This window comes from Apiospora phragmitis, assembly GCF_038363925.1.
Source record: "Apiospora phragmitis strain CBS 135458 chromosome Unknown utg000010l:1.0-9815664.0:1.0-9183399.0, whole genome shotgun sequence".
Taxonomy (NCBI): Eukaryota; Fungi; Ascomycota; class Sordariomycetes; order Amphisphaeriales; family Apiosporaceae; genus Apiospora; species Apiospora phragmitis.
The window spans coordinates 284018-351309 of NW_027117409.1; the positions used below are offsets into that span (position 1 = coordinate 284018).

The 67292-nt window shown below is 42.1% G+C and overlaps 8 protein-coding genes across 8 annotated transcripts; 4 read left to right on the forward strand and 4 right to left on the reverse strand.

Annotated features, from left to right (window-relative positions):
• Positions 1-502: 502 nt before the first annotated feature.
• On the reverse strand, positions 503-1876 carry PG994_009913 (sterigmatocystin 8-O-methyltransferase; the record flags this gene model as incomplete). Its single annotated transcript, XM_066861322.1, has 5 exons — positions 503-668; positions 732-910; positions 948-1171; positions 1232-1319; positions 1580-1876. The coding sequence occupies 5 exons, from the start codon at positions 1874-1876 to the stop codon at positions 503-505; spliced, it is 954 nt and encodes a 317-aa protein (XP_066710432.1).
• A 7313-nt stretch (positions 1877-9189) lies between these two features.
• PG994_009914 (uncharacterized protein) lies at positions 9190-16200 on the forward strand (the record flags this gene model as incomplete). The annotated part of the gene is made up of 6 exons (XM_066861323.1): positions 9190-9363; positions 9448-9713; positions 9776-12744; positions 12867-14156; positions 14237-14614; positions 14666-16200. The coding sequence occupies 6 exons, from the start codon at positions 9190-9192 to the stop codon at positions 16198-16200; spliced, it is 6612 nt and encodes a 2203-aa protein (XP_066710433.1).
• A 374-nt stretch (positions 16201-16574) lies between these two features.
• PG994_009915 (uncharacterized protein) lies at positions 16575-17572 on the reverse strand (the record flags this gene model as incomplete). The annotated part of the gene is made up of 2 exons (XM_066861324.1): positions 16575-17363; positions 17498-17572. 2 exons carry the CDS (start codon positions 17570-17572, stop codon positions 16575-16577), a joined length of 864 nt encoding a protein of 287 aa, XP_066710434.1.
• Positions 17573-18625: 1053 nt separating this feature from the next.
• Positions 18626-20079, forward strand: PG994_009916 (uncharacterized protein; the record flags this gene model as incomplete). The annotated part of the gene is made up of 2 exons (XM_066861325.1): positions 18626-18952; positions 19045-20079. 2 exons carry the CDS (start codon positions 18626-18628, stop codon positions 20077-20079), a joined length of 1362 nt encoding a protein of 453 aa, XP_066710435.1.
• A 2460-nt stretch (positions 20080-22539) lies between these two features.
• On the forward strand, positions 22540-23004 carry PG994_009917 (uncharacterized protein; the record flags this gene model as incomplete). The annotated part of the gene is made up of 1 exon (XM_066861326.1): positions 22540-23004. One exon carries the CDS (start codon positions 22540-22542, stop codon positions 23002-23004), a length of 465 nt encoding a protein of 154 aa, XP_066710436.1.
• A 601-nt stretch (positions 23005-23605) lies between these two features.
• On the forward strand, positions 23606-25760 carry PG994_009918 (uncharacterized protein; the record flags this gene model as incomplete). The annotated part of the gene is made up of 2 exons (XM_066861327.1): positions 23606-23901; positions 24014-25760. The coding sequence occupies 2 exons, from the start codon at positions 23606-23608 to the stop codon at positions 25758-25760; spliced, it is 2043 nt and encodes a 680-aa protein (XP_066710437.1).
• Positions 25761-27628: 1868 nt separating this feature from the next.
• On the reverse strand, positions 27629-30489 carry PG994_009919 (serine/threonine protein kinase; the record flags this gene model as incomplete). The annotated part of the gene is made up of 6 exons (XM_066861328.1): positions 27629-27806; positions 27854-28188; positions 28239-29185; positions 29239-29276; positions 29488-29801; positions 29887-30489. The coding sequence occupies 6 exons, from the start codon at positions 30487-30489 to the stop codon at positions 27629-27631; spliced, it is 2415 nt and encodes an 804-aa protein (XP_066710438.1).
• Positions 30490-31523: 1034 nt separating this feature from the next.
• On the reverse strand, positions 31524-32710 carry PG994_009920 (serine threonine kinase; the record flags this gene model as incomplete). Its single annotated transcript, XM_066861329.1, has 3 exons — positions 31524-31742; positions 31800-32429; positions 32516-32710. 3 exons carry the CDS (start codon positions 32708-32710, stop codon positions 31524-31526), a joined length of 1044 nt encoding a protein of 347 aa, XP_066710439.1.
• Between the last annotated feature and the right edge of the window lie 34582 nt (positions 32711-67292).

Below are 67292 nucleotides of genomic sequence, written 5' to 3' on the forward strand. Positions count from 1 at the left end.
CCGTTTTTGGACCCCCCCCCCCCCCCCCAACCCCCTTTTTATGTAAGCGGCTTTTGTAATACCAGTGTTGTCCACCCCCAAATGTTAACGGCAAATATGTACCTCCACTGGCGTATTGACCGGCACCTTCTCTATATCCGGAACTCGGATGACCGGCCATCGGTCGTCACGATACGGCTTTTAAAATGAGAACACATGGTGGGCCGGCAACATGCGTTATCAAAGCCGAGCCTGATCCAACAGAAACGGGACTCTATACCGGTATTCAACATATAGAACCGGATACTACAAGCAGTACGTTCATTCAGTCTCCCCTCCAGCGAACATCGGTCGTGACTGCATAGGAAAGCCCACATGTCGAAACGCTCCATCTGGTTGATTACTATGAATATTCAAACAAGCACGAAGTACCTAGACAGTGCTGATTGCAAGAGTGGAAGGTTCTGCAGGCGGACAACCTTCTTTTCAAGTGGCACTTGCAGTACGGACACCCAGGCACCTTTCAATTCGCTCTCCAGCGAATATCGATCATGGATAACGCTGATCCTCTGGGCGAAGTGATTTCATGAAGTACGAATCTTGGATCCGCCTCTTTCAACAGTGCTCTCCAACCATCGGCTGTTCGTTCAATGGCGTTGAACGTGGCAGCCATGTTGATGTCAATCGCCCTTGTCCAAAAAGTCAGTCAAAAAGGTCGTCATGAAATCGCATTCAGATGGAAAGTTACGTACCGTGCGTCCTGTTCCTTCCAGAGCGGCACTTCTCCCGGTTTCGGCATGCAGAAATCTTGGATCAAGATTCGGCAACCGTCCTTCAGGGCCGGCACCAGGGCTTCGAGTATGAGCTTGCAGTACTTGTCGGACCAATTGTGCAGGATCCAACGCAGGTAGTAGACATCCGCCTTGACGGTCTTGAGGCTTGAACAGGTCGCGCGCCATGAAACGCACCCGGGCCTTCAGATCGGCTGGGAGGTTGGCGCCGGCATTGGCAACGACCTGTTCCATGTCTTGCACCACGAACGTCAAATCGGGAAATTGCTTGGCCAGGGCAATGGATACGTGGCCCACGGCGCCGCCGAGGTCGACTACTCGGGCCGCGCCCAAGGAGGCCCAGTCGTAGTGGTCCAGCACGTAAGTCAAATCGTAGTTCTCGGACGAGCTCAAAGCGTTCACTAAGATACTTCAAGTCAGCAGGCTCTTTAATGGAGTCCCTCGAGTGGGAGGGTGCTCACTAGTTCCTGAGAATCGCGCGGCCCGTTCTTGGCTTGCCGCAATGAAGTCGTATATCGAGCCTGTTGTGTTGTGCGTAAGAGCGAAACCCTATAGGAAAAAGGGGCTCATGTTAGACTGGAGTTGCGACTGAGGACTCTACTTCATCTTTTCCTTTTCAAGAACCTGGAAGAAGAGCCTTTCGACAGACTCCCTGGGGAAACAAAGTGAACGTGAGTTGCTCATACCATGTGGTTGGGTTCTTGTGAATCTCCCCACTTTCAAGGGCGTCCACCACCTGTCGAAAGTTAGCAGAGAATCACCACCACACAGATAGATAAGATGCTCCAAGGACATTAAAACTCAAGTACCTTCACGTTCGCCGGCCACATATCCTCCGTACCGCTTGCCAGCCAATGGGCCGTATCCTGGTTCGTGAGGGCCTTGGATGCTTGGGTGTGCGCCACGAACCCTTCCTGCGGTTCGCGGAAAACGTGCATGGTAATGGCTTGCCGGAGTAGGCGCTGGACCATCCGTTCCGGCACACCGATCTGCTTCGCGAGGCCCGCGAACGAGATCTGACCCCCGTCTGTTGGGACCTTGGAGGCGATCTTGAAGCGCGTGATGGCATGCAGACAGACCATGTTGTTGCTCGCATTCTCGGCCATCTTGATAGCGGAGAACCAATTTGGAAAGTATTGGAAAGTAGACACAATGTATCGTGGAAGGATCAGAACTGTCCAGCTGTGATATCTTTAATATGGACGGATGTGGGTGGGTTTCCCTTCCACTCCACGGGCGTCCCGCATGTTGGGGCAAGTGTGAACCAGGCTGCACCAACTGCAGGTGCTCTGAACGCCGTTACATGATCATTGGATAATTATCCCATCCCTTACTTATCTAGGGTTATTTGCTCCATATATCCAGATACCACTCGCTTAACACGATTCTCACCATTGGATACGACAGTTGCTCAACTACCCAACTGGATGGGACAGCCCCATTGTAGTGGCGCCACTCGGTGATGTGCCTACGCACACCTATGCACAGTACCATAGGAATGAATTGCTTACTTGTGTCGTTGGGGGTTGTCTTCATTAGGTTAATACGTTCTATGCACTCAAGAAAGCGAACCCCATACCGCCCGTTATCTACTCATAATACCGAATTTGAGAAAGGTCACCATCTTGAATATGGTAAAAATAATACATGGTATTTTCAAAAAGAATAGTGCCACGCATTCTGATCAACGTAACGGTCCGTCTTGGGGTTTTCTAAAAAGAAATGTTGCCCACTACTGGAATCGAACCAGTGATCTCATCATGTCCTAAGGTAGAAACCAAAATACTAGTGATGCGCTTTACCACTAAGCCAAGCGGGCCTTGTCATATCAGGAGTAGTGGTGGTGTACAACTGGTGGTAATTCAAACCTATATTTTATCATATTTCATAATAATCATTTTAATTAGCATCTGAAGGCTCAGGTAGGTGGGACGGAATAGTTTTGAACAATGCCATAACCATATAATGAAATTTTATTTGATGGTTCAATTGAGGGCAGGTACGGTATATGCTACACGCGATCACGACCGAATCAGGGCGCATAGTGAGTGGCTTGGTAGGCTATTAAGCATCCATCTTCCCCATGTGAGATCAATTTGAACCAGATATCTGAATGGAACCATTTATTCAACATGCATCCCATCCCTTGAGAGGTTCCTAAACAGCCAGCGACATACATACATCTATCTATACGGCCCTGAAGTTTGGCGATCTAGGGGTCGCGACGAACGGATGGGCCGATGTTACTTACTAGCTTCTTCTATGACGAAGAAGATGCCGAGGCGATGGTTTGAGTTTGTGTCAGAGCAGTATCACCATCGCGAACCGCTACGAACTAACAGGAAAGCCACATACCCAGCAAAGCGAGCGCGATGGGCGGCTTTGGCCGCGCTTGGCAATGGAATGGTGCATCGCGTCCGGTCTGTGCCCGCTGTCTCCCTCGCGTATCCTCAAGAACTTGGTCAGAAAGACGATAGCAGTATGTCGAGGTCAACGACAGAACATTCCAGCTTCCGCTCCCAGGCGAATTGCTGATGGTGCTTATCTGCTGCTGCCTGGCTGCGCTGTGTACAGCATCTGGGGCCCCGAAGGTCGTACATTCCCGAGCGTTGCCGTGCTGGGCACGTCGTCCTATGGGCTCGCGCACAGGAACTGGGGAGAAAGAGTACGACGATGTCTCCGACGTTTCCTTATAGCTACTGCATTCCCTATCATGTGCGTTGCGGTAGGGGCAGAGCGACGATATGGGTGGCGGTGGGACTTGTATGCCCCGATCGGCAAGTATATGCGCGACACAGGGACGCGATCAGTCCCAGGGTCGTCGTCCAGAAGCGGCTTGCAGAGATACGTGCTTGCTCGCTCACCCGGGTGACTGCTTCGCGCTCTCGCTGGTCTCGTCCTGAGATTACTACTGGCTCCCACCGAAGGGGCCGGATGCCACCATTCACAGCGGTCTTATAATCATGTTTGATCCCCAGGATATCACTTCGGCGCCGACCACGCAATGGACTCTGACCCGTAGTCGCGTAGGATGGGGAGCGCCGAGTTATTGGAATGCGGCGCTGCTGAGGTGCAGACAGACTGTAGCAGTTTGACGCGACAGAACCGTCGTTGGTCAGTTCCACCAGAAGAAGGCACGATAAGCTATTATCGTCTTTTTTTCGATGAGGTAGCAGCCTCGGATCGCTGGAACATACCGCAGTCCCATCATGCCCGGCAGGTAAGCTGGGCTGGGAGAGTCAATGCAGAGCCGTATTGATGGTGGCCAGGCTATCCGGAAGAAGAAGAAGAAGACAGCATAAGGACGATCGGTCATATACACAGGGATGGAGGAAAGGAGCGATGGCCTCGCAAGCTGGTTGCAAGCCATCATCCCGCGAGCCGGCTCGCAGCGGGTAAACACGAATGAGGCGTGCCATGATTGATTCAGCGTGCATGACAGATAGGGCAAGGTAGACAGACTTCTATCCACCAGCATGTCGACGTATCAGACGGGTCAATATATCCAACAGTGGCCATCTGCATGGGGAGCTATCATAGCTGTGTAGGCTATGCAGACTCCTTTCGCCGAGGTGGTCGCAAGCCAAGGTCACGATGCGAGTGCGAGTGTTCTCAGCGCACCAACGACCCTTAGCAGCATGCATTAAGCACTTACCTGCGACTATCGTATATCTGTCTGCTCAGAAATGGGCAGAAATCTGTATTAGCGCACGTCCTTACGGTCGAATTCGCATTCGTTGCAGGTGGCTCTGCCATGTTCAACAGAGTGGGGGATCATCTGTTCGGCATAGAAGCCGACAAACAGCGAATGGAAGCCTGCGCGGCCCGAATGACTAGAAAGTAGAAAAGGCGCAAGCGCGGCCCGGCAGATCTAGATTGAGATTCTAGAAGAAGTCTGAAGGGATCAATTGATTGATCGATCGAAACAAGGGAACAAGGGGACCATCGCCATTGAAATGGGTGTGGTTTCCCCCAGCCCTACATGAAACTCTGACTTCAGAATCGTACGATTTTGTTCCCGAAAGGGCTTGGTGGGGAGGGGGGAGATCTCCTCCTGGTCCTTAGCCGCCGCCAGCATCTTGGTCAGGTCAGCAAGCGGCAAGATCGCATACTGGACTGCGAGACAGAAACCACGTGGGAAAACGGGAAGCTCAGATTATATTGCTGCGATCCTGGGATATTGTATGGTATATTCTTGGTGTTTTGTCCCTGATGTGCTGCTGCTGATTGGCATGCCCGTTTAGTGGATATTGAAGCATAGAACACGTTCGGGTAGAATGTCCATACAATTGACCACTGGACAACCCACCAGGAGGGTGAGGGTCGCTTGCGTTCATTGCAGTGAAGACAACAGAAGCATTTAGAACTGAAGCTTCGTTCCCTGAATCGCGATCCATGCCAGGAGGCAAGGGAAAAAGATTGAAAAGATCCATCTTCATTTCCAAAGTTGTTGTCAAGCCAGGCTTGCCAGGCTACTGGGGTGGGGTGGGATGTACTGTACCTGCCTAACTGTTCCTGCAGCAGACACGCCGCCAAACTATCCGAGACCGAATATTATTAGACTCTTTTCTTTCCCGGCCGGCTGCTCGGGGGACCGTAGGCCGTCCTTAGATTTGCAGCTACGCAGGCACTAGGAGTAAAAGTTTCCCATTGGGATGGATCCGCTGCCGCTGGCGTCCTTTCTTGTGGCGTGGCTACTGGCCTGACAGGACTGCGCACTAAATTGACGATTTTCATGTTCCAACCTGATCATCCAGGTAAAGCAACAGTTCAGGGTTGATTGAACACACGTTGACGATAGCGGCTTGCCGTCTGCAGTGGCACCGACGTAATGGTGTGATGGGCGACTGGGGACACATTGTAAGTACTCATTTGCAGTGACCCGCGTCGGCCGAGTAAGCCCGCACCTCTCATGTCAGCATGGGCGGGGTGGGTGTCTCTCGGCGCATAGAACACCCATCAGCGAATACGTGATTCCTGGGCTTCTTGATGGTTGCGAAATGCGCCCCGGACGTTCCCCAGTACCTACAATCAGATAAAACTGATGTCTGGGCCTGTTTCAAAGCTCAACGCAATACAATGGAGCGGCCAAAATGGTAAACAGTACTATTGAGATGCTTCATCTAATGTGTTAGTAGCTATGCTATGGTCGGTGCGGACAAGATCCGATGAAAACCAAGGCTCCCAAATTAACCTTGAATGCGGACAAGATGTTGGGGATCTGCGGGTGGAGCTCTCAAAACACGACACAATTTTTTTCTTCGCTGGTTTTGTTCGGGCAACAAGACGCAATTAATCCTCTATCGACAAGAGAGTTGAAGAGAGACGAAATGACCGAACCTGGTCTTCAGACCCTGGTCAATCTTGGTCAGCGGCGGGCGCCGAGTGGCTTTCTATAGAATCAACGTCGAAGTACATGAGGGTTTTTTGATGTACCTCCAGATCACTACTCAGGCTTTCGGAGTTTGTCGGCCCAGGACCCCAGGGCCCAAGATTCCCACCCCGCCAGCTGAGCTGCAACGCGACAGTGGGGTGGGGGGAAGTGAGAGGAGAGAAACCCCCAACAGCCAACAATTGAGTTTAGCTATCCTCAGTTCCAATGCAAGCACTTCGCAGCATGCGAGGCATGCCGAGTGCGAAAGAGAGTGCAGAATCCCGTAGAGAATTTTCGACGACAATATCAGCGAGATATTCGCATTCTTATCGACCTGGAGATCCAACGACGTAAGATGGTGGTGCGATACTCTCTCGTCAGCCCGCGAGAGCATCAATGTGCGACATCCAGCGCACATTGCTGCCCGTCTCTGTCAGTTTATCGGTTTGTTGTCTTGGCAGCTCCTTCTTCACCATCCCACACCACACGTACCCCCGACTGCCCGAGAGCTCCGGGTCTCACTCTGACGGTCTTACCTCACTCCTCTTGCCATTCGTGGCTAGACTAAATATATCCTCGGCGCAACAACCGGTCCCTACTTTTTCTTTCTTTACTCGGGTCCTGTCTGTTTAACTCTGCCCTAACTATAAATAAAATGGAAGCTTGGCTGTCCCTAAGCCTTGGTAAGCAAATGCACTGTAGAGACAAGGGTAGATGCATTCTATCTGGCAGCTGCGTGTGTCGACATGGCATGTGCATTGCAATCAAGAACTTGCTATGACAGAAACTCCGAAGGGGGATTTCATAAGTGGCTCGCGCGCATGGAGGAAAAGGGAGCGCTGAGGTAAAAAACTCCGGACATCTATGGAGGGGCCCCGGCGCCGACTGTGCTTTGACGTTTCGGGGTCCGGCACCCAGCACGTCTTCCATTGGGGTGGAGACCCCTGTGCTCTCTCTACGATCTTTGGGTCTGTCGGGATTGAGCATGCACGCTCGAAGGGGTCCCATCATATGCATGTACACTGTCTCAGCGGAATCTACTGTAAGCAACCTAGAGTTTTTGAAGGGGGGGTGTGGGTTGTGCCCCCAACGCCCCGGGCCTCGTCTTCATTGGCTGCGCGCTGTGCCCAAAGCCCAATCATTGGCACGGCGAACCTTTGCGGGATGGGTGAGAGCTTGCTGGCTTCCCCCCGGCTGCATAAGGCGTTGTTGAAGACCAGGGTCAAGCTCCCTGGAAAGAATAGCATGGAAATAATTCGACATCAATTGTAGAAGACACACAGTACGTCCAACGGCCAAGCTTACAACATACAGTACGCCCCGATGCTGATGCTAGATATGTAATAGACAGCGAGGGAAGGGAAGAGGCTCGGGCCATTAGTTACGTAGATGCGCGTCGATGTAGTGGGTGAGATAGGTTGAAGCATCTTACCCAACTGCGTCAGCCAGCCCGCACCAGCACCGTGTGTCAATGTGGATATGCTCCGATCTGAATGTACCGTGCCGTACCTCCTCCTCCAGACAACGTCCCATCCCAGGTCCCTCCCTACCGGCGCCATGTATTCCTGCCAGATTATTGTTGAGGTCTCTGCTTGTTCGTCCCAAAAAGTCTCCATCCTACCTGATTAGTCCAGTTGAGGCCCTCCGTGAATCCGGTGCTAGTGTGGGCGATCCAGGCTATAATTTAAGCATCGGTGTCGTCGTTGGGACCAAGATTTCTTTTTTATCCTGAGCCCGCCTGCTATCCCGGATCATTCGAGATTTCATTCCCTCTCCTCTCTTTTTCTTCTCCCACTCATTCTCAACTGAGATCCTCTCCTGCTTACCTGATTTGCATCGTGAGAAAAAGGGTTCCTCTCCTTCTTTTTCTCACTTCGCGATCCTACCTGTCATACCCGACCCGACATCATCGAGATACCCTCCCGGTAGTTTGCGCACTTGCTTGCCAGCCAGCTATCCCGTAGCCCAGACCCGATCTCACATTGAATTACTTTGTTGTGTAAGTTGGCCTACCATCCCGGATCCCAGACCCGGTTTCCCAATCAACCCCCGAGCGAGCCCGATGCTGTGCTATCAAATCCATCCATCAATCAACTCAACCTTGACTTGACTCGTGGGTACCGAGTTCCCACTTCCGGCCCATTGGAGACACCTTCTAGCGCTCTTCTCTGCTCTTTCCCAGATGACAACCCCCCCCCCCCTGCACTCCCTGCTAGCTCCAAAATGGATGGACCCCTCCATGGCCTCAACAGAAATGCGGGAGGAAGTTCAGGCCAATTGTGCAGCGTCAATTAGCTCAAAAGAGATGGCGGTCTCTCGAAAACCATCTGGCTAGCTTCATGAAGGGGGGTTCATTATTGAATCGTCAAGTCCCATATTACCCAAAGCGGCCTGCCCATCGAGCAGGAAAGCTGAGAGGAACAGAAAGAAAAGAGCTCTCGCGCCAATCTCACCCTTCATTACCAGCAGAGCAATTGATTTCCACGAGCAATTGACATTTGTTGTCATTTGAAAAAGAAACTGTACTAATAATCTCTTGATTCTACGTTTTACAGAACATTCATCTCGCGAGATCCATCCAGTGTCCACGGGTTTGCTGCTAGTTTTCGAAAGCGAAAGCGCTACCAAGTCCGCCCAAGCCAAAAAAAAAAAGTACGTCAGCTGTCATAGCTCCTTCCCCTGCCCCAACGAAGCGGCGCCCCGACTTCGATGTGGAAAACGTGGGCAGGCTTCAAGACCCGAACGGCGACTTCCTTCGACCCTTATCTATTTTTCTGCTGCAAACCAAACTAACATCCACGATTTTCCTGTTAGGTCGAGCAAGCAAGTCCTTGTCCAACTTGCTATTTTCCACAGCTCGACTCGTTCCCCTTACGGCGAACTTCTTCCACCGCATAATACCCGAATCTCACCATTGCTCGATCCTTGGGCCTCTCGGGAGCTCGACTCGGGCAATCATTATATTTTGATGAGCCCTTGAGCCTACTCTTACGACTAATTGCTTCTCCATCCTCCTAACAACCTCCTCCCTCTCCCACACACACAATGGCTACCGCCAACGGAAACCGGACCGTGCCTGTCAGCAACGGCAAGGCGTCGTATGCCGAGAAGCACCGGATCGCCGACCACTTCATTGGCGGCAACAAACTGGAGAATGCACCTTCCTCCGTGGTGAAGGACTTCGTGGCTGCCCACGATGGACACACTGTCATCACAAACGTGAGTACCTCGCAACCCCGCTGCACGAGAGAGGTGGGGGTTTTTCTGGCAGTGCGTCAGTGCTAATTGCGGGTTTGCCTACAGGTACTGATCGCCAACAACGGTATCGCCGCCGTCAAGGAGATTCGTTCGGTGCGAAAATGGGCCTACGAGACGTTCGGCGACGAGAAGGCCATTCAGTTCACCGTCATGGCCACCCCCGAAGATTTGGCGGCCAACGCCGATTACATTAGAATGGCCGACCACTACGTCGAAGTGCCCGGTGGTACAAATAACAACAATTACGCCAATGTCGAACTGATCGTCGACATTGCTGAGCGTATGAACGTCCATGCCGTCTGGGCTGGATGGTAAGTGGTGACCGTCTCTCTCTTTTTTTCAGTTCGGCCCGGTTGGCTAATAATCTTCGCAGGGGGCACGCTTCCGAAAACCCCAAGCTTCCCGAGTCTCTGGCAGCTTCACCAAAGAAGATTGTCTTCATTGGACCCCCCGGCTCCGCCATGCGCTCCCTCGGTGACAAGATCTCCTCCACAATTGTTGCACAACACGCCAAAGTGCCGTGTATCCCCTGGTCTGGCACTGGCGTTGATGCGGTAGAGAAAGACGAACACGACATTGTGACGGTTGCTGAAGAGGTCTACCTCAAGGGCTGCGTGAACTCGTGGCAAGAGGGTCTGGAGAAGGCCAAGGATATTGGCTTCCCCGTCATGATCAAGGCCTCCGAAGGTGGTGGTGGCAAGGGTATCCGAAAAGCCATGTCCGAGGACGGCTTTGAGGCCCTATACAAGGCTGCTGCGAGCGAAATCCCCGGTTCCCCCATCTTCATCATGAAGCTGGCTGGCGACGCGAGACATTTGGAGGTTCAATTGTTGGCTGATCAGTACGGCAACAACATCTCCCTGTTTGGCAGAGATTGTTCCGTGCAACGTCGTCACCAGAAGATTATCGAAGAGGCGCCCGTCACAATTGCTCAATCACCAACCTTCCGGGCTATGGAGGACGCTGCTGTCCGCCTGGGTCGTCTTGTCGGTTACGTCTCGGCCGGTACTGTCGAGTACCTGTACTCGCATGCTGATGACAAGTTCTACTTCCTCGAGTTGAACCCGCGTCTGCAAGTCGAGCATCCCACTACAGAAATGGTCAGTGGTGTGAACTTGCCTGTGGCGCAACTGCAGGTGGCCATGGGTATTCCTCTGCACAGAATCCGTGATATCCGACTGCTGTACGGCGTCGACCCCAAGTCCACGACCGAGATCGACTTCGAATTCAAGTCTACTGAGAGCGAGAAGGTCCAGCGCCGGCCGCTTCCCAAGGGCCACTGTACAGCCTGCCGTATCACCTCCGAGGATCCCGGTGAGGGTTTCAAGCCTTCCAACGGTGTACTCAAGGACCTCAACTTCCGTTCCAGTGCCAACGTCTGGGGTTACTTCTCTGTCAGTACAGCCTCGAGTATTCACAGCTTCTCCGACAGTCAGTTTGGTCACATTTTCGCGTACGGTGAGAACCGTGCCGCGTCTCGAAAGCACATGGTCGTTGCCCTGAAGGAACTCAGCATTCGTGGTGACTTCAGGACCACTGTCGAGTATCTCATCAAGCTGCTCGAGACAGAGGCGTTTGAGGACAACACAATCACCACCGGCTGGTTGGACGAGCTCATCACCACCAAGCTCACAGCCGAGCGACCCGACCCCATGCTGGCCGTAGTGTGCGGTGCCGCTACCAAGTCGCACATCGCCAGCGAGGACTGCATTGCCGAGTACCTGTCTGGTCTCCTTCGAGGTCAGGTACCTTCCAAGGAAATCCTGAAGACGGTCTTCAGCATTGACTTCATCTACGAGAGCCAGCGTTACAAGTTCACCGCCACTCGCGCTAGTGTTGATAGCTACCACCTTTTCATCAATGGCTCTCGTTGCTCCGTTGGTGTTCGTGCCCTCAGTGATGGTGGTCTGCTCATCCTCATTAACGGACGTAGCCACAGTGTCTACTGGAAGGAGGAAGTTGGCGCCACCCGTCTGTCCGTCGACAGCAAGACTTGCCTGCTTGAGCAGGAGAACGACCCCACGCAGCTTCGCACCCCCAGTCCTGGTAAGCTGGTCAAGTACACCGTCGAGAACGGCGAGCACGTCAAGGCCGGCCAGACCTTCGCTGAAGTCGAGGTCATGAAGATGTTCATGCCTCTGGTCGCGCAAGAGGACGGTATTGTGCAACTCATCAAGCAGCCCGGTGTCACTATCGAGGCTGGTGATATCCTCGGTATATTGGCTCTGGATGACCCGTCCCGCGTCAAGCAGGCTACGCCATTCTTGGGTCGTCTCCCCGATCTCGGTGTCCCTCAGGTTATTGGTAACAAGCCTGCTCAACGTTTCGGCATGCTGTACCACACGTTGAAGAACATTCTCAGTGGCTTTGACAACTCCACTATTCTCAAGCAGACTCTTGATGAGACCATCGCAGTTCTGCGCAACCCTGAGCTCCCTTACAGCGAATGGACCTCGCAGCACTCGGCTCTCCACTCCAGAATGCCCCAGAGACTGGACACCCTGCTCACTCAGGTCATTGAGAAAGCCAAGTCTCGAAATGCCGAGTTCCCGGCCAGGGCACTCCAGAAGACCATGACCAAGTTCTTGGATGACAACCTGTCTGCTGGCGATGCCGACCTCCTGCGCGCGACCCTGTCGCCTCTGAGCGACATCTTGCAGCTGTACTCGGATGGTCACAAGGCCCGCGAGCTCCAGGCCATCTCGGAACTTTTGACCACGTACTATGATGTTGAGAAGCTCTTCTCCGGTCACCGATCTCAGGACGAGGATGTCATCCTTAAGCTTCGTGATGACAACAAGGAAGATCACATGAAGGTTGTATCCACTGTTCTCTCCCACAGCCGTGTCGGTTCCAAGAACAACCTGATCGTTGCCATCCTGGACAAGTACCGACCCAACCAGCCTAATGTGGGCAACATCAACAAGTATCTCCGCCCTGCCCTCCGCAAGCTTACCGAGTTGGAGGCCCGTCAAACGGCTAAGGTCTCTTTGAAGGCTCGTGAGATCCTCATCCAGTGCTCTCTTCCCTCTTTGGAAGAGCGAACTGCCCAGATGGAGCACATTCTGCGCTCATCGGTTGTGGAGACTAAGTACGGCGAGTCTGGAGGCTACAGGGAACCCAGTCTGGATGTCATCAAGGAGGTCATTGACTCCAAGTACACCGTCTTTGACGTGCTGGCTCTTTTCTTCGGACACGAGGACCCTTACGTTTCCATCGCTGCTCTCGAGGTCTATGTGCGCCGAGCCTACCGTGCGTACAACCTGAAGTCGGTTCAATACCACGATGACGAGGCCGATGTGCCGCAATTCATTTCGTGGGACTTTGCGCTGAAGAAGGTTGGTCAGTCCGAGTTCGGCATCCCTGCCAACTCCTCATTCCCTTCGGCACCTGGCACGCCCACTGGCGGCGAGTTCAACCTCGGCCGCATCAACTCCATCAGTGACATGTCGTATCTCTCCAAGCACACCGAGCAAGAGCCATCGCGCAAGGGTGTCATCTCCCCTGTCGCTACCTCGATGATGCCGAGGAGCTGCTGCAGAAGGCCCTCGAGGTTCTTCCTAGGAAGAAGAAGGTCGCGAGCCTCATCCCTGACTTGAGTGGCAAGCGCAAGCCCCTTCGTGCCGACACAAGCGACGAGCTGTCCAATGTTGTCAATGTCTTGGTGTACGACTCGGAGTCGCAAAGCGACCAGGACGTTGTTGCTAAGATTTCCGAGACTATTGAGGCGTACAAGGAGGAGTTCCTTGCCCGCCGCGTTCGTCGCATTTCTTTCGCGTGCGGCCGTAAGGATGGCAACTACCCTGCCTACTACACTTTCCGCGGCCCTGCATACGAAGAGGACGAGAGTATCCGTCACGTCGAGCCCGCGCTCGCTTTCCAGTTGGAGCTCGGTCGTCTGAACAAGTTCAGAATCTCGCCGGTGTTCACGGAGAACAAGAACATCCACGTGTACGAGGCTGTTGGCAAGGGTGTTGAGACCGACAAGCGCTACTTCACGCGCGCGGTCATCCGACCTGGTCGTCTTCGAGATGAGATCCCTACTGCGGAGTACCTCATCTCCGAGGCCGACCGCGTCATCAACGACATCTTCGATGCATTGGAGATCATTGGCAACAACAACTCGGATCTGAACCACATGTTCCTCAACTTCACTCCTGTCTTCCAGCTGCTGCCCGAGGAGGTCGAGCACTCTCTTCAGGGCTTCTTGGACCGCTTCGGTCCTCGCGCCTGGCGCCTCCGTGTCGCACAAGTCGAGATTCGCATCATTTGCACCGACCCGCAAAACGGCACTCCCTACCCCATGCGTGTGATCATCACCAACACTTCTGGCTACGTCGTTCAGGTCGAGATCTACGCTGAGCGCAAGTCGGAGAGAGGTGAGATGGTGTTCCACTCTATCGGAGGCACGACCAAGATTGGTTCCATGCACCTGCTGTCTGTCACCACTCCTTACCCCACCAAGAACGCCCTCCAGCCCAAGCGCTACAAGGCTCACTTGATGGGTACCCAGTATGTCTACGATTTCCCGGAGCTCTTCCGCCAGGCTATCCAGAACAGCTGGGCCAAGGCTGTCAAACACCAGCCGTCGCTTGCTGCGAAGCAGCCTCCAGTGGGCGAGTGCATTGACTACCACGAGTTGGTCCTTGACGATGCTAACAAGCTGGCCGAGGTCTCTCGCGAGCCCGGTACCAACTCTTGCGGCATGGTTGGATGGATGATCAAGGCGCGCACTCCCGAATACCCCAAGGGACGTAAGTTCATTATCGTTGCCAACGACATCACGTACAAGATCGGATCGTTTGGTCCCAAGGAAGACTACTACTTCCACAAGTGCACAGAGATGGCTCGTGCTCTTGGTATTCCCGCATCTATCTCTCGGCCAACTCTGGTGCTCGTCTCGGTCTTGCCGAAGAACTCATGCCTCACTTCAAGGTCGCCTGGAACGACGCAGAGAAGCAAGAGTCGGGCTTCAAGTACCTTTACCTGGACGATGAGGCCAAGAAGCGCTTCGAGGACGGCACCAGTCGCGACGTTATCACCGAGGAGGTCGTCGAGGATGGAGAGACGCGCCACAAGATCACGGCCATCATTGGTGCTGAAGACGGCCTTGGTGTGGAGTGTCTGAGAGGATCCGGTCTCATTGCTGGTGCCACCAGCCGAGCCTACAACGACATCTTCACGGTCACCCTGATCACATGCCGCTCTATTGGTAAGTCCTACCTCTCTAACACCTATCGTACTATTAGCTAACAAAGCGCAGGTATTGGTGCTTATCTCGTCCGTCTCGGACAACGTGCCGTACAAATCGAGGGTCAGCCCATCATTCTTACTGGTGCCCAGGCTCTGAACAACCTCTTGGGTCGCGAGGTCTACACTTCCAACTTGCAGCTTGGTGGTACCCAGATCATGTACCGAAACGGTGTTTCGCACCTGACTGCGAACGACGACTTCGCCGGTGTCTCCAAGATTGTCGAGTGGCTGTCCTTCGTCCCTGCTATGCGCAACATGCCGGTGCCCATCTCTCCCAGCGTCGACTCTTGGGACCGTGACAACATCTACACGCCCCCAGGCAAGGCCCCGTACGATGTCCGCTGGCTCATTGGCGGCAAGCAGGACGACGAAGGCTTCCAGCCCGGTCTGTTCGACAAGGACTCGTTCGTCGAGACCCTGGGCGGCTGGGCCCGTACAGTCGTTGTCGGACGCGCTCGTCTTGGTGGCATTCCCATGGGTGTCATTGCTGTCGAGACTCGAACTGTTGAGAACGTCACCCCTGCTGACCCCGCCAACCCCGACTCGGTCGAACAAGTCTCCAACGAGGCTGGTGGTGTCTGGTACCCCAACTCGGCGTTCAAGACTGCTCAGGCCATCAACGACTTCAACTACGGTGAACAGCTTCCTCTCATGATCCTCGCCAACTGGAGAGGTTTCTCTGGTGGCCAGCGAGACATGTACAACGAGGTCCTCAAGTACGGTTCTTACATCGTCGACGCCCTCGTCAAGTACGAGCAGCCCATCTTCGTCTACATTCCTCCCTTCGGAGAGCTTCGTGGAGGATCTTGGGTCGTCGTCGACCCTACCATTAACCCCGTGGCCATGGAGATGTACGCCGACGTCGATTCTCGCGCTGGTGTACTGGAACCCGAGGGTATCATCGGTATCAAGTACCGAAAGGAGAAGCAGCTCGAGGCCATGGCTCGCATGGACCCCACCTATGCCGCCCTCAAGAAGCAGTCTACTGATCCCAAGCTGAACTCGGAACAGTTAGAGGAGGTCAAGGACAAGATGTCGGAGCGTGAGAAGCAATTGTTGCCCATCTACGCGCAGATCAGCATTCAGTTCGCCGACTTGCATGACCGCTCTGGCCGCATGAAGGCCAAGGGCACTATCCGCCAAGAGATTGAGTGGAAGAACGCTCGCCGCTTCTTCTACTGGCGTGTGCGCAGAAGACTTAACGAGGAGTACATCCTCAAGCGAATGAGTGACGCGTCCTCCAAGTCCAACGTCAGCGCCACTTCATCTGCTCCCAGCAAGGACCGTGTGCTGAACCAAAAGACGCTGGCTGCCTGGACTGGTCTTGCCGACTACAACACCAACGACAAGGCTGTGGCCACCTGGTTCGAGGAGAACGCCGAGACTGTCACGACCAAGGTGAAGCAGCTGAAGAGCGAGGCCGTGGCCAGCTCAGTTTCGGACATGCTCCGTAGGGACAAGGAGTCTACTCTGAAGGGATTGAAGGAGATGCTTCACATGATGCCCGTCGAGGAGCGCGAGTCTATTCTTAAGTATCTTAAATAAGAAGACAAGACGAACTGGTATGGGATTACGATGAGGATGGGATCATAAGAGGTTAGGTTTGGGATGGACGGATGGTCGGTGTGTATATATCTATTACAGGATGTTCGTGTACGATGGATTGGTGTTCCCGGTGCTTTATATAGTTTGGCGGACAATGATTCATGCAATTTCAACTGTTGACATTATCGTGTTTGTCTGTTCGTGGCCTTGGCGCGTAGTGAGTGACCTTTAAATTTAATCATTATTCTGAAGTTGTACGTCCATGAGATAGCTGCTGATTGTTCCCATCCATGATATGTAACCATGAGGACTTCAACTACCATTATTGTGCGTAGTGATTCTGGCATCCGGGGGCCAAATAAGTCACGGAAGGTTCAAGACCGAGGTATCCAAGGCCCAATCCGGCGCCAAGGCTCAAGCTGGGCCACCGCCCTGAGAAAGCACGCCGGGCACTCGTTTAAGACCCCTCCGGACCACATCCTCGCCTCAATGCAGTAGGCTATGGTGGCAGCCTGGTCGGCAGCGGCGTGGGCCGCGGCGGTCCAGAACCGGGGCCCGCGCCCGACGCGCCGCTCCCAGAAGCGGTGGCTCCGGGGGCGGTCGTGACAGCAGGCGGGGCAGTACCGCAGGTCGTCCTCCTCGACGAGCTGCTGCTGGTCGCTTTTGCTGACGAGGTAGGAGAGGGAGGAGAGGAGGAAGCTGCTGGTGGCTCGGGCCGTGGCTGTGCTCAGGACTTGTAGTTGGGTGGCTCTTGTTGACAGCGGTGCGGGCGGAGGTGGGGATGAAGAGGATGGGGAAGGGAAGCCGGCGAGGATGTGGTGCAGACGGACCAGGGCCGGGCAGGGCGGCTCGCCGGGGCGAAGGCCGAGGCGGTCCTGGTGGCGGTGGAGGGAGGGGACGGTGAGAGGTAGGCATTGGCTGCTCTTCAGGTTACCGGCGGCGAAATGCAGGAGGGGCTTGCAGGTGAGGGCTAGGGCGAGGTGGCTCAGGCGGTCGAGGCCGTGGCTGAGGCCGAGGCCGAAAGAGTCTTCTTGGAAGAGGTAGAGTAGGAGGTCGGTGGGGAGTTTGGTTAGGAGATAGGATGGGAATGGGGATGGTGAGGATGAGGAGGACGCGGATGAGGTCTGGGATATTTCTGGGGTTGGTGGTTGGTTTGCGAGGATCTGGTGGTATGGGTTGAGTAATTAGTGGACCGTATAGATGGTTTGATAGCAACAGGAGATACTAGTATAGGCAGTATAGAACAGGTTATGAACCTGGGAGTGGACGCGAAGGGATGTGTGTGTGCTCCACCTACAGATTGTGGGATCTTGAACGCATCCCAGAATTCTTTGGAATTGTTCAGGCATTTCAACGGTTTGGGCTGAGACATGGTTAATGAATAGTTGAGAGCGGGAGTTGCATTTTCCTTTTTTCGTAATCAAGACGTGAGAGAGCGGAAGAAGAGGCAACTGAGAGGTTTGGTCGCAATTGATGAAATGAGATAACCAGTGAATGTTCGAATGGTTTTGATTTGAGGTAGAGAACACAGGAGAATTGTTAGAAAGAATACAGAGAGGTTCACTTAAGAAAAATCTTTATTATTACTTCTTATATTAGGCTTTCGTAATCGCTAGGTTTGTCTAAACATTACCTCACGAACAACCGTGGGCCGGCAGAAGCTTGATGATGCAGTATCCCACAAATGGTGGCGTCTTGAAGACATTACTTCATCTAGGACTCTTTGGGCAGATAGAAGCAATAGACTAGATCTGAGATGGGTGCATGCATGGCTTATCTGCTTTTGCGCGCTGTGATGGTGGTTGCGGCAGGACTTATATTCCTGGGGAAACCCCTTAAAAGGGGCTCTTGAAGATTATACAAGCTAATTAATGTGTTTCTCACGCATCCCATATAGGTTTAAACTCAAAGTCTTCGAGTGACTTGTCCTGGACATCAATCTGATATCTTGCTTAGCGACTATAAATCTCATATTCAATTATACTGTTCCGCTTGCCCGCCTCTCTAGACGAGGCTAGAACGAGCATGGATACACTAGAGCTTGACAGCTGAACTACAGATACTCTTGGCCAAGGTAATCCGCACACTATAGGTTCTCCAAAGTCCGATTCCAACGGGATCTGAAGGCCCTGAACGCCGAAACTACCAAGGATAAATCATTGGTCAAGAACCACTCGCCGGCATATGCGGAGCCCTTACTCGTCCGACCCCTTTGGGCCCCACGGAACCCCAGGTTTCCCCGCAAAGCACTTCCCCCCTTGGCGGGTAAGTTGGGGATTAATCCTCCAATCACAGCTTGCGGAATCGCTACTATGCTGGTGTATAAGTATCTGGAGACGGGGAGTATCACCATCGGTCGACAAAGTTTCTGGATCCCGTTCTAGGCCACGAGCAACAATAGCACACATCCCGTGACACCATCACGATGTCTCTCCTGTCGGGTAAACTGCTGCGGCTTCTGGGGCTGGGCTTACTCGCTTCTGCCAGTGCGATAGAAGGCTCTCACCAGTCCGCACCCACAGCACAGACACTCAATGGGACGTACGAGGGTCTGCATCTCCCCGACTGGGACCAGGACGCCTTCCTCGGGATGCCCTTTGCCCAGCCGCCCGTGGGCCCACTGCGCTGGCGCTGGCCGCAGAGCCTCAACGCCTCGTTCGAGGGGGTGAGGGGCGCGACGGCGTACGGGCACTCCTGCATGCAGTACGGGTCCAACTTCAGCCTCTCGGAAGATTGCCTGACCATCAACGTGGTGCGCCCGAAGGGAGTTTTTTCTGAACCCTTGCCCGTCCTCGTGTGGATCTACGGCGGCGGCCTCTCCTCGGCAGCACCGCGGACCCCCAGTACAACCTCTCGGGGATCGTCAAGGTGAGCCAGGACATGGGCCGCCCCATCGTAGCCGTGAGCATGAACTACCGCCTGGGAATGTGGGGCTTCCTGCAAAGCCCCCAGATCCTGGCTGAGGGGTCCAGCAACGCGGGCCTGCTGGACCAGCGCCTGTCGCTGCGGTGGGTCCAGGAGAACATCGGCGCGTTCGGCGGCGACCCGGCCCGCGTCACGGTCTGGGGCGAGAGCGCGGGCGCGCAGAGCATCGCGTACCAGATGTTCGCGTACGGCGGGCGCGACGACGGGCTGTTCCGGTCGGCCATCCTCGAGAGCGGCGGGCCGACGGGGGCGCAGGCCGAGCCGCTGTCGTGGTATGGCGGCGCCTTCGAGAACCTGACGCGCGCCGTCGGGTGCTTCGGGAACGGGAACTCTGCTTCTGCCTCGGCTAAAGATCAGCTAGCGTGCCTCCGCTCCGTCGACCAGGCGTCCCTGTTCGCGGCGCACCCCTCCGTCGTCTGGAACCCGCTGCTCGACGGCGACTTCCTGCCGGCGTACCCGAGCCAGCTGATGAGAGAGGGGAAATTCTTGCGGGTGCCGCTCCTCACGGGCGCCAACACGGACGAGACGTTCTCGCTGCCGGGAGTGCAGGACACGGAAGAAGAGCTATTCGACGCGTTTCTGGGGTGGCGTTCCTATGCGCTCACGCCGCCCACGATCCGACGCCTCCTGGCGCTGTACCCGGACGACGACGATCCGTCGTCGTGTCAGGCACCACCGCCGCCTCGTGCCATCACGAACTGCAGCACGCCGCGGCCGGGCGTGGGTAGGCAGTGGCGGCGCGGCGCGGCGATCGGGTCAGATTTGGTCATGATCGCGCAGCGGCGGCGGATGGCCGAGCTGCTGACGGCGGCCAAACAGAAGGTGTACAGCTACCGCTTCGACCAGCGGCCCTGGGACGGGCCGGAGTGGGACGGCGTCAAGCACTTCCAGAACGTCGCGTTCTCGTTTCAGAACATCTCGGGCCGGCTGGGGCCGTCGGCGTACGACGGGTAGACGGGCACACGCGGCTGGCGCGGGCCATTGGACGGGCTTATGTGAATTTCGTGTGGGATTCGGATCCGAATGGAGGAGAAGAAGAAGAAGAAGAAGAAGAAGAAGAAGGCGGAAGGATGGGGATACCTAACGACGCGACGACTAATTCCACAACATCAATGCTGTTGCCGTACTGGCCCGCGTATGACCTGCAGAGGCCCAGGAACATCGTGCTCAATGCGACGAGGAGCTGGGTGGAGGAGGATACATGGAGGCGGGAGCAGATTGCGTTCATCAATACGCCTGAGGTGACTAAGGAGCTGTTGGGCTAGGAAAAGAGAGATTGGAAAGCTCTAGGCTACGTTATGCACGTCTATATGTAAGAATCCACGTGAAAGAGAAGAACCGCATCAATTCCTTTGCTTTCGGTCAATCCTGCAGACCATTGAAATTTGACTTGTTCTCCATCCGCAAAAAATGGCAAGTGATGAGCAGCAAGTTCATGAAACAATATATAGAATAATAAGACCACAATTTTTCATCCTTGCGTCGCCTGTCTGATAGGCACTAGTGGTTTAGTGGTAAAATCCATCGTTGCCATCGATGGGCCCCGCGTTCGATTCGCGGCTAGTGCAATAATTTTTTTTTCTCTCGCATAACCTTTTACTTCGTTCCAGTTGCAGAATGCCTTCCTATTGAAATCGCGAACATCTATACGTGTACTCGTTCAACTTGGAAAGCAGTCGCCGGTGCTAGGTTGGCAACTTCGAAGAGCGGAGAGTGCGCTCAAGCAGGACTTGTTGAACCGTTGGCCGCCGTGGTGCAGCACTCCACAACGAAGGTAATGAATGGTTCTGGTCGCAACCTATCGGGGGAGTGGTTTCTAATCCCCATCGCCCAACCAGCCAGAATCGGGTGGCCGTTTTGGTTGGACTTACTTACCTCTTGCCTCGTACTTCTCCTTGGCACAAGAATGACTTGTCTCTTGTGACGACGAGGAACTGCGGGCCATAATACATCAGAATCGGGTGCGGCTTGTGATATAATTAGAAGTATGTACGATGAAGGGAGCTGCACGAGTCAGGCGATTCCCACACATATTGCTTTGGCCGGTCGTGTGTGTGCCGGTACAGCCAACCCTTAACGTATGTAGCTCGTGACATTCGGTTGTCCGGCTCTGGTAGCTGCTGCAACTTGCAGTAGTGACTTACACAGCCGTCAAACTAGTGACGCATGCCGAGTGGCAGGGTCGCTGTCAAACTGGGCTTGATGGCAACGCTTCTCGCAGCCTCGTCTTTCAGCTTTTGGGGGCCAGCTATTGACCTGGCACTACAGGTTTAACTGCCGGAGGCGTTGCAGAACAGGGGCAATTCTAGGTTGGTCTTTCGGGAGGCCGCGGGGTGTCGCTCGGCAGAGGTGACGTTGATCTATTGCCCAGGCAGGATCCGAGTGGAATGAAGTCACGGCATAAACAATTTCAGGCTTGGTTCCTTTGCTGCCTGGCTGCCTTTGCCCCCTACTAATGAACACCCAGAATAACCAGAAGGGGCCAACCTGGCCGGCCTGGTAACAACGTTCCCTTTTCCATCGGCAATCGGATGGCTCGATGCTCAATCGGGTAGGAATCGCCAGTGTTCGTCGACGTTCCAAGGGCCATGGCAACTATTGTTGGGGATTCCGATCCAAATACTTGTTGTTGAGGTCATAATGGGCAGGAATCGACAGGGGACTGGAGCGTGCACATGTTGTTTACTCTTCCTTTACAGGGGATGCTGCTGGGCCTGTGGGCTGTCCAGAAGGCTGTCCAGGGGCGTCTCCACTGCCACTGGACACGTTTTAGTGGGCAGGCGAAATAAACAGTGGCTGGAAGTTTACTTGGGAGTTGGCGAACAAATGGCAATTGAGCATGGAGTGCCGAGCAACCGGCCAATCACCAAATGGCATTCGTTCTGGCAACTCCAACTGTGCGCCCATTAGGTAACGAAGAACCTCCAAGAAATCTCAGGGGCAAAATGACGTCGATCGTCATCGCATTACCCAGAACAGAAGCCAGCAGATGGTCGGTGCAGGGGTACTAGCCGGGGTGGCTGGTTGGCGTGATCCACGGAAACGGGGACGGCGATAGTAGTACGAGATGATCGGCCAGCCCTAGGCCCGTTCAGCCCCATTTGCCGGCTGCAAAGGTGTGCTGGAGGGTGAGTGATGTGGTTGCAACCGGGAACTGCGATGCTATCCATTCCCAGCCAGTCCATGGAATGACCGTGAATGGGATCATGGCAATGGGAATGGGGGAGAGCCACTTCTGCTTGCTTTGCCCACCGCCCCGAGTTGTATAAGTAGAACCGATCGACCGTCACATCCTTCATTTTCATCTTCACCATCACCAACCAGTTCCATCCAACTCCAATAACTTCTCACATCCACCAAAACAACCTTTTTTTAATCACCTTTTTATCACCAATAAACCTTTAATCGGTCAAGATGCAGTTCTTCGCCATCGCCGCCCTCGCCGCCTCGGCCTCCGCCGCCGCTGTCGCTCCCCGCCAGCAGCAGGCCCAGTACATCAACGGCTTCCAGGCCGCCTGCGTGGCCCACAGCACCTTCTGCAACTACAAGTTCGGCATCAGCAGCGAGCCCGGCGCGGTCGCGGCCACCACCTGCACCGCCCACGTCCAGGGCCCGGACTACCTGCCCGCCCTCGAGGACCAGAGCGGCTGCACCGTCGGCAACACGACCAACGGCGTCTACCACTGGTCGGTCGACAAGACCGCCTCGGGCGGCCTCGACTTCACCGTCTGGTACCCGCTCAACAGCCGCTCCAACATCACCTTCTGCCACGAGATCGAGGGTAAGGACCTCAAGGTCGACAACAACGGCGCCGTCCAGACCCAGCGCTACGCCGGCCCCGACTACTTCAAGATGGACGTCTGCACCCCCAGCAACTAAGGTGTTTCGCACACTTTGTGTACGGAGAGAGAAGACGAGACAGGAGACAATCGCGCAACGGGAGTGTATCAGGGGATGAATGGATTGGGGGACTGTAAATACGTTTCTGCGGCACTGTGACCTGCGAAGGATTCCACCGCTACTGTTATGAATAATGCTGTATATAAACTTAACGACTATTGATCAATCAGCGCGTTCAATCAAAAGAAGTCTTTTCTTCTACCAATTTATTTTGCCGATTGCGATGTTTAATTGACCTGGTGACTTTGAAATGTGTTTACGAATGATTCTCAATTTTCTCTAGGGGGATCGGACCGAGCCCCGTTAGGGATTTGCTGGCTGATTGGGCTAATGCACAGCGTGCCGTCTTAGCGCGAACCCCTGCTAATAGTGACAGAAACAGAGGCTGCCAGCGACGTCATCATCGCGGGAGTGACGGGAATAATCTGATGGGTTTTCTTATTTTAGAAGGCTTGCACGAACACCCCTGCTTTATCTTATTCATCTATCAACCCATCAGCAATTTTTGCACATCTGGTAGGCTGAATTGGGTTGAATTCCTTCAACAAGCGTGCAGTCGCACGCAGCAGTTTCCATCGCGATGGGAGAGGAGGGAACCAGCGGCGTGGGTGTCTCGTCGCCTAGTGTTGGTGGCGCACCCCCAACCCAGGTAGTAGTGCCGAAGCTGACGCGGGATCATGTCTTCCACTCACTGCCGCCGTACTCGGGCAAGCACACCGTGGGCTACCTGGAGATCGAGGTGCCCGTCGAGAAGCCGCGCCACTTCTCCGACATCCAGCGGGACGGCCATTTTGCCCTGCGCTTGGACACGGTGCTGTTCGCCATCTACTACCCCTTCCGATCTCTCGACGGGCTGGACTGCTCCTCCAGATGCCGGTGACTCGCAGGACGGGTCATCGTCATCTTCTCCAAATTCTTCTCAACAACAACAATCACAGAAGCAAAAGCAGAAGCAAGAGACGACGCCGAAGAATCAGCGCAAGCAGAGGAGAAAACAGCTGGGGAAAGCCCGCGTGCCCTGGCTCTCGAGGCCGCGTTACTGGACGAGTGCGGGATATGCCAAGTGGTTCAAGATCCCCAGCCCGCCGGTCGCCGCCTATCTCTTCGCCACATGCATGTTTACCGAGCTGCCTGCCATCCGGAATGCGCCTCTTCTTCAACCATCAAAGTCATCAACATTGCCGAAAGCTGCGCATGCAAATATGGTGCCAGACGACAAGCCCCGAGAGAGCAGGAGTTCCGAGCCCGCCGAAGACGATGACGTAAATGACGGGAGCTGTGACGACACGACCCCCTTCCCCGTCGTCTTCTTCAGCCACGGACTAGGCGGCACCCGCACCGTCTGCAGCGCCGTCTGCGGCGAGCTCGCGAGCCATGGCTACGTGGTCGTGGCTATGGAACACCGCGACGGCAGCTGCGCGCGCACCTTCGTCAACCTGGCGCCGGCGCCGGCGCGCCCCACCACCGTGGGCGAGGCGGGGGCCTCGGACGCCCGACCGCCGCCGACGCGCGTCAAGAAGAAACGGGGCGGCGTCGACTACTACGTCGTCGACTACCTCTTCCCCGAGGGCAACACGTGGGACACGGCGCCCAACAACGACCGCGGCGTCGACACGGCGATGCGGTCCGCGCAGCTCGATATGCGCCTGGCCGAGATCCGCGAGGCGCACCGCGTCGTGGGGCTCCTGAATGCCGGGCGCGGGCAGGAGGTGGCCGACGTCAACCTCCGGCACAAGGGTAACCGTGGCGCCAGCTCGCGGGGGCTTGAGGGGGTCGACTGGGCCGGCTGGAAGGGCCGGCTGCGGCTCGACCGCGACGTCACGGCCATGGGCCACTCGTTCGGCGGGACGACGACGATCCGGCTGCTGCGACACCCCGGGCCGCACTTCGCGTGGGTGGGGCAGGGGGTTTTGCTGGATACGTGGGGGATGCCGATTCTGGACGACGAGAATGACAAGAAGGTGGGAGAGTCGGAAACCGACACCGACACTGGCGCCGAGACCAAGACGAACTCGCCGCCGCCGCCGCCGAGCAATAGCAGCAGCAGCAACAACAGCCAATGCCAGAAAGGAAGACACGGCGAATGCGCCAAACCCCTGCTGTCGATCGGCTCCGAGGCCTTCGTGTACTGGCGGCCGAACCGGACGGCCATCGACCGCGTGTGCGCCGAGACGCGGCGAAACGGGCAGCCGGCCTGGGCGCTGACGCTGCGCGGGACGGCGCACCTGTCGCAGACGGATTTTGGCGTCCTGTTCCCGCGCCTGCAGTCGTGGGCTATGAAGACGACCATCGACCCACGGCGGGCCATCGACTTGACGGCGGGGCTGGTGCTCGACTTCATTGGGCTCGTCTCCTCCATGTCGCCTTCCCCGGAGAGTAGTAATGGCAATGGCAACGACATGGGTGGCAGGCTTGCACTACAGCCACAGCAACGCCTGTCGCAGATGAAGGCGCTGGATAGCTTGCCGGTGGTGCACAAGCCCAAGGCCAAGAAGATCGGGTCGGCGCTGAAGATTCGGCATGAGTTGACGGTAAGGGCCAAGGGGTGGGCGAGGCGGCATGGCGGCGGGAAGACGAAACAGAACAAGAAGAAGAATGAGGATGAGGATGATGATACCCTAACTGGATTGGAGGAAGGAGTCGAGGCGGATGAGATCTGGGTTCATGTCACGCCGGAGCCGGCGGTCATGGAGCGGCTGCGGCAGGCAGAGGGACAGGTACAGGGTAGTGTATAGGTACGCTGCATGGTGCTGTCGCGTCCACATTGCCAATTGAACGTAGTTGATGACCTTATTGGTGTACTTATGCATTCTCGGGCGCCGATTTAGCGATCACCCAATTGAACCAGCATGTCTGCTCAATACGGACGCACAACCCCATTCCGTTCACCCCTCCTGAATGAGCAATGATTCTCCATGACCACACATCAACTTTTGGCACTTCACCCAGTCAATTACTCCAGCTTGTCAGTTCTGTTGGTGTTAAGATTTCGCAAAGGTGCCGAAGATGCCGATCATCCCACGCTCATCCTGCCAGTTGAATATTAAGTGTAATCAATATCACCTAAACAGGTAGCGATTGATCTTGTCAGGTCACATTTGTTATGTGAGCTGTGCCGTACTGCGTATGCGGTCTCCAATTCTTACATGCATGCTATGTTTACTTGCATTGCCGCTCACTGTCTCAATTGGGCGTCGGCGCTCCAGTCTGACTGATGGTTAACTCCTTGCCTAGAAATCTCTAACAGTAAAAGCACGCGTATCAGTATTTGTACTTATATATGTCGACAGTCCGATGCATGCATTTCTTTCTCTGTGCTTTTCTGTGGTTCCAAACACATCCCAGGACGTCCTTCCGTCTCAAGACATATGAGGTCTCCTTGATCTCCGCACTTGATGTTCAGAAGTTTTCACGTATCGAAGACCACTATGGCCTCCAATTGTCCTGGGCCGCAAGGGGAGTTGATGAAATGAAGACGATTTCTCCATTACCACCAGCACCACCAGCACAAAACTCCACGACCGCATCAGACCCAGCCAAACCACCTGCAGTTAATGGTGGCGCTGTTTTAGCCACCACCCGCATTATTGGCCGAACATGCAAAAAGATCATGGTACTAGCATTGTGTGCGATATACGTCTATCTAAATACTGCCATTTTCGTGGTGGGGCCCACTTCCTCGCTAGCAAGCGATGATCAGGGCAATAACTATTCCATTCCGGCAATGGATGCATGGACACTACTTTACCTGGGTCTTTGGGGTTTCTTTTTCTATAGTCTATAATTGACCCTCCGACCATTACTTGTGGGCCGCCGCCCCAGACACTCGAGGCGCCCATCAGGAGCCGAGACTTCCTCCACGGATGCGAGAAAGCAAGTCTAGAGAGCCAGGGGATGGTAGTCGACGACCGTGAAGCGCAGTGGACCGGATGAAAATTCGCCGGCCTGTGACATATCCTTCTAGGAGGCGTAGTCACACAGTATCTCCATTGAAGAGGCCGCCGAGCTGCAGCAGTGTCATACCCCTGAGAATATACTTGAGGGCATGAAAGCCGTCAAGTTGAATGTATTAGCGACAGCTAAGGGCCTATGGGAGCTGTTTGATCCCATCCAATTCCAGTCGTATATGAAACGAGGTGGAATAGGAGGTGATTGAGTTGCTGGGTATTTTCGAACGATATGTGAGAAGACGTCCGACCCCGTGTTCTGTCGATGCCAAGACCGTATAAACCTCTTATGTCATTGGTAGTAACACAACTAAGTTCCAAGTATCGTACCTCGTGTTCGCGCCTCCAGTCATGCTTGGTGATATCATGCAAGAGCTAAGTTTCAGAGTCTCTGTAGAACGCCGCGCTGTCCCCCCCAACGGGATATCTTCAGGGAACCCCCAAACGCCAGCAAAAAGAGGAAAATGAAAGCAACCAAGAAGCAGAAGAAAACGCCACGTGTAGTCATCCATCATTATACCTAGAGATGGGTCCCTCTAGAATCTCCCAAACGCTGTCGGTAGAAGCTTTGTGGTCGACGATGTCACTGACGTGGCATGTTAGCTTTGGTATGGATGCAGAGGTACATACCACCAAGGAGAGAACGAAACAACTTACTAGTCCTCATTTCCGTCTTTCTTCGGCAACTCGTCGTCCAGTTCAGTAAGACGTTGGATGCCTATCTCATGTTGGCCGAAACGGACGAATTGAATCGAGGCATCAGTCCTCGGTACCCCGTGGTCTTTCATGTAGGCGATCAAGTTCCCAATAGACTTGTCCACGCCGCAAGTCCCACTGTCCGAGGCGTCCCAGATGCCGTTCGTGAATACGTATATGCTCACCGCCGAGGGTTGTTTTGAGGGGGGAAAGGGGAGACGCGGCGCCGCTGCTCCTCTCCGGCCTTCCGGAGCCTCGACTTGACATCCCGCAACACCGTGTCAAAAACGTGCTCCATCTTGCAGTGTGAACTGTTGTATTTTGGACCGAAGGAATTTTGGAGCAGAATCCCGACTTTTGTGCTGTTTTCGCACTTGTATTTGGTAGTTGGACTGGCGGTAAAGATGACCTCGACCCCGTCGGGGTCCATCTTCTTCATGAGATACGACAGGTCTTTGACAAGCGATGACACTTCGTCACGATGTTGTAGCATGAACCTCGAGTTGTCCACGATGATGATCTGTTACTCAAGTTAGTCAGTACTCACTGACGATGGCTCTATTAACTCACGAAGTCTCGCCCTACCAAGGCATCCTTGATCGGGACCCAGCCAGGCAAAACTCTGGCTGTCCCTGTTCTCTTGTACTCTTCAATCCACTGATGTAACTCGCTTGGGGCGACTCCAGGCAGGGAGGATCTCCGAGAAGGTGTGTCCACTCTGGATATCCTGGTATTGAGATGGGCAGGTGATAAAGGACAAACTGGGACTGGTAGTGGACGCGATGGTATACCATGTGTTGGCTGCATAGCGGCAGTCGTGTCAGATCCTTGCTGCGGCTCAGTGGCGCTTGACCGAAGCTGCCGCGGGGACGTTTGGGTTGGAAGTTCCGGGAGACTGAGCTCGTTTGGGAGGGCGGGCGCAGGTCGAACATTGCTGCCTTCTGAGCCATGCAGACGAGCAGTGGGCGGAAGCGGAGGGCGCTGCGGCGTCTGTGCAGTTTGATCCGCGTCGTGCCCATAAAAGTACGGTCCTGAACCATTGACGACTGGCGGGGTATTCTGCCAAGATTCCCTTTGGGCGCCACTTGCAGGCGACGGTGGCAAGTCTGCTAGGTTTGTTGAGCGACGATGTATTATGTTTGCCAATTTACTCCGAATCCTAAGCGCCGTTGCCCGTTCTTGACCATCAACAAGACAGTCGCTAAGAACATGGTCGACAATCTTGAACGTGATCTCATCGCATCGACGACCATCCGCGTAGATCTTCTGGCGGATATCTTGGACGCACTTCAGAACTCCCTCGCCGTTGTGGAAGGCGTCACTGCAGCCTATAGATCGATGTTCGTCGGGTAATGTAGATATTTCGCGTTTCCTCTGGTTTTGAAATGACAGACGGCCTGGCTCCCCGAACGTAAGCCAAACGGCGGCCTCAAGCAGGATGCAACCGATGGCCCATATATCCACGTTTGTATCAACATTGAAGTTGACGCGGGGGCCGAGATGGAGTTCTGGAGGACCTGTGGCGTACTCAATAAGAATCCTTCAAATCCCAACGAATAATAACTCTTACCGTAGGTCTTCCCAGCTCCAGTGTCAGGACCGAAGTTTCTGTCATGTTGTGAGCCGTATCTCACTGTGCTTGCGCCTAGGTCGCCGATCTTGAGTTGAAACGAGGGTTGGCATCGAAAATTGTTTTCGGAAAACAAGCACGTTGGATGGCTTGAGGTCTTGATGTATCCTAGGCGACATAGTGAGAATCAGGTTCTGCTGGACTTGAAAGGTGCAGTGGAATGGGGAGATTTGTATGTCTGTCACTTACATGGTATAGCCAGGTCGGTTGGTGATATTGTGCAATGCCAGAACACCATCAACCAACCCGACAAAGGCCATCCAGAACTTGTGAATGCCATCGTAAGAATTGGGTGGGTCGTTGCGCCTGTATAGGTCGGACAGACTTCCTTCCTCTGCTAACTCGAGAATGATGGTACTGAGACGTCCCTTGGATTCGGAATACCAATGAAAGCTTCCATAATAGGACACAATGTTGCTCGACTGCAAAGTGTTATAAGCTTTGAGCTCGTCTTCGAAGAGTTCGGTCTTGCGGTAGGTCTTAAAGACAACATATTGGATTGGCTGCTGTAGAGTCGGCGTCGCGGGTCAGTAGTGAACATGAAACCAAGGGGCTGGGCAGGGACGGTGAATTGGGTCGATGACTGACAGCATCATTCTCGTAATACGGCGAAGACGAAGGCGGCACGTGGTCTAAGTCCACTTTGAAGGCCGCCAATGTGGATTCGCGTTGCGTCAAGTCAATGGTGAACTTTGGTTCGGTGTTGGAGTCGAGTTGCGAGATTGGCAAAATGGCGCAAGGATCCAACTGTCTCTTGAACATAGGTCGATGGCGATCAATCACTACGGGGCGGAACTGCCATTGGAGCTCGTGGAATTGGTAGAAGTTGGCCTTGTCCGTAAACCCAATGGGTGCGTCGGGCCAGGGAAGACTTGCGTCATTGTTCTCGTGAGTTATCAGATCGACCAAGTGATGGAGCACGGGATATTTAGAAGTCGCTTGCCATTTGGCGAGTATCGATAGGACTTGGAGGTAATCTTGACGGACGGTTTTGATATCGGCATGGATCCCCGCGGTTCGTAGCAAGTCATCAATCTTCTCGTGAGTCCAGTACCTGTGCAACTCGTCGTAGCTGACGTACTTTGCTTCGCTGCTTTTGCATTGTAGTCCGGACCTTTCCTTGTGGCTTATATCGCTTCTAAACTCGGCGCATTGGCGAAAAGCCGGGATCGCACGAGGATGAAGATCCATGATTACTGGTGTGTGATTGCTCGTTAGTCGGTCGGAGCAAGCAAGGCAGCCCTTGAACGCCGTCGGAATTTGTGCGCTGGGGCGAATGGGGGTACGTTTGTGTCGGTCGAAACTGGAGCAACTAATAAGTCCATGGAATGACGGCTTTTTTCGAGCAAGCGGATCGATAGGTAGGTTTATAACAATCGAGTCACACGTAGCTTCTCATTTGGTGACGATGTACCGAGAAGCACGCTCAGCAGAAGCACTGCCCCCGCCGGTTTTGTTTTTGGGTCACTTGCAAACTAGGTACGTTATGAGTATTGTCAGCACGATTGAGTTATCAAGCCCGCCACGTTACAGGGGTCTAGTTTTCTGCCTTGGGCATTTTATGGTCTTGGAGAGGGGCTGATTGATGCAGTGGCGCTGGTGAGATGATGGAGGTGTGGGAGGGTATGTGACTGGCCAAATAACCTGGCGCAGGCAACAGCTGCCTACAAGGCGTCCTTCTTACCTACTGCCTGAATCCGATGCAAACGTGTCATGCGATAGTTTTCTTCGTGGCCTGAGTGTCCATCCGGTGCTTGTGTATTGATCGTATTGTTTGAATAGTTATCGAATATATGCTAATGCAGACGATTGGAACCTGTAACAAAAGATTGAAAATGAAAGGCAAACCAGACCAGCAGCCGGAAATGCGAACCATCGCTACTTCTCTCCTTGTGACTTCCCCCTTTCCATCTCCTGCCAATAAAAGACCCGCAACACACCTTCCTCGTCTGTCCCCGACTCATACCGTTCCTGAAAACAGGGCCCGCGTCATTATGCCCACTACACCGCACCTTCCTCCATTCCTAGCTTTTCTTTGCGCCTCTTGTATCTCCCGTAAGCAAGCCAGAGCCCGATGGAAGTGACCATCATTGGTATGCATATTGCAACAAACAATACAAGCACGGCTTTGTCTTCGATGATAGGCGTACTAAAAAGGGACTGGTTAAGGGTTAGAGCTGCGAAGTCAATCGCGGGATTCCAGTATGACGAAAACACCAGAAATCTTACTCCGAGAAAGGTCCCGGCAGGAAGACTAGTGTCAAGAACGTGATGAAGTGCATTGATGCGGTGTCCCGCTCTGTACGTTTCGCAATGGCGTGCATTTGCGTCGTAACCTTTTCCATTGCACTGGAAGAATCCTCCATTCGCTGGGACGTAACGTGCTGGTTTATAGCATAGAGCTTGTCCAACTCAGTCCTTTGCAGGTCGAGGATGTGGTAATACTGGTTTGATGTTAGTTCCAGGAAGTGTTACGAGGTTCAGGGGCCCCGCAGACTTACAAGGTTTTTCCCGTCGCTCATCCTCTCCAGAATGTTGTCGACTCTCAAGCAGTCGGATTTCAGATTGTGTGCAATAGATCTTAGATAATCTTGAAACTGGCGGACCGCATCTACGAGGTCCCTGTCAATATCAGCCGGCGAAGAGCTCGCCGACTCGAGCAGATTCTTATATATCTCGCTGATCTCGCCGGTGATGCTCAGATTGGCTGCGATGGCCGTTTTCGCATCCCTCAGCTTGTTGCAGAAGGTGTCCAATTGCCGAACGCCACTGAACGAGAAGTTCTTCAGGACATTCAGCCGATCTGTCGTGCTCTTAATCTGTGGCCCCAGGTCCTGGCCGACAGTCCCAGAAGTACTGCCGCTTCGTGTTATCATATCCGGGGAGTTTGGCACGGCAGAGCTGCCGGAACGAGCAGGGGGTAGCATCTTCTCGTTAATCTGGGCGCCCCTTTTCTCCCGCGGCGAGGACAGCGAAGAAGACAACGATCGCATAATACCTGGGACAGGGTCCAGAGAATCCTTTTCGGAGGGGATTAGCGCTGCAGTGGCTGGCCTCAGGATCTCCTCAACCTTGTCTGAGACTTCATTGATATACCAACCCCACCCGTCACTACACCAATCAAACATGATCTGGTGAGTTTTTAGAGATCGAAGCATTGCTTCTGCGCGTGGGCTGAGATTGAAAGGTCCGCATGGGTGGTGTTGGCTTCATATACACGATCCTGGATCAGGTCATTCGCCTTGACAGTGATCCAGAATGTTTTCCATTCGACCAAGTCCAGCGTGTGATATGTTGCAGTCTGTCGTCTTACCCACTCGCCACCGAGTTCTGGCTCTTGCTGCTCCATAGCAAAGAGCTTATAAGCAACTCGAAGGTCTTTGCCCGATCTTCCAATCTCTGGCATTGCCATGCTGGAGTAAGGGGTATGGTTCGATAACTGATGCAAGATATGCATGTGGTGAAAGCTATTCCACCTCTCATATTGGCGGCCGAAGGAGCATATGAGGTCCAAAAACCCAGGGGATACTTGGTGGTAGCTGCAGAGATATTGGAACATTTTCAACGTGCAATCCAAGGGCGCGGCAGAATGTTTTGCCGTGAGAAATCTGTATGTGTCAAGGGATTATCTTTCATTGGCTTATGATACATAAGAACTTACACGTGACGCATGAGGGGGTCTTTTTCCTTATTCCTTGTATGCTTTCTATAGTGAGGTTCCAGTTGAGATTCGTCGTTTATCCTGCTTCGTTCAACGTCTGCTTGAGATTTTAGTGCTGTCATTGGCTAGTGACGGGTATGAGACTGCTATAAATAATTACCTTTCTTTCCAGTACAGATTTCATGTATAAACACCCATGCTTGTGAGGGGTCTTTAATGAATAGTCTTCTCCCTGGCGATGTAGCAACGACTGAGTTTGATTCAGCTTGGACTTTAGAAGGCGCTTGTCTAAGAGGTTCAGGGGCCATTCGTGCGGCCTGCTGCAGCCATCGACGAGCTCATCAAACATTGTGAATCGATTGAAGATTGCAGTGCATTACAGCCGGATTGGTCTGAAAATCTGGAAATGTTAGTATGGTAAAGGGGTGTTTTCTCCGCATGGGGAGATGTAAGTTGAAACGGGGTTCAAACAATTGTTATAAGCGCAAGGCCGGACCTGCATACTTGTCAATGAAGCGTCCTGAACGGTCAAGCGTACCGGTATAACATGTGGTGATATTCTCAAGGGAAACGAAATATAAATACGACTGTGAAATAGTCTCCTCATCCGTAGAGGCAGAGAATTCAAATACGCCCTAGGCTTTAGCACATGGCTGAGTTGGTCTCATTATACGCCCGTATTCGATAACAGTAATATAATGATAAGCCCTGTATATTCTCAGTCCTTTCGGTGGTGTTGAGCTTCAATGCTATGTTCAGATGCGATTGGAAAACAGGGATGGAAAAGAAACAGTATTGGTGTTGGGCGCTTACGAGAGAGTAGGCCATGTGAGCCCAGCCATGTCAAGGCAGAGTCCTTTTAGTGCATGAGTGCAAGGCATTCTGTTTTTATTTTGTGTTAACTCCGATTCGATACAAATTTTCCCAGAAGAAACAAGGCATAACCTATGAAGTATCGATGTAAACTGAGGGGTTGGGCTATACATGGTCTCATTGGCGGGCTCAATCTATCTAGCCAAATGTATTTCCAAGCCCCCTTTCACCGCCAAAACAAACCCCGCCACCACTCTTATTTGTCATTAGTAATTCCTTCTCCTCGCCTCGCGTATATCCTCAACCTCGTCCTTTTGATCCTGTAATATCGAAGTGAGCTACATGTCATTATACCCCGGTGGGGGTATGAACCAGATAATACCTGAGTCAAGGCCGAAGAGGTGGTGATGAGGTACTGATCGTCCTCCACTTTCTATGAAATCGGGCGTCAGGTCAACACCAACTTGATAATTCCCTTATGGGTGTGATAAGTTCTTACCTGGACGGTGAAATTGCTAGGGAACGCCTTCTGGAGATATTCTTCCAGTTTTGCCTTATCCAGTCGGTAGGCTTTCAGGTAGAGCTCAAACATGATGTCTCAATACACGGGTAGGCAGTTCCAGAACAGGGTGAGATAATACGCCAAGGCAGGAATCGGGTTGAAATGGCAAAGTCTGCCTTGCAAGGTGCCTTGGCCTTAGGAGAAAGCCTCCCGCGCCCCGTATTCATGCAAGTCATGGTGGGTTTGGTCTGCTTGAGGCTCTGCGGAAATGTATCTCCCAGAAAAACAGGATGGAGAATGTGCTTATCGGGCGCTGCAGAGTCTACAGACCGGCTGCAGCACTGGGGATATCACCATTGGCTGGGTGGCACATCCGGACTTCTTTCACCCCCTCCAATATCGACGGACTCCATTTGATTGGATAGCCCTTTAGGTGGTGTAACCCTGAGATGCACTGGAATTGAGGTGGACAATGTTGATTGGCCAGCCTTACAGGAGGCGGTTTTGAGGGTGTGAGCCTGACAGGGGTTGTGTTGGGCATACTAAGAAGCTCAGGGAAACAGCTAAGATGACGCAAAGACAGCTGGGTGACGACCTGACTCGGATCATTTCATTGCAAAGGACATATTTCGTCAAGTCCACCACTACTGGAGCCATAGCCCTGTTCACTTTATTCGAATCATATTTCCTTTGAATCCCACCAAAGTATATTATGTTTTGGCTATGGGAAACCTAGTTCTTTTTCCTTGAGGACCTGGAGAGATCATTCGTGGTGGGGATGTTCGAAGCACGTCTGGCGCTTCTGAGCCTTGCGTCCAGGGGCATAGCACTGGGGGCTGCTGGTCTCTCCAATCATCAACCATTTCTTCAATGATAGTTATGTAGTCCCTTTCGCAGCGTTGCCGCATTCGGGGGGGGCAGACACAGTGTCTAAATCCGCGCAGTAACTCATTTTGGTCGGTCGGTACCGATTGCCTGTCTTGCAGGGAGCGAAGCCAGAGTCTTGCGGCCCGGAAGCCGTAAGGGGACTGACACAATTGAGAGTCGGAACAGCGAATCGCAGTAATGGGGATGATTAGCGCGTTTATGCTCTAGGTCTTCACAGGGAGTCTGGCACAATAAAGTCAATTGGGCTTCGCGGGAGCGCGGTCTTGTATCTCAAGTTTAGTGGCACTGAAAAAGGGGCGGCACAGCCGCGCGATACTACTGGAGTAGGAAAGGGGCTAATAACCTCGGGAGGTGCAACAGCACTTTCTTGGCTACGTGTATGAAGCAAATAGAAAGGAAACAATAAGGGACGCCTCAATTCCAGACTCGGAAATGGGCGGTGCTGTTGGAGACAACCAATCATTGCATGCATGCTTTTCTTGCACTGCCACCCGCTTTCTCAGCTGGGCATCAGCACTTCAGCCCGCCTTACACAGCCCTTGTAATTACCGTGCATCCTAGCGGTCAATAACAGTACATGGATCAATATTCATGCATACCGACAGCGTCTCCCAACTCGGGGCGTGCTTATTCTCAAAAACAAAGAGCGATCGATCTTCTCCTTCCATGTCTAAATCCTTGCCCGAATCGAAACCGTGCATCGGAGGCTGCCATGGCTTCAGCGAGTCGCGAGCAACAGACAAAGCCACACGAGCTTCAGAGCATTTCCCAACCATCACCACTCCGCTTATCCATAGACCTGTCAAACCCAGCCCAATCAACTTCAAATTGCCCGATTCCAGCCATTGTAGCCACCGAACCTGGGCAACTTGATGCTGATGCATCGCCACGTACATTAGCAGACGCGGTTCCAAGACAGATCCCGACGCAAGCGAAAACCAGCTTCACGCAAGGATGGTTTGCCCTGGCCCCGGGCAGGCTATGTAACTTGGAAATAGCTCTCAAGGTGGTTGCGTTACTCGGCTTTCTAATAGCCGCTATCACCTGTGGCCCAGTATCACGGCGGCTTTGGATGGGCATAAGGCCGAATTGATCGCCGAGTGGACTGCACGAAAGGACTTCATCGAGGCATGCGAGGCTGTGAGCACCTGCACCTACTACTCCATATGACCCTAACTGTTCAACGAACTGACTCGATGCGCAGCATGATTGGTCCACGGTGGCTTGCGAAAACGCCAAGGGGATGCAACTAGATGTACCCCCCAACTTTGATCGGTCTGACTGGAAGAGGTATTTCGAGACACATGATGAAATAATACGTGGCCTGCCGAGCGACGGATTCATCATCTGGCCCATATTAGCTTGCCTACTTGCATACCAGGGACGAAACCTGGTTCGAGCTATGATGGGAGTCTGCTCGAAGCCCAGTACCTCAATCGGTCCTCCAAGGCGGCCAGCCGTCGCTCAAAGATATGATACAGAGAGGAATCAGAGCCAGAGTCTTGAAACTGACCCTAGGCTTGAGGCTAGACAGAGTTTTGTGAATATACTGAGCCGTGACGCCAGCCAGCGTGGTCTTTATATGCCACCAGATGACTTCTCAGGGTCAGCTCGAGCGGCGGGACCAACCTTCCTAGCGGGTGAAACAGCTACTAAGCACCCTAACCACTTAGCCGTCCTTGTTGGAACAGCTGGAACTAAAGCTGTTCATATTGCTCTAAAAGGGGTGCCACGTGCCTGCGCGCACGAACCCCTTTTCGGTTTTATCAAGAAGGGGCATACGATGCCCCTCGCAGCTAATACTATAAATAGATATAAATAATAGAATATAGTAATATAATACTATTTAAACCTTTACTTATACGTACGTATAAAAGCTTATTTAATATTAATTAATAATTACTCGTAGCGATTATAAATTAATAAGAGTAAAGAGACGATTTTACGCCCTTATCGATATAAAAGCGACCGTGCTAAGGAGCCCCGAGAATTTCCGCCCCTTAGAGATTTAAAGGAAGAGCCGAACTAAATTAACTATACGAAGAGGAACCCCTTTTACCGAGTATATATTATAAAGAGGAGACTAAGTTTTAAATTATACGCGAGATTAATTAAATTATATATAATTATATATTTAAATATAGATTCGGAAAATATCGATAACTTTATCGAGCTATTAAATAATCGAAAACAAACCTTATTATTTAAATTTACGAGGTCGAATTAATTTAGCCGAACCTTTATAAAAGGGACGCGGTTAAGGCGTTACGATATAAACGATCCGATAGTTATTAACGCCGGTCGCGCCGGCCTCGCGTAGAGCTAGTATTACCCGCGTAGTAACACGGTAGCGTATAACTAAGCGCCTTAAACGCGACCTAGTAGCGCTAATAGCTTAAAGGGAGATATCGAGGAAGTATTAAACTATTTAGAAAAACTAATTACTAGTTTAATAGCCCCCGGTAAGGGACGCGAAGAGATTTTTTAAGTAATTAAACACCTCCGTATTAACGTAACCGAGCCGCGACTACACTTTAATGACGACGATAACGCGCCGGTAACCCGTAGAGAGCTACGGAAGATAATCGGAGAAGCTGTTGCTTAAGCTACGCAAGGCCTTAATATTACGTAAACGAAGTTATAGGCCTAGGTTATAGCCTCGCCGTACGGTAATAACCCCGCCTCCTAGTAGCCGAAGGTTATTATTTTAGCCCGCCGAACTTGCGAAGTAATAATTAAGAGCGTAAATTAATTAAGCGATATATAAAAAAAGAAGCTAATAAATATAATATAAAGCGTAAATATGGTAATCGGGTAAAGCGAGGTTATCGTAATAAGGAAATTATTTAGCGGCGATATCGTTTTTATTTTTAAAAACGAAGCAAAAAAATATATAGAGAATAATAGCTAAGTTTTAAACGTTTTTAAGAGTAACGCGTAGCTCGTTTATAAAGAGCTCGTAATTATTATTAAAAGAATCCCGGCGAAAAAGCTACGGGATACTTATAACGAAACTATGTTATTATATAGCTTATTAATAAATAAATATAACCCGAAAGAGATCTCGAAATATAAGCGTAGCTTACCGAGGAACCCTAAAGTATATTACGCTTCCCTTATTTTATATATAAGCTCCGCTTAAGTTATAAAGAATTTATATAATAACGGCCTTATATAGAACGCGGAGATCTTTAATTATAAACCGTATAATACTAGCCTCCGTATTTAATAATACTTCCGTTATTACGGTTACGATTATATAGCGAAATATTATAAGAAATAATAGCGGTACGGTTATTATTTTACGATAGTTTATTTTAAAAAGGATTAAAAGTGCTTATAAAAGGGACTACGAGGTAAGAAACGTTATATTAATTACGGTAGGGAATACACGGTATAGGATCGTAGCTACCCCGTAGCGATCTAGTAAAGAGAACGCGTAAGAGAAGCTTATGCCTACCGACCTCGTTAGTTCGAGGTCCGTAGTACCGGCGATAGCTCGGCCGGAATAGGGCGCTTATCGCCGCCGGCGACGCTTCTTACTAGCGAAGGGGAAGGGTATACCGAAGTTTCCCGGAAGCGAGGCCGCTTACGATTCGATTCGACGACGAGCAGTTAAGGTAGAGAGGTTCGTTTATTGAGCCGGCGAAGCGTTACCGCCTTATTATTAGCGTAGGATATTATTATAGTTTTATAATTATAAATTTACGGGTAATATATTAAAACGTTATAATATTTAAAGTAATAATAGCGCTCGTTTTAATTAATAAGGAAAAGTATGATATATTAACGCTTTAAGAGGTATAAATTAACCCTTATATAGATACGTTATATTACCCGGAGGCGGCTAAATATCGAGTAATTTATAGTAAAAAACGTGTAGCTATTTATATATATAAACGATTCGACCTTATTAAAATAGAAACGAAAGTAGGGCCCGATTAAGCCGTAATTACGATACCGGCGAGAGGATTAAATAATTTTATTATATAATTAATATACTCGTTAATTTAAAAAACCTCCCGCTAGCGAAGCCCCTTTAGTAACTTTAACGCGGCTTCGAACTTAAAGCGATACCTATTTATTAGAAACTTTAATATATATTACCCGTTATAGGATATATATAAGAGAAAATTATAAAGAGTAGATAGCTTCTTCGTATTTATAAACCGTTAAAATTTTAAGCTAGTTACGTTATATAGAGAAGTTACGAAACGCCGCTACGATTAAAAGGAGTTTATTTTAAACCTAGTTTAAATAATAAAAGGAATAATAATTTTATACGAAGGAGACCTTAGTTTAAAAAGCTTTAATTATAAGGCGTAAATTGTTTATATCGAATTAAAAATTAATTCGTTACGAGTAAATAAAGTAAAAGCGGAGGGATAAAACTAAATAATATTAAATAAAAGTTTAATACGAGCGGAAGCCGGGTTACGTTTAACCGATTTTACCGAGCTAATAAACCCGGAAGAGCTTAATTAAATTATCGATAACCTTATAAAAGCTTTACGAGAGATCGCCGATGTAGTAGCGCCGAGAAAAACCCTTTTTATTAATAGAGGCGCGCCTTAGTAGTTATTAAAGGTTTAAGAGGCGTAAACGATTATAAAATAGCGCTACCGAATTTATTTTAAAGTACCCTTATAATATATTCGGAATTAATATATTAAAGTAAAGGCGGACTTAAAAAAAATCGTTAAAATAGTTAAGACGAAAAGCTGGCGCTACGTAATCGCTACTACCTTTTACGACTCTAAATTACTTTAGTCGCTTGAACAATGGGCCCGATTACGGAGCTGAACGCCACCACAAACTATAAAAATCCCGGAGCTAAGGCGTAGAGAGGGAGCCGCGATCGAGGTTCGAACCCACGCCGAAAAGGCCGCGCTCCTCTCGGAGAAATTCTTTTTAAACCCGGAGGCTAACCTACGAAACCTGGAGGATATATTAGACTACTAACTAGTAACCCCTAACCCTATTACTATCGAGACGGAGGTTATAGCCGAGGAAATAAAGGATATTATTAAATAAATAAGATCCTAAAAAGCCCTAAGGGAGGACTTATTACCTTCGGGCTTCTTTAAGGCCTGCGGAGACCCCTTTTATTAAGTATTAGCTAGCTTAGCTACGGCGAGCTTCCGACTCGCCTACTTCTTAAAACGGCTCCGTATTACGAAGGTTATTATTATCCCGAAACCGAATAAAATAACGGCTATAAAATAAACCTTTAATAAATAAAGGCTTATTTCGCTATTTAGCGTGGTCGGTAAAGTTATAAAAATAATAATAGGTCGGCGACTTATTAAAATAGCCGAAAAGAGCTCGCTTTTATTTAAAATTAAATAAAGAACCGGTCGTAACGCTTTACCGAGCTCGCTATCCGATTAATTACCGACGTTATCCGTATAACGTAGTAATAAAAAGGCGTCGCCTTTCTCTTCTAATTCGATATTAAGGGCGCCTTCGATATAATTAACCACCGCAGGCTGATCGCTATACTATAAGCGAAAGGACTATTAGACTAGGTTTACCGATGGGTCGAGAGCTTTATTACGGAAAGATCGGCTCGCCTTTATTTCGATAGCGAGTCGTTAAATAAAATTTAACTCCGCGCTAATATGCCGTAAAGCTCTTCGCTATTACCGATCTTTTTTATCCTTTATATTATTACGTTATACGAAGAATTCGTAGCTTATAAGCAGCTTATTATCGTCGGGTTCGTAAACGACACGAATCTTATTACCGTCGGACCGGACTACGCCACGAACTGCCGTATTTTAAAAAAAGCCTGGGAAACTAGCAGCCGCTAGGCACGTATGAGAGGGATAGAGTTCGAACTTAAAAAGAGCGAGCTTATTTATTTTACTAGGGCGCGAAAAGCTTGTACGCTATAAGTACGACTCGGGGACGCTATTATTTTATCGGTAACCTCCGCGAAATTCCTCGGCGTATAGTTTTATCGGAAGTTATAATAAAAAAAACTATATTTTAAAAATTAAAGTAAAAATAATTATATAAACCCTAGCTCTTATTAAACTAGTAGCGTTAACGTGAGGATGCTCGGTATAAAAAGTAAAAGAATTCTATACGAAAATAATCCGCAGCGTACTCGCGTACGGTGCCTCGGCTTAGTACTAAGTTAAGGATAAAAGAAAGGGGCTAGCTCTTAGCTTTACGACGGTATAGAACTCCTACCTCCGGACCGTTATAAGGGCATACAAGGCGACCCCTTAATACTACTTCGAGACGGAAGCGGCGGTGCCCCTTCTCGATCTCTACCTAAGCGCGAGGGTAGCTAGCTTCGAAGCTTGCACGGAGGCCACCGGTAAAGCATAGCTTCTCCGTGGCGCCTATATTAAGGCGGCCGAGATTATTAATAGAGAGCGTACCGTAAAGAGGAGATGGCGGAGGTCCTTAGGGGTTAATAAAACTTATACGGCTATATAATTAAGTAATACTTAATTAGTATTAATTAAATATTAATTTAATAGTTAAATAATTAAATAAGTGCTTAAAAAGAAATAAAAATAAAAATAAAAATAGTTTTATATTATTACTTTTTTATAAGGCCGCCGCGAATTAGTTATAAAGTCGCTATTAAACTAGGGAACGTGCCGCCGTTACGACGATATATTTAAGTACGAAGCGTCGGTCTTAATATAGGTACGTATTAAACGAATAAGATTTAGGTTATTCTTATTTACTTATCGGGTTTTAAACATCCCTACGCCGCTATATAATTATAGCGAAGGCCGGGAGATAACTAAACACCTGATTCTATACTGCGAAGACTTCGAAGAGAGCCGAGAATAGTTAGTAAAACAGCTCGCCCTTTACTTATTACGAACTCGCCGCGATCTCGTTATATTTATTATAAAGAAAAATTTTATTAAGGTAATTATAAGGTGGCTTTTACGGACTAGCCGGCTACCTCTGTATAAACTTATAATAGAAATAGGGGGACCGCCCGAATCTGGTTAAATCTCTTTAGGCCCTGAGGTAAGGGCTACTAGGCTAGTAGGTGAGAACTAATAAAGTAACGTCGAGCACGCGAGGTAGATTATAGTATATAGTAGCGTGTATTTTTAGTCCAGCTTCGGCACGGTTTATTATACGAGGAACTAAGTAGATATACCGAAGGCCTTCGGCTTACGGCGTACTATTAATAATAATAATAATAATATATTTAAATAACTTTATTATATAATTTATAAAATAATAAGTTTTATTAAAATAAAATTAATTACGGTTAATAAATTAAAACTAAGCTTAAACGTATCGAACTTAAATAAACTAACGATTTTAAACCTCGAATTATTTACATATAAAAAAGTATTTTAAAATATTAAGATTTTATAAATAGTTTAAAAAAAAACGGTAACCTTGTTTTTTAAAAACTTCAACTTTTAAACGTACTTTTCGAAAAAACAATACTTAAACTATTTACGACGTATTTTATATAATACTTTTTAAAATATTATATATTAAAAATAAAAAGAACTTTTTTTTAAAAAATTTTTAATATAAAATTCGAAGAATAAATTAAATACTATTTCGATTAAGTTAATTATACGTTTTAAAAAAAGCTTTGTTATTATTTCGAAAGAAACGAAGTTAATATACCGGTAAACGGATCCTTTAAAAATAAGCTCGCAAGTTTAATATTACCGGCCGCTTTTACTTATTAACGAGACCGAATAATAAAACCGATTTCGGAAACCCGAAAAGAGGATATTCTATACTCTTCCCGAGAATAGATAGTCGAATAACCGCCGCCTAAACGAGAGACACCCGGTTTTTATACGGAGTAATCGTTCGCGATATTATAGGATACTTTAGGCCTAACGTTTAACCTTAGATTCTTAAGTATTTAAACGTTATAAGATATCGTCTTTTTATTTTATTTTAATACCGCCGGATTAGACCGCATAATTATTTAATTTAATATAATTTATAAAGTACGATATCCTTCTAAGCCGAGTTATTTATAACGGTAAAATCGATTAAAATAAAGTCGTTACCTTTTTAAAGATATAAAAAAAGGAAAAAAACTATATCGATAAGCCGTACGATATCTTTTACGATAAAGTACGGATATTTATTAAAACATATCGACGGCTAGATATATTAAAGGACTAATATTATACGATCTTCCCGGATTTTTTTTTAAACGTGCGGAGGTATTCTATTTTTATTATATCGGACTCGAGAAAAGATAAGACGAGATATATTACCTTATAAACTTATATTTTAATATAATAATAAATTACGTATAAGATTTTACGAATTAAACGATAATTTTTTTTATACGAGTAAAAAGTAAAAACGTTAAAAAATAACTTATCGAAGTTTTGAAAATCTTATTAAATAAGTTCTAACTCGTATAATAAGTTTTTAAAAAAAGAGTTAAAAAAGAGATCGCTTTTTATACCTTAGTTATACGAGCTTGCCGAGGAGTTCCGGAGTTTATACCGGCTTTTATTAATTAAAAGTTAATATACGAAGCGTTATTTTCGAACTTTCGCGTATTGCTAAGTATAATAGCGGACTAGAGGCTCTCGGAACGATATTTAACGAAGGAACTATATTGAGACCCGGCTATAAATACGTATTTAATTAATAAACGGTTTATAAATAACCGTACGAGAGGAAACCATTAAAACAGCAGGAACTAAGGTTTTTTATACTACTTTAAAAGGGGTGCCACGTGCCTACGCGTACGAACCCCTTTTCTATTTTATAAAGAAGGGTATATAATACTCTTCGCAGTTCGTATTAAAAATAAAAATAAATAATAAAATATAATAATATAATACTATTTAAACCTATTAAATAAGCTTTCGTATGTACGTATAAGTAGGTTTCGAGTTTAATCGAGGTTATATTATTATATTTTATTATTTATATTTATCTCTTATGCTAGTTACGAGGGGTATTATATACCCTTCTTATTAAAATAAAAAAAGGGGTTCGTACGCGTAAGTACGTGGAACCTTTTTTAAAGTAACATAGAAAACCTTAGTTCTTGCTATTCTAATACTGGCAACTTTTTATTTTAACGATAAACTTGGCCAGCTCTTCTTATTAGGACGAGTCTTCCCGCTGTAAGGGTCTCGTACGGATGGGTTACGCTAATCCGGTATTCGGTACCTACTTAAGCCGTATAAGTAATGCTATACTTTTTTAATATTGTTTTTATTAAATAGCAGGATCCCTTAATTAATTATTTTAATTATTTAATAATAATAACGGGAATAAAGAAAAAATATTATATATTAACGCGTATTCCTTCTTATTATAAATTAAAAAGAACGGTTTAAAAATAATAATAGTAATAAGTACGGTTATATATCGCGATACGTTATATTTTATTAAGAACGTACGAGTCCAGCTTCTTAATATACGCTTTTATACGTATAGTAAGGCTGTTTATCGAGACTATTTATTTAAAGGCTTTATTTAAGGATATTTTAATAAAGGCGTTTACCGGGTTATTCTCACTATTAATATAATAAATCTATAAGATTTATTTTTTTATACGATTCTCGGAGGGATATAATATTAATTATAAGCTTCTTTTCGTTTATTATATTTAATTTAACTAGGTAGTTATAAAAAGACCTCGAATTTATATAAAAAGTTATTAATATATTTTAAAATCTTAAGGTTTATATAATCTTTCTAAGCGTAATACTTAGTACGATACCGCTATTTATATTAAAAATCGTGCCGTATAGTTCGTTAATTAATACGTTCTATATAACTTTTTTATATTTTATCGAGCTTTAATAAATAATATTATTTTAAATTTCGAACTAATTCTTTATACGATTTATTTTTTAATTTAATAAAATTAAGTATTCAAATTAAGAGGTTAAGTTTTCGTTATTTATAAACGAGCCGTCGGTAAAAATATATATTTTTATATAATAAAAATTAAACGGAATATATTTTAAACTTCGTATTAAGTTCTAAATTTATTAATTAATACGCTCGTTTAAGCTCTTAATATCCTTATTTTTTAAGGTTTATATTTAAGCGGTAACGAATAAATTATATGCTATTTTTAATTAATAAATAAACGCTAGGTATGCTTTTTTATACGTTAAAAGACGTATTATTAATTTTTATTAATAGTTTTCGAGTTAATAAGCTTTAATTAATTAACCTATCCCTTTTATTTAAAAAGATATCGTATAATATTAATCGAATTTTACCTTTATTAAACTCGATCGACGTGTTTTTAATTAAGATACTTTTTAGCTTTATACGGAATTATTCTTTTATTAGCTTTTTTTCCTTTTTTAAAAAAGGGGTTATAACGAAACTAAACGTATCGTCGGTTTATATTATTATAATACCGAAAATTTCCGGTTTATCCGTAATAAATAATAAATAGGCGTTATATATTAATACTATTATTTTTAAATTTCGTATATAATAATTATAATACGTTTTAAACTAATAAAATCTTAATTTTATTAATTCGTATAAAGGTAATACGATTTAAAGTAGCGTTCCTTTCGAATACCTGCTTTTAAGTTTTATTAATAAGCGTGCGTAGATTAGTCGGTTTAACTTATCGTGCGACTAAGTATACGCTTATATAATATCGCATAGCTCGCTTCGTATATTAAAGTCTTAAATTAGGGTCGGTCCGAAAGCTAAGAGGAGTTTTTAGCTCATCCGTTAAATTATTAAAAACTAAATTAAAATAGCCTCTTTTTCTATATTTTCGTAACCTTATATTACGAGCCTAAACTTCTTATATAGCTTCGTAATTTTACCCTTAATCTCTTATATTAACCGGGTTTTAAAGATCCTCCGGCCGGTATACTTACCGGGTCGAATCGGATAAATTCGAAAACTCTTTATACGGCGAGGTTATTAATCTCCTCCGCGTCGGACTCTTAAAACGTGTATCCGGACGAGATAATAACCCCGTCTTGTCGGAGCTTTACCGCTAAGTCGTAATTCTCTTATTCCTTTTAAATAAAGAATACGGCGGCTCGAACATTCCGGAGTAGGTATCTTCTCAGTCGTCCCCGGCTACGGTATACCGGAGCTACCGTAATTTCCTCGATTATCGGTTCGATATTTAGGGTATTTACCGGCTATTCCGGATCTATTTATAATTCTAGTTAATCGTATAATTCTCCGGCTTCTTCCCGGTAATACGGCTTAATTTAAATTACTTAAAAAGCTTTCGAGCCTTTTAAAGTATTTATTCGGATTATATAGTCTTCGATAGCTGCTATTTTATATAGTTTAGTTTATCCTTTTTTTTCCCGCTAAACTAGAACTTCGCTCCGGAGCGGGAGTATTAAAATATTATGAACAGCCGGTCCGTTCCGGGTATTTAAAACTTGGTAAATCTCGACGTCCGCACGTATTTTCCGGAATATCTTTATTATTTTCCGTACGGCTTCTCTTCGTACTTAGATCTCTAATAACGGTAATAAGTTCCCGTCGATACGAGGGTATGTTTCGAATACGAGTAAAATAAATATTAAGTTATTAAGGCTAGCCGTATTATTTAATATTTTAATTATTATTTAAAGTATTATTTTAATGTTTTAATTATTATTTAAAATATTATTTTAATATTTATATAATAATTGAGATTTTTTAATAAAATATTAAAAGTTTTATATAACGAAATATGCATTTATTTAATTTTATTTATTATTTAATAAGTTTTAATAAGTATTTATTTATAAGTAATTCTTATTATTTATATATAATTAAAAAGTCTTTAAAATACGTATATTTAATATTTATAAAGGGTATTTTAAATATTTTATACGCTAAGCGAATATAAAAATATAATCGTTTTAAAAAACGTATTTATATCGATTATATAAAGTACGTTCTATTCGTTAATATAAATAATGTTTATAATAATTTCGTAATTAAAGTTATATTTATTTTATAACGAGAATTTAAATCTTTATAACGCCGGATTATATATTTAATATTAAAAATAAAACTTTTAAATCTCGTTAAAAATAGTAAAGTCGACGTCGTTATAACCGGCGTTTTTTAAGAAAATATAAAGCTTTTCCGTACGAAGGTATTTAAAACGTCGGTAAAAGTATCGAAACTATCTTTCGATAAAATATAACGTTATTTCTATACGGCCGGTATTAAAAAACGGGTATCCTTATTTCTTAATTATAAAAAGTATTTCGCTATTCTTTTATATAATAAAATTAAAAATATTATTATAATACGTTTTAAGCCGGTCGGTATTATATAACGAAAATAAAAAAAAGGTTATAATATTTAAAATATAATACTTAATTATTCTTAATAAGTTCCGTATATTAATTATTTTAATTAATAAAATAAGTTTTAAGCTTTTAAACTTAATCTCGACGCTTTTAGAAGTTTAATTAATTTATACGTCTAGGTTTTCTCGTATATAAGCTTTTATTTAAAACTTTTTAATTATTAAAAATAAGGCGGCGCCGATATTTTAAAGTGTTTTTTAATAAATTTAATTATATAAATTATTAAGGTTAAATTAATCGGCTTATATAATAATTTCTAAATAAATATCCTCGCTAATAAGCCTATAATAGAACGCGGCGTCCGTTAAATAAATAATACCTTATTATATATCTTCTAGATCGACGTAATCGTACTCCTTTTTATTATTTTTTAACTCTTCCTTGTCCTCTTCCTAATCCCGAACGAACGTTTTATACTTATCTTAAAAAAGGGGGCCTTATCCAATATTATTACACGTTTAGAAATATTAGTTCCTTATTCGAAACTACTCTTCGGCTAAATAGTTTATCGATTAATAGCTTTACTTATAGCAGATTCGGCAGGTTTTTCGTTTAAACTTCCGATTCTTATATAGTAATTTTAATCGAAAAGTGCCGGCGGGTCGCTAGATCCTTTCTTATCCTAATAGTCGGCTATTATATAGTAATTTATTACCGTAGGCTAGTCGGTTTCTTCTCGTACGGTTATTTATAAACCGTTTATAATTAAGTACGTATTTATAGCTAGGTTTCGATATAATTATTTTATTAAATATCGTTCCGATAATATTTAGTCCGCTATTATATTTAGCGATATACGAAAGTCCGAAAATAACGCTTTATATATTAGCTTTTAATTAATAAAAGCCGGTATAAACTTTAAAACTTTTTAATAAGCTTATATAATTAAAGTATAAAAAGCGATCTCTTCTTCGAATCTTTTTTTAAAGGCTCGTTATACGAGTTAGAGCTTATTTAGCAAGTTTTCTAAAACTTCGATAAATTAATTTTTAGCGTTTTTACTTTTTATTTATATAAAAGAGGTTATTATTAAATCCGTAAAATATTATACGTAATTTATTATCGTATTAAAATACGAGTTTATAAGGTGGTATATCTCGTTTTATCTCTTTTCGAGTCCGATATAATTAAAATAAAATGCCTCCGCACGGCCGGAAAAAATATCCGGAAAGATCGTATAATACTAGTCTTTTAATATATTTAACCGTCGGCATGTTTTAATAAATATTTATATTTTATTATAAAAGATATAGTATAGTTTACCGGTATAGTTTTTTTCTTTCTTTTATACCTTCGAAAAAGTTACGACCTTATTTTAATCGATTTTACCGTTATAAATAGCTCGGCTTAAAGAGATATCGTATTTTATAACGTACGTTAAACTAGATAATCGTACGGTCTAGTCCGGCGGTACCGAAGTCGGAAAAAGAAAAAGGACGATATCTTGCGACGCTTAGGTACTTATAAATCCAGGGTTAGACGTCGGGCTTAAAATATCCCGTAGTGTCGCGGACGATTACTTTATATAAAGACCGGGTGTTTCTCGCTTAGGCAGCGGTTATTCGACTATCTATTCTAAGGAAGAATATAAAATATCCTCTTTTCGGGTTTCCGAAATCGGTTCTATCGGTCGGTCCTATTATTATATAAGAGCGGCCGGTAATACTAAGTTTATAAGCTTAGCTTTAAAAGATCCGTTCGTTAATATATCGACTCCGTATTTTTTTAAAATAATTAAAGAGTCTTTTTAAAACGTACGATTAATTTACCCGAACTAGTGCTCGGTATATTCTTTAACTCGGTAATAAACGATTTTTAAAAAGAGGTCCCCTTTTATTTTTAATATATAATATTTTAAAAAGTATTATATAAAGTACGTCGTAAATAGTTAAGGTATTATTTCTTCGAAAAATACGTTTAAAAGTTTAAATTCTTAAAAAGCGAGGTTAACATTTCTTTTCTAAACTATTAAAAAGATCTCGATATTTTAAAAAACTTCTTCGTATATAAATAGTTCGGGGTCTAAAGTTTTCGGTTTATTTAAATTCGGTACGTCCGGGCTCGGTCTCGATTCGCCGACCGTAATTAACTCTATTTTAATAAGGGTTATCGTTTTATAAATCGTACGATAAAGTTATTTAAATATATAATTATATATAGCCTAGCTAATTTCGTATATAATTCGCAACCTAGTCTCCTCTTTATAATATATACTCGGGAAAAAGGGTTCCTCCTCATACGGTTAATTCAGTTCGGCTCTTCCTCCGAATTTCTAACGGGCGGAAATTCTCGGGGCTCCTTAGTACGGTCGCCCTTATATCGGTAGGGACGTAAAACCGTCTCTTCACTCTTATTAATTTATAATTACTTTACGTAATTATTAATTAATATTAAATAAGTTTTTATACGTATATATAAAATATATTTTAAGTTTAATCGAGGTTATATTATTATATTTTATTATTTATATTTATCTCTTATACTAGCTATAAAGGGTATCGTATACCCCTCTTATTAAAATAAAAAAGGGGTTTATACGCGTAGGTACGTGGCACCCTTTTTAAAGTAATGTAGAAAACCTTAGTTCCTGCTATTCTAATAAAACCCTTATTTAATATTAATTAATGATTACTCGTAGCGATTATAAATTAATAAGAGTAAAAAGACGGTTTTACGCCCTTGGCCTCGAGAATTTCGGCCTTTTAGAGATTCGGAGGAAGAGCCGAACTAAATTCACCGTATAAAGAGGAACCTTTTTTCCCGAGTATATATTATAAAGAGGAGATTAGGTTTCGATTTATACGCGAAACTAATTAAATTATATATAATTATATATTTAAATAACTTTATTATACGATTTATAAAATAATAACACTTGCGAAAATAGAGTTAATTACGGTTAATAAATCGAGATCGAGCTCGAACGTATCGAACTTAAATAGACCGATAATTATAAACCCCGAACTACTTATATATAAAAAAGTATTTTAAAATATCGGGATTTTTTTAATAGTTTAAAAAAAGAACGTTAACCTCGCTTTTTAGAATTCGAACTTTTTAACGTACTTTTAAAAAAAATAATACCCGAACTATTTATGACATACTTTATACGATACTTTTTAAAATATTATATATTAAAAATAAAGGGGATTTCCTTTTAAAAGTTATTAATTACCGAATTCAATAGATAAGCTAGCTAACGGTGCTACGGTCACCTTATATAACGGCGACCTCTAAATTTAAATAGCCTTTAATAGTATTATATATAAATTAGTATATAAACTAATTAGTTTTTAATTTATAATTTATTAAATAATACCATCTTTTTTCTTTTCTTTTACTCTTTTTAATAGGCTGTAAACTTAATAAGTTAACACTATAGCGCGCGATTTAAGATGTTATAAATAGCTCGTTAATAAAACAAGCCGCCGAAAAGCATAATATCCTTAAAATAACTCTAAGAGCTCGGATTTACGGCCGTAAGAATATAAAATAACGGAATAAGTCCTTTTAGGCCTTAATAATAGCGGAAGGGTTTTAGATCGTGACTTAGTACTTTGCGTAATATAATCTAGGCTACTTACCGGCGTACGTTATTTTTTAAATATTCGTTTAACGGATTTTTTAAATTAATAGAATTAATATAATACTCGGTAAATATTAAGTTAAAAGATTTATTACTTGTTCTTTATTTATCGGTACTATTTGTTTTAAAAGGATGGATTTTTTAAAGCTTAACGTAACTTTCGTAGAGAAAATTATCGAGTTTTTTAAGCGGCTTAATAATCCTATTTTAAAATAGACCCCTTTAGAGTTTCGATTTAATATTAACGAGATTAATAATTATTTTAGTTATAAAACGAATATAATAATTATTAAACTTATTAAAATAAAGAAAATATTAATTATAAACTTCTTTAACCGAGAATAGGTTTTTATAATCGAATATAATAACTTTTTAAGCCGAGCTTTACCTCTTTTTATTATATTTAAAAGTTAATAGGTCTAGTAGTAATAATTTCCGGAAAAAGAGGACTTGCTAACGGATATTATAAAGGGTTAGGTTTTTGCGGTATCCTTTAAAGGCTGGACCAATAAGGAGCTGGCCCTAGTATGGCTAAATAAGGTCTTCATCCCTTATATAAAGCTTGAAAACGAGGACTAGTGGCGGCTTATTATTTTAAATGGCCACGCTAGCTACGTAAGCAAGGACTTTATTATAATATATTTAAAGTATAAAATATAACTTCTTTTCTTTTCGATATACTCGTTATATTTATTATAACCTTTAAATTTTAATCTTTTTAATATATTAAAGGATATTTATTATTAAAAAATAACCCTATATTATATAAAGCTTAATAATATAAATATAAATAAGAGGGGTTTTTTTTAATATTACGAGCTAATTAAAAAGTTTACTTTTCAGCCGTATGTAATAGTTAGCAGCTAGGCCGTAATTAGTATATTCCCTCGCGATATTAATAAGCCCTTTAATAGCCGGAACCGGAGAATAGAAGACTAAGTAGAGGTAGGATTATTTAAGCTTCCCCCCAACGTTTTCGATAAATAATTCTCCTCTATAACGTTATTAATATTTACAATTAGCTACTAAATTAAAGAGTTAACGGATCCGCTTAATAATAATAATACTGTTTTCGATAACGCGACGCGCCGGGTTTTATTCCGGTAGCTCTAAAAGAGTTTAAATATTTTAAACGGCTAGATCGGCTAATTAAAGCACGAGAAGTTAGTTTTAAAAAATAATTTAAAAAAAGAAAGAGGTAAAAAGAAGAAAAGAGTAATACTTAACCCTAATTAGAAATTTACGCGTATATAAGATACTATAGTAATTAAGAAGGAAATAAATAGCGTTACACCGGAACCTCAGGCTGTTACTCTTTTATTATCGGCGCCGAAAGCCGTTATAATTAAATCTAACTCTAAATCTAAGATTAAAAGTATTATAAAAGCGTTTCGAGATTAAAACGATATTTTTAAGATTTTATATTAATTTTTAATTAAATTATTCGTATTATTATTATATAATATTATTATTAGTTTTTAAGGTCGCCGTTATATAAAGTGACCGTAGCACCGTCAGCTGGCTTAAATTAAGTACTAGTTCGGTTAAATTAATCGTACGTTTAAAAAAGAGCTCTTTAATTATTTTAAAGAATATAAAATTAATATATTAATAAACGAATCTTTTAAGGCTAAGCTAGTAGGCCTAGTATTACCGGCCGCTCTTATATATTAATAAGACTAACCGATAGAACCGACTTCGAAAACTTAAAAAGAGGATATTCTATACTCTTCCCGAGAATAAATAATTAAATAACCGCCGCCTAAGCGAGAAATACCCGGTTTTTATACGAAATAATCGTTCGCGACATTATAAGACACTTTAAGTTTAACGTCTAACTTTAGATTTATAAATATTTAAGCGTTATAAGATATCGTTCTTTTTTTTATTTAACTCCGGTACTGCCGGATTAAACTATACGATTATCTAGTCTAGCGTACGTTATAAAGTACGATATTCCTCTAAGCTAAGCTATTTATAATAGTAAAATCGATTAGAATAAAGTCGTTACTTTTTCGAAGGTATAAAAGAAAAAAAGAATATACCGGCAAGCTATATAATATCTTTTATAATAAAGTACGAATATTTATTAAAATATGCCGACGGCTAAATATATTAAAGAATTAGTATTATATAATTTTCTCGAACATTTTTTCCGACTATGCGGAGGCGTTTTATCTTAATTATATTAGACCTAAGAAAAGATAAGACGAGATATACTACTTTATAAATTCGTACTTTAATACGATAATACATTACGTATAATATTTTACGAATTAAACGATAACCTCTTTTATACGAATAAAAAGTAAAAACGCTAAAAAGCAACTTATCGAAGTTTTAAAAATCTTACTAAATAAGCTAAAGCACCCTTAAACGGGCCACCCCTTTACGGGCCACTTTATTAAGCTACCCTTACCCCTATAATTAAAGCTATTTCTACGGTTGAAATTAACGTAAATACACTATCTTTCGTTATTTTTAATAATAATATAGTCCTCCGCCTCCGTGCTATTATCTTTTATAACTTTTATAACGTTACGAGGCCCTCTTAACACTTCGACGTCGCTAGCTTTATCCTCGTATACAACCCTACCCCTTAGCCTCCGCTTAGCCCGGCGTATATCAGCCATACGAATAAATCGTTATTCCGGTACGATTCTTACCTTCTAACGTATTCTCGTAGTCTTTTTATCGAGTTTAATTTAAAAATAATCGACCTAAGCTTCGAAATACGTAATTCTATTAGCGCCTTAATTAAAGTCTTTATTAGCCTTTTTAATAAAGAGCTGCTAAAAGGGTATTTTAAAAGTAAGGTTTATAATAGCTAACTTTTAACTATTATTCTATAATTCCTAGCTATTAAAGGGTGTTTTAATAAGTATTAAAGCTAATTCGACGAGGAAATCGAGTATTAATTCTTTTTTAATTACTTCTGATAATTTTAAACGTGCCCGGGTAACCGTTATATGTTTTAAAATAACGTATTTTAATAATAACGGCTTCGAGTAATCTCGCGAATAAATCCTAGCCGTTTTTTAAACGTTTTTAATTATAAAAAAAATAAATACGTTAATTTTAACTTAGTAATATATTTTTAATATATCTATTTTTATAAACTTTAATTTAAAAACTATATTTAAGTATTTTTTTAAAATAATTCTTAACCTTTTTTTTAATAAGCTAAAAATTTTAATATTTAAAACTTATATTATATAATTATAATATAACTTATAAAATAAAGCTATAAAAGATTATCGTTTATATACGATTTATAGTTATTATAAACTAAGATAACTTATTTATTATTATAACGAGACCGTATATAAGAAATAAAGAGATTTTAAATTTAATATAAGGTTATAGCATTACTAGTCCACCTTTTAAGTAACGCTCTAAACCGCTAGTTATCTTAAAGATAGCCGTCTCGATCTAAAAACCACTGGCTTTAAACCTCGGCCCCTTAAAAATAACTAGCGGCGAAAGGGCTACCCTATTACAGCTTATATACTCTAGGGTAGTAATCTATTCCCTTTCTCGACGTCTTTCTTAAAGGCTAAATAGCTAGTAGCTTCGTGTAACGAACGCTATCTAGGTTTTAAAAGAAACCTAGTAAGACGTACTATAGTTTATATTAATAATACGAGAGAGTATCTAAACGTGCGATAAAGGTCCGCCTTTATTAATATAATATATAATAGCCGTAAGAACGAAAGTAATTAAAGGGCGTGGATTTAAAGGGATTTATAATAGTTTTATTAAAGCTGTTTACTTTATGAATAAGTTATAATTAATATTTAAATTAATTATTAAAATAAACAGTATTTATATAAAATATATAAGAAATCCTTTATCGTTATATATTTAATCCTTCCTTTATTAATTTACGCCGGATTACTAAGAGCGTTGTGATCTTATAGCTCCGGAATTACTAGGAGCGTCGTGATCCTATAGCTCTTTATCTTATCGGTACGTAACTTTATTCTATCTGCCTAACCTATACTAGCTATTTTTACTCGTCTATTCTTATTTATTCATCCTGTGCCATCCTTTAAGTGCTGTCATAAGTTAGCCGTATACGTTTATCGTCGTGGTATTAATTATTGTGATTAATATAATAGGTTTTTATTATTATAAATAAGGTTATAAATATTAATTAGCGGGGTTAATAGTCGTTTATTAATTTATAGGCGTTTCGAGTTATTTTTGTTCCGTTTTAAAGGTGGGTATTAGCTACGTTATCGAGTTAAGTTATAATATTATTCTTTTTCTCTTTATTACTTTATTTTTAAAGTATCTAATTATTATAAATACTTATCGTATATTATTATATTAAGATTTTATAAGTTCCCTCTTTTTTTAATTTTTTTATAATATATATTTATTATAGTTTTAAATTATATCGAGAAGTTTTCCGTTAAAGCTCGTAAACGTTCTTCTCTTTATAATTATATTTCTTTTAACGGTCGCTTAGCCGATATGTTTTATTTATATTATTTTAAAAATAAAAAGCTAAATTATTATATTTCGGATCGTTTTTCTAGTTATAAAAAATATATGTCGCGGTTATTTATATAACGGCTTTTTAATTATTTCGTTTTTAAAAAAGGTTTTAAAGTAATAATAAAAGTTGAACGCGGATAAAGAGGAGGTGAGCGAGAAGCTCCTATCGCTTTATTTAGAGCTAGCTAAGCTTTAATTTTAGCTCGCCGAGGAGGCAGGTCGTTTATCGCGAATTCGAAAAATCTGTTAAAAGGTAAAAAAAAGGGGCGCCGACTTATTTAGTCGTAGTATAAAGGAATTAAATAAGGAGGACGATATCTTACCTATACTAGATAGCTACGAGGGTTGTTTAATTAGTGACCTCCGGAACCTAGGCGTCCTTATTAATATAGACTAGTCTTTTTTAAGCCTAGCTAATTTTAAAGGCCTGGGTCCTTTAATACCTTTTATTATTACTCGAACTCCTAAAGTTCTTTCGTAGCGTTCGTTAAGTATCTCTTAAGTTTTTAAATATTATTTTTTAATAAGTAACCTTTTTATTAAACAAGGTATTAAAAGCTTTATTTAGTTTTTTTTTATTAATAATTTTCTTGATTTCGTATTCGTATTAATTTAGTATAACTTTTAGTTATATATTAATCGGGGTATTTTTAACCGCTAGTTCGAGTAATAAGATATAGAATATTAAGTGTATCCGTATTATTTTAAATAGGAATAATTAATAATTAGTTTTTAAAATATTTTCTACGATTTTAAATAGTTCGATTTTTTTAAAGTCTAGTTTATTACTTAACTATTTAATTTTAATATTTCGCCGTAAGAAATAAACTTTTTTTTCTTTTCTTAAAGTTAATCTTTTTAATCTAGTTAATTTGGTATGTCTTTTTATTTATTATTAAAAGAAAATAAGGTTTTATTATAACGTAATTTAAAAAAAATTTAATTTCTAGATTTATATAATCGTAATTAGTATTAGTTTTCTTTTTACGAGTTTCTTTATAATTTTTAAATAATTTTTAAGTTATATTTATAGTTTATTTAAAATAATAATATACGTATAGTTTCGTTATTCGCGTTATTATAAACGAATTAAGTTATAAGTAATAATTATACTTAATTATTTTATTCGTAATGAATATAATAACGTAAATATTATTTTAAGGCTTAATTTATTTATTCGGTTTATTTATTTATTTATTCGGTTTATTTATTTATTTATTCGGTTTATTTATTTATTTAAAAGTAGTAAGCTATAAATAGTTTATACTTAATACCGAGTTATATTATAAATAATTTCTAAAATTTAGGGCTAAATAATTTATCTTATCGGAAATAATCGTTTCAGGTAGCCCGTATTAACTAACGATCGTTCGGAGGAACGTACAGGCTAGGTCGCTAGTATCGCTAGACTTTTTATATAGTAGAAAGTAAGTATATTTCGTGAGTTTATTCGTAATTACTAGGATATTATCGTAATTAACCTTAATTAAGGGTTCTTTTAATAGGGGCAGCTTAATTACGAAGTTAAGCGCGATTATTTTTTATACTTTATTTAATAGTAAAATCGGTTATAGTTTTCTATATAATCGATATCGAGCGGCTTTAATTTTATTATATAAATCGTATTTATTAATTACTTTAATTATAATTAACTTAAGGTTTTTATACTTAAATTATTTAATAATTCGTTTTTAAGTTTTAAATACTTTTTAATATCTATATATAAAGTGCTCGTAAAACTTTTTAATAAAGTCTTTATAATACTACTCGGGGATATAAATCTTGTTTCGATAAAAGGTAAAACCGTTTCGGTTCTTAAGGTAGTTTTTAATATAGTTAACGAGATTGGGGGTCTAGCTAAATTATTAAAACATAAGAACCTAATCGTTATTATATTAAACGCGGCTCGTAGCGTTTAATTATTATGATGGCATAAGGTTGCCGTTTTAGTCGTAAGTTAAGATAGTTCGTATTTCGAGTAGAACTTTTTTTTTAATGATCTAGTCGTCGGCTTAACGTGTCGACGCGACCGTTCTCGTTACCTTTCCGGTAAATAATAATAAGGTTAATTTTTAAAAAGAATTTAAACTATTATATTTATCGTTTATTTAATTCTTTAATAATAATAAACGTTATAAAGTTTTTATAATTAATATAAACTTTTATTAGTTTTATTATTTCGTTAATATAATATTTCTATTCTTTATAAGTTTTAGTAATAATTATTAACTTTTTATTATAAATTTAATAATTAAGCTCTAGTTTATTAAGCTTTTTCGAAAAGAATACGACGAGATACTACTTCTCGTTATTATTTCATTAATTTAATTACCTTTCGATCGTATAGTTCGATATATTAGTCTCGATTTTAAAAAATGTAATAAAGTTTATTACGTAAAGTATTAATTTATTAAAAATTCGCTCTTTAATATCGTTAAAAGCTTCGGCTTTTTTTTCCGTTTATTAAAATAATTTATCCTTTTTTATTAAGTTCGTTAGAGGTATCGCTATCTTATTAAACCTAGGGATAAAAATCCGGTAATAATTAATTAATCTTAAAAATGATTTGATTTTTATAGCGTTTATAAGCGTAAGCTACTTTTTAATTATTAAGATTTTTAAAGGGTTTATTCGAATTTCGCCTAAGGATATTATATATTTACGAAGGTAACGAATTATTAATAAAATTCGCTTTTCTTTAGGTTAACTAGTAGATTAGCGTCTTATAGCTTTTAAAGTACTAGTTTTATATGCTTTCGATATTATTTATTATTTTCGACATAAATTAAAATATTATTAAAATATATTATAATGAACTTATCGAAGTATTTACGTAATACATAGTTAGTTATTATTTAAAAATTAGTTAATATACTAATTAAATTAAACGGTATAACTTAATATTCGAAATATTCGTACTTAGTTCGAAACGCGGTTTTTTACTTTTCTTTTTTTTTAATCCGGATTAGGTTATATATATTAAGAAGGTTAAATATTATAAAGATTTTAGCGTATAATAGCTTATTTTATAAGTCGCCGATTAAGAATAAGTGGTACCGGTTTTTAATAATAATTTCGTTAAGCTTTTAATAATCGATATATATACGCCATTTAAGTTTCCCGTTTTTGCTTTTTTTTAAGATAAAGAGGATAGGGAAGCCTGTTAATAATATAGATAAGCGTATAACTCCTTTCTCAAGGTTTTTCGTAATATATTCCTTTAAAGCTTCTTTATATTCCTAGTTTGATTTATAAATTAATATAAAAAGAAGCTCTTTTCTTTTTTTTAGCGGTATTTTATGATTTTACCGTGTATAAAGCGGTAAACCTATTTGTAGTTTCTTATTAAAAAGAGTTTCGAATTACTAATATTTTTTTAATATAATTATTATAACGTTCGGCTTAAGCTTTTTAATAATAATATATACTTTAAAAACTTTAAGTTTATTAAGGGGTCGCTTTTTAAACCGCTACCTATTAATTAAACCTCTTTTTAATATATTTTATTAAAGTTAGCCTGTTTTTTAATTAATTTTAAAATTATTTAGCTATAATTAAGGTATTTTTAAAATTATATCGCATTTTATAATATTTATAATATTATACATAATTCGTTTATATTATTTTTTAATATTAATTAAAAGGTTTATAACTTTCTTTTATAATTCTTTATTATTATAAATTATAAATCCTTTATTAACGGTTTTAAGTCGATATAGGGCGTTTTTTTCTTATTATTCGAATTTAAAGTAATTAATAATTCGTAGTGAAATATAGTTTTTTTATACTCCGCTATTTAGTATCGCTTTAATATAGACTTTTTTTACTCTTATTATTAATATAATATATTCGTAAATAAGAGAGATTTAAGTATTATTTTTTATTACGTAGTTACTATAAATTTTTTAATTAAACCTAGCCGTAATAAATATTTAATATAAATATATTAAGTCGGGGTAAGAAATGTTAAAAATAATTAATTATCCGTTAACTTTTAAGTTTTTAAATTTAATAATCTCGTTTATTAGTTCGTTTATTAATATATCGACTAAATATTTATAGTTTATTAATTATTTTAACCGGTTTATAATATTATTCGTTAAATCGCTATTTTTATTATATAAAAGAGTCGTTCTTTTCGTATTATTACAATGTTTCGGCTATAGTTCCTTTTATTTTTAAAGGCTTTAAGAAATTATTTAATTCTGTTTTTATTCGTTAAATAAGAGGTATAATTATTATTATAATAAGTTATTTAAAATAAATTATTATATATAATAATAACGTTATTATTTTTAATAATTATAATAAATAATATATTATTTTTTATTATATTTAATAATATCGAAGTCTATAGGTTTATTATAATAATTATACGCCGTGCTATTCCTCGGCGGTATATTATTATAGTAACGTGATCGCCCTGTGTTAGCTTAGATCCGACCGGTTTATTGTTATTACCCGCCTTATTTTTCGCGGGGGGCGTTCGTATATACGCGTATTAATTTTAATAATAAGCTCTATATACGAGAAGAAATTATTAAGGGTATTAAGCCGGCTAAGTTCGTTCGTAACGTTTTCTTTTAATTTTCGATAATATATTATAATTTTTATAACTTTCGTATAGTTTAGTTAAGTTATAATACGTCGGAACTTAGCGGTATTAAAAGCGGCTAATCTTTTTTATTTAAGAGTTTTTAATTCTTTTTTTATTTATCGCTTCTTATTAAAGTTTTAAAAAAATAATTTAAAAACTTGTTTAAATTTATTATAATTTTTAAAAATTCGTTATATTTTTACGCGGTATAGCTTAATTTATTAATAGTTTTTTATAAATTCGTTTAAATAAGGTTTAAACTAAGTGAGTACTTTATTTTTAAAAAACGAAGCGGCGTAAATAACTCGCTAAGTAATATTTTAGAATATTTTGTTTATAAAACCGTTAATAAGTTTTAATTTAAATAAAGAATTTGCGGAAATTCTCGCTTATTTCGTTAAAAGCCGCTAGGGTAATAATTTTTATTCCTTATTTAAAAGTAATAGTAATTTAAATCATATTAACGGCGGTATAAAAGAAGCGTACTTCTTCGCGTAGCTCGTTAATGTTTAATATTTATTTTAAAGTGTTTTTAATTAAGAGCTCGTTACGCTTTTTTTTTAGTTTAGCGTAATAATATTAATAATTAGCGCTTTTTTATTTAAGTTTTTTTAATTCGTTTAATTAATATTTATTAAGTAAAGCGGTTATTATTATAGTTATTATTTATTTTTATAATAAAGTCTCGTTAAAAAGTACTTATAATAATAGCGAGGGCCTTCTTATAACGAGGGGTATTATTAAGTCTAGGTATAAATATAATTTTTATAATTATTATTACTTAAAGGTTTAAGTAGTAATTCGTAAAAATAAAAATAATTAAAATATAATAAACATTATTTAAGTTTTAAAAAAAAACCTAGTAAAATATATTAAAGTTTATATTAATAATATAAAAAAGTATTTAAATATATAATAAAAGTTCGCCTTTATTAATATAATATATAATAACTATAAAAACAAAGGTAATTAAAGGGCGTAAATTTAAAAAGATTTATAATAATTTCGTTAAAAGTATTTATTTTATTCATAAATTAAAATTAATATTTAAATTAATTATTAAAATAAAAAATATTTATATAAAATGTATAAGAAATTATTCGTTATTATATATTTAATCCTTTTTTTATTAATTTACGCCGGATTATTAAGAGCGTTATAATTTTATAGCTCTAAGATTATTAAAAGTGTCGTGATTTTATAGCTCCGGAATTATTAAGAGCGTTATAATTTTATAACTCTTTATTTTATCGGTACGTAACTTCGTTTTATCTACTTAACTTATACTAGCTATTTCTACTCTTTTATTTCTATTTATTTATCTTATATTATCCTTCGAGTATTATTTTAAGTTAGCCGTATACGTTTATTATCGTAGTATTAACTATTATAATTAATATAATAAACTCTTACTATTATAAATAAGGTTATAAGCGTTAATTAGCGAGGTTAATAACCGTTTATTAGTTCGTAAGCGCTTCGGGTTATTTTAGTTCCGTCTTAAGGGTGGGTACTAGCTGCGTCGTTAGGTCGGGTCGTAACACTTTAGCAACTACCTAATAGTTACCGCTAACGCCTTAGCCGATACTTATTTCGTCGGTATTATAAAAGCGTTTAAAAAAAATATTAACTAGTTTCGAAGTATTAAGTTTATTAAAAAATACGTTAATATTTATTATTATAGCTTTATTAACTCGGCTATAGTTAATTATTTTTAACCTTACGATTTTAACGAACTCGTTTTTAATTAAAAAACGAGTATGCTATCGTTATCTTAAAGTATAAAAGGCCTCGAAGGCGTTTAATATCCGCTAGGCTATAAATTTAAACTTAACTAACGTTAGCGCGAAGCTTAACCTAGCTTAATTAACGGCTTAATATATTAATTCGTTTTTTAAAAGTAGTAATAAAACTTACTAATTTTTATTAAACTTATTTCTAATAGGTACACCGGCGAGACGGCGTTAGATATATAATCGAGGGGTTAATTATTTACGAGCGGATTCGCGAGTAGCTACTCTAAGCTTTACGTTACGCACGGTAGCCTATACACGTTTTTAAATATCGAATAAAGATATCGTTATAAAGAGTAGAAGTAAACGAAAAAAATAAAGGTAATAATTACTTTAGAAAATAAAAGGTAATAATTAAATTAAAAAGTCATTTAGTTAAAATATACGGTAAAAGGACGCGTTCGTAGGGTAAAACACGGTGGCCCGTGAGGGGTGCTTTAGCTTAAGCTTTAACTCGTATAACGAGCCCTTAGAAAAGGATTCGAAAAAGAGATCGCTCTTTATACCTTAGTCATACGAGCTTACCGAGGAGTTCCGGAGCTTATACCGGCCCTTATTAATTAAAAGTTAATATACGAAGCGTTATTTTCGGACCTTCGCGTATCGTTAAACATAATAGCGGATTAAAAGCTCTCGGAACGATATTTAACGGAGGAACTATATCGAAAATCGGCTAACGTATCCCACAAGCGAATGTCTCATACAAGCGAATGTCCCACTTTTATAAATTTCCTTATAGCCTCAACCTTTTTTTATATTCTTTTATGTCCGAAAATATTATAACTTTAAAAAAAAAGTAATATAATTTTAACGCTTTAAACGCTTTAAAAAGATTTAATTTTAAACGTATAAAAGGCTGTATTAATTTATTACGTCTTATTAAAAACTTTATAATATAAACGAAATAGTTAACTTATATAATACGAAATACTTACGAATTTTTAAAAGCTTTTAAATTTTAAAAAAATACGATTATTTAATATATTATTAATTTAAATATGTAATCGTTTTTTTCCCGATTAAATAATATAAAAAATATAACGAATCGATTACTTAGTTTATATAACGCGGGACGTGTCGGCGTTAATTAAGCCTTTAATTTTATACGATAATAATTAAACCTCTAAACACGTTTTAACCGAAAAATCGATTATTAAAAAATCCTTTATAATAATCCCGACGCGTATCGCGTATAGTTTACCCTTATACGGAATATAATTTATAAATACGGGATCTAAAAAGAGGATATCTATAATTTCGATAAAACCGGCTTTTTTATAAGTTAAATCTCGTTCGAAATAATCGTAACCACCTCCGATTAACGTGGAAAATTTAAGGTAATATAATAAAAGAACCGGGAATAGGTTATAATTATTTAGGACGTCGGATTACACGGTTACGCTATTTCTCCATATATTATTTTTACCGGGAAAACGTACCTCTTTTCTTAGTATAAAAATAGCCTATTACCGAAAGACTAGGTAATCGTAATTATTAAAAATAGCTAAACTACGAATAAAAGAGGCGAGGATTAAATTCGATATTTTAATTAATATACTAAGTTTTATACGAAGGGTTATTATTATTTTTTAATTCTAGACGGCTACGAAAACTACTTATCGATAACTTTCGAATTTTATTATAAAAAAGAACTCGATTATTATATTTTATATACCTTCTTATTTATCGTATAAACTCTAACCTTTTAATATCGACTATTTTCGTATATTAAAAAAGGTGTATAGGAAAGAAATTAAATATTTTATACGGGCGTATATTATTTATATTTTAAAGGAAGACTTTTTACTAGCGTTTTTAAAAACGTTCTAAGCGATTTTTACCGTTTCGAATATACGAAAAAGCTTTTAAAAGATAGGACTCGTTTTATATAATCCAGAATATATTATTTTATAATTAAATATAAAGCTACGTATTTTAATACCTCCGGGGATATTTTTTAACCTATTTATTCTTTAAGAATTAAAAACTTTAAATAATCCGATTAAAGCTTAATCTTAAACCGAATACGTTTAAAACCGTATCGTATAATATTAAAATAACTTTTTAACGTTTATTTTAATTAGTTTTAATTAAATCGTAAAAGTTATAACGTATATTATATACCGAGTTACTCTTTTAAAAAGTAAGAACGCGACACTTTAAAAAATAAATAAAATACTTAGCGGCGCCGCCGTATAAAAAAAACGGCTATAAAATAAAAAATCACTTCGTATATAAGCTAAAAAAAACCTATAGTTTTAAAAAGACGTTAATAAATAATTATAAAACGAATCGCGTCGAAAGAGTAATTATATAAGGACGTTTAAAACACGTTTATAACGCTATAAAATCTACGGAGAGCCCGGGTATAATACGCGTACTTATTAGAATAATATAGAAGTATCTAGAAATAAAGATTCCGATTAATTTTAATATATTAAATATATTATAATAAAATTAATTTATATTTTATTAAAAAAAGTGTAAAAGAATAGAATATTCGCTTATATAGGATATTCGCTTATAGGATACGTTATAAATATATATTTAACCGATAAACGGTTTATAAATAATTATATAAAAAGAAATAAACTAGCCTACGGTAGTAAATTACCGTATAATAGCCGACTATTAAGACAGGATAGAAATTAGCGATTTACGAACACGTTTTAACTTAAGTTATCGTATAAGAACCGGTAGTTTAAATAAAGAACCTATCGAATTTATTATAAATAAAGTTATTAATTAATAAACTACTTAATTAAAAAACGAACTCGTATAATAACCTAATACTTTTAAACGTGTAATAATATTAAATAAGAACTCTTTACTTAAAACGAATACGAGGATTTTATTCGAGACTAGGAAGGGAAAAAAGGAGGAGTTAAAAAACGACGAAAAGGAGTACGATTACCTTAATTTAAAAAACGTACGATAAAGTATTACTTACTTAACGAACGTCGCGTTTTATTACCGGCTTATTAACGAGGATATTTATTTTTTAAAAGATACCGTATAAGCCGACTAATTTAATCTTAATAGCCCGTATAGCTAGACTTATTAAAAAAACTTTAAGATACCGGCGCCGCCCTGCTTTCGATAGTCGGAAAGCCTTAAGTAGAGGCCTACGTACGAGAGAACCTAGATATACGAATTAATTAAATCTCGAGGAGCGCTAAGATTAAGTTTAAAAGCTTAAAACTTATCTCGTTAATTAAAATAATTAATATACGAAACCGATTAAAAATAATTAAGTATTATATTTTAAATATTATAACCCCTTTTTATTTTTATTATATAACGCCGACTAGTTTAAAACGTATTATAATAATATTTTTAATTTTATTATATAAAAAGGCGACGTAATATTACTTATAATTAAGAAATAAAGACACCCGTTTTTTAATACCGGCCGTATAAAAACGACGTTATATTTTATTAAAAGATAGCTTTAACACTTTTATTAACGATTTAAACACCCTCGTATAGAGAAGCTTTATACTTTTTTAAAGAACGCCGGCTATAATAACGTTAACCCTGCTATTTTCGACGAGATTTAAAAGTTTTACTCTTAATATTAATCGTATAATCCGGCGTTATAAAAATTTAAATTCTCGTTATAAAACGATTACGATTTTAATTACGAGATTATTATAAACGTTATTTATATTAACGAATAAAACGTACTTTACGTAATTGATTCGAGTACGTTTTTTTAAACGATTATATTCCTATATTTGTTTAATATATAAAATATTTAAAATACACTTTATAAGTATTAAATATATATATATTAAAAACCTTTTAATTATATCTCGTATAATCCGGGCATATACTTTTAAAAAAAAATCGAAACTACGTATAAATAATAAAAATTACTTATAAATAAATACTTATTAAAGCTTATTAAATAATAAATAAAGTTGAACGAGCGTATATTTCGTTACGTATAGCTTTTAATATTTTATAAAAGGATCTCGGTTATTAAATAAATACCGAAATAATATTTTAAATAGCTATTAAAGCTTTAAATAATACGGCTAGCCCCGACGGCTTAGTACTTACCTTGCTTATATTCGGAACATACCCTCGTATCGACGGGAACTTAATACCGTTACTAGAGATCTAGGCACGAAGAGAAGCTGTACGGAAGGCAATAAAAATACTCCGGAAGATACGTATAAATATCGATATTTACCGAGCTTTAAATACTCGGAATAGACCGGCTATCCACAATATCCTAATACTCCCGCTCTAAAATAAAGTCCTAGTTTAGCGAAAAAGAGAAAAATAAACCGGACCATATAAGATAATAGCTATCGAAAACCGTACGATCCGGGTAACCACCTTAAACGGCCCGAAAGCCTTTTAAATAACTTAAATTAAGCCGTATTACCGGGAAGAGGCCGGAAAACCACACGGCGAGCTAGATATATAACTAGATCCGGAACAGCCGGTAAATACCCTAGATATTAAACCGATAGCCGAGGAAATTATAATAGCTCCCGTATAACGTAGCTAAGGACGACCTAGAAAATATTTACTCCGGAATACTCTAACCGCTATATTTCTTATTTAAAAGGAATAAGAGAATTACGACTTAATAATTAATTTTTAATAAAACGATGTTATTACTTTATTTAAATATTTATTTTAAAAGTTTAACGCGGAGGAAATTAATAATCTCGCCGTACGAGGAGTTTTTAAATTTATTCGATTTAACCCGGGTAAGTATACCGGCCGGTAAATCTTTAAAATACGGCTCGTATAAAAAATTAAGGGTAAAACTATAAAGTTATATGAGAAATCTAGGCTCGTAATATAAAGCTATAGAGATATAAAAAAAGAGGCTATTTTAATTTAATTATCGATAATTTAAAAGATAAGTTAAAGATTTCTACTAGCTTTTAAACCGACCTTAATCCGAGACTTTAATATATAAAACGAGCTACGCGATATTATATAAGCGTATACTTAATTATATAATAAATTAAACTAACTAATTTATACACGCTTATTAATAAAGTTAAAAACTTAATATTTTAAAAGGACGCTATTTTAAATCGTATTACCCCTATATAGACTAATAAAATCGAAACTTTATTAATTTAAAATATATTATAATTATTATATATAAAATTTAAAAATAATAGTTTTAATATATAACGTTTATTTATTATTTATTATAAACGGACCGGATATTTTCGATATTATAATAATATAAACCGACGATACGTTTAGTTTTATTATAGCCCCCTTTTTTTATAAAAAAGGAGAAAAGTTAACATAATAACGATTTCGTATAAAGCTAAAAAGCATCTTAACTAAAAATATACTAATCGAGTTTAATAGAGG